Source organism: Gossypium arboreum, chromosome 9 (assembly GCF_025698485.1).
Source record: "Gossypium arboreum isolate Shixiya-1 chromosome 9, ASM2569848v2, whole genome shotgun sequence".
Classification (NCBI taxonomy): domain Eukaryota; kingdom Viridiplantae; phylum Streptophyta; class Magnoliopsida; order Malvales; family Malvaceae; genus Gossypium; species Gossypium arboreum.
This window is the reverse complement of record NC_069078.1, coordinates 83,193,440-83,263,543: the sequence shown is the minus strand read 5'-3', so window position 1 is coordinate 83,263,543 and position 70,104 is coordinate 83,193,440. Positions and strand designations below refer to the sequence as shown.

Here is a 70,104-nt window from a genome sequence, read left to right as displayed (position 1 = left end):
TTATATTAAACCTGACAAAGTCTACCTATTTGAATTTTCAACATCCATAAAACTTTTTTTTTTCCTTTTGCAACACAGTGTTCAAGCTGCATATTGTTTTTTTTTTTTCTTTTGTAACACACATTGATTTTGAGGTTAAGAAGGGAAACATCCCTTCTCCGCAGCTTTGGGTTTGGCTTTCATATTTGGGATTTTGATTAGTTCTCAGCAAATTGCTCTAGTGCTTTTGATTTGGCGAAGATAACAAGAGGTAAAGGGAGTTCCCTTTTTTCATCTTGGATTCTTCTCAAAATATAAGAAAACGAGTTTATTTAACATATTTCATTAGGGGTGTGCAAAATTCGAGTAAAATCAAAAAAAATTGGTTAATAATTTTTTGAGATTTCGGTTAACGGTTAATTCGGTTCGAAACTGGCCGGTTAACAGAAAAAAATTAATAAATAAAATTATAATATATAAATAACTCACTATTCACTCAAACCCAATCCAAAATAAACCCAAATACCTAATCTAATATATATTAACCCAAGTACCCAACTCAAACCAATCATAAAAATTTCAAATAATTTAATAAATAAAATAAAAATCTAAAACTAAAACTAAAAATAAAAACAAAAACAAAAACTTATAATTTTATACAATTAATTCAGTTAATTCGATTAATTTGAGTAATTCGGTAATTCGGTTAATTCGATTAATTCAGTTAATTTTATAATTATTTTAACAAAAATTAAAAACATATAATTTTTGGTTAATTCAGTTAACCAACTGAATTAACCGAAAAAATTTCGATTCGGTTAACGATTAAAAATTTTGAAAGGTCAATTAATTCGGTTAATATTATTTCGGATCGGTTAACCGATTAAACACCCCTACTTGGCATTCAACTACAAAAGGCTATGGTGATCATCACATTTTCATTGGCTAACGCTACCACGTGGACAAAATATACAAAGTAATATAATACCAAAGTGGGCAACAGGATGAAAATATAAATACCAAATTGAGAAGTCCAAATTAAAAGAAAATGCATATTTAAATCTAAAAATCTTAACTTTCATAATTCAAATAAGTATAATCATCCACCAAATAATTAAAACATAATAAATAGAAACACTTCAGCCATATAATAAATATAGAAAATATGTATAGTTTTAAGGTGATCAGGTTATATTAGCTATTTTAATCTATAAAGTAAAATACATAGAAGCACCGTTGATATGCTGCAGGCTTAAGAAAATAACTAATGTTTTCTTATAAGTTATATCAATCAATAAAAGTTGCATCATTAAAAGAATTAAAAATCTCCGGCGTTAGGGTTTAATCCTAGTTTTGTTTCTTTTTTTAAAAAAAAAATCATTTACTAGTAAAAGCAACTGGAAATTTTTTCATTAACCAAAATATATTCGGATTTTCTATAATATATAAATATTCGGTTTCATGCAGAATAGATATCACCAAGGAAGTGCAGTTTCGCGGTCGAAAACCATGAAAAGATGAATAAAATTTGAAAAAAAAAAAAAAGGTTACTATCAAAATGACAAAATGATCCAACTCAGTTCATCATCCAACAGTTCTATATAAATTCATGCAACATCACCACAAACTCCATTAATACCTACATTGTCTTCATAGACAGTACCCAGCAATACTCTCCTTAGATAGGATGCAATCAACTTTCCCCTTATACTCAATTCAGCTTAGCCAAGCTGGATTTTGGACGTATATTGTTGTATGTGCATCAGTCGCTAACCGGTTGGGCCTGAAAATAAAATCGGTTGCATGAATAAGATTAAGAAGAGCACTCACAAACTTAGCCATCTGAAAAAGATCTAATTTACATTTCCCTATGGTAAAATCATATTCTGTCCTACTGTTACTAATGCACTAGTTTGACTGCTAACCTCATATACACCTTTATAAAAGCGCCACCAAGAGAAATCAACAATTTAGAGCGACAATGACAAAGACAGTCATGACCCATAGCATCAAATATCGGGAACCCAAATTAGCCTACCTTTTCAGGAGATCCTGACCTTGACCTTGACCTTGACTTTGATCTCGATCTTGCTCTGAATCAATGAATGAAAAATGGGAAAAACAAGGGAAGAGTTACATAAAAGGTAAGAAAAACAGCAAAAATGAATAATAAAAGCAAAGAAGGTACCGGCAAGTTACCTGGGTGACTTAACAGGGGAGGCAGATCTGGATTTAACTGGAGATTTGGATGCAGACCGTTCCCTTGATCTACTGATTATGAGAAAGAGAATGGGTGAGGAAAAGATGGGAGGTTTGACGTCCATTTAATTATTTTTTCTGAAGGAAAAAAAATGAAGAATACTGAAAAGAGAAGAAAAAGATAGGATTTGTACCTCCGATCTCTTCTAACGCTGCGGCTTCTACTTCGGCTCCTGGATGGACTGCTCTCATATCTCTTCACCTATCCAAATAGATGAACAAATAAACCCCAAAGGTTTATCAAAATAAGAATTGATTTTGAAAATTCCAGATTGAAGACAAAATAAAAGAACAAGCAATATGCTCAGTTAGTGTTACTGGATCCAAATGTTTGAAATTGGGACAGTCACAATGCCAGAAATCCTTTGCAATTATAACTTAAGGGAATGTTCAGAAACAATAGGGTTCCTGGGAAAAATAGAGGGTACAGAATAATTACAGAAAAAGGAAATTTAGAGGGATGGCTGGACCACATTGATTCATGTTTTCACAACTTCAAGGTACAAGAATTAATCTCAGATGTGTGAATGTATAGATAGGAACTATAGCCTTGTAACTATTAGAAGGTTTCATGGAACAAGCAACATAGATAATGGAATAGTCCTTGTTTATAAAATTCTTCAGGATTAGCACCATTTAACAGCTTATAAAGAACGACGAGAATGTAACAAGGTATATAAGTAACAGTAGAATAATGCATAGCCAGGTTACCCGAATATAAGCCCTTGCCCAAGGATTTCTAAACTCGGTGTCATCAAGTTTGCGGATCTGTACCATGTTAGAACAAGTCAGTTCAATTATAAAAGCTGAAGAAGGATAAATTCACGGCAAGCGAAAATTCTCTCTAAACTACTTACGGCATATTTCATGTCATCATAATTGGTATAATCAACAATACCAAAAGTTCCTGAATGAACAGAGAGAGATAACAAATGAAAACTCATTCAAAATCATGAAGGCCTAAGAACTTGGTCAATTCGTTGAAAAATCATGAAGACATAAGAACTATTTCAACCAATTCAAAACATGAAGAGAACTCATAAATCAGAATCAGATGCTCCCTACAGGCATAGAAAGGGGAAGTGGCAGGAACAATTGATCTTTTAACTCTAAGCATCAGCCAGATTGAACATCAAAAACATCCATATAAGTGTGCCCTCATAAGGAGATAAGAATATGACATTGCAACATTCTAGAGCAAATTGAGATTGAAAAAGAAACAATTAGATGTGTGAATATCAGATTAAAAAAGAAAAACAAAAAGAAGAAACTGAGGGAGCAAAGTAAACTATGGACTGAAATGCTTCATTAATATGCATCCTTTGTTCGTACCATCACTGTCACGCGAAATTTCGGCAAAACACACATCACCAGCTTTTCGCATGTGATCCTGAGAAGAATATAGAAAATAGGTAAGAATTACAGAAGAACTAACAAAGTCTAAAAGCTTATTACAGTTTAAAAGTACTTGAACCTTCAAATCTTGCCAGGAAGCAGAAGAGGGGAGCCCACGGACAATAACTGCAGGCCCAACAAAATGCAGACAACCATATCTTAGCACATATAAAACCAGATAGGTAAATTAGGAATACACAGTTCAAATATTAGATGGACCTCGATATTCAGAATGTCTTGAGACGCCAAATTTAGCTGCACCCCCTCCATATCCACCCCGACGATCACTTGAGGATTGTCCTCTGCCACCATGAGCAAGCTCAACCTACATCGATTACAATGAAAAGCAAATCAAGAAAAAAGTTGTATGCCAATAAACTACACATCAAAATAACAATAGCTTATTATTACCCTCAAACGACAACCATCAAAGTTGTAACCATCTCGACCCCTAATTGCATCTTCAGCATCCCTTGAATTGTCAAACTATGAAACAAACAGAAATAGAAAGACATTGTTACAGTTTAGATACACATCCTCTGTGAAAACATATAAGATGAGATATATACCTCAACAAAACAATAACATGGAGGGCGTGGCGGGATCTTCAATTCGATATCCAAAATACGACCATACTGTAAATGAGATATACGATTTATAGAACAACACCAGTAATCAACCAAAAAGAAAATAGAATTTTCAATTACATTAACACTGCAGTCAATTAAAACACTTTAGGAAAATGTTATATCTGTCTCATATGATAAAAAGAATTGGCAGAAAAGAAAATTTGACGCCTACCTTGTAGAATAGATCTTCGACCTCCCATTCTCTGATATCAGAGGGTAGGTTGCCAACATAGATTGTGCGAGAGAAGCGACCACTCATTTTCAGTAATAGAAAAAAGTTAATAAAAATATCTCACTGCATGTGTAAAAATTGAACTAAATTAATAAAGAAAGAAAGTCCAGATTAAAATGTTAATTTAATTCTATCTGCATAGACATCACATTGTCATCAACATCTACTCTGAAGATAAGGACAAAAGGTTATTGCAAAACCAAAAACCAGCACTTCAAGAGAGCAATTCCTCAAACAGAGAGCTGTGCTCCACAAGCTCCATAGCTCATTTGCTCCAAAGATGCTCCACAAGGTATAAAATATTAGTAACTTAATTTGGTCTCCTCATCCTCCCATGAACATTTTGCCAGTGCTTCATAAGGAAGCAACAATCGCCAATCATAAAATGAAACAAAACCAGAAACTCCACCATGATTTTCCAACTACCTTCCTATACCCCTATGTATGATTGCAAACTAAAAAGCATCAAGCTGACACCAAGTGAGCAATTCCTCCAACAGAGAGCGGTGCTCCACAAGCTCCATTGCCCATTTGCTCCAAAGAAGCTCCGCAAAGCTATAACAAGATTCGAAACTTAATTAGCCCTCCTCATCCACCCATGAACATTTTGCAAGAGCTTCACAAAGGGAGAAACAATCTCCAACTATTAGACAACCCAGAACCCAAGATTTCCACTCAGATTCTCTCACTCCCTTCCTATTTCCCCCTATGCATCATTGCAAAAGCTCCTAATTTGTCCAAGCGCTTGTCATCTATCATAAACAAAGCATGCGTGTCACCAGATGAGGTAAGATTGTCAGACACATTATTTCATTTTATCTCATCCACTCACTCTCTCTCTGATTCAACTACATTGAAGAAAAATTATCCCCGTGAAAATACATTGTTTTTCCTAGTTCCCCCCGCCCCTCTCTTTTTAAATCCAACCCCTATTACAGCAAGTATTTTTAACATATTATAATAATAATAATAATATCAAAATTAAACGATAATCCCCAAAAGAAATCAAGATAGAAACGTAAGCAATGGGGAGATGAAGACATTGTACCAAAGAATTGAAAGGCAGGAAAGGTGGAGGGGACCCGACGAGTGTCAATTACCGGAGTAAAAGCAGAGGTTGGCTGAGCCTTCTTAGGCCAATCTAACTCAGCAAACTAGCTAGGGTTCTTTGCTCTTCGTCCAGCGAGAATCTCAAATCCAGTCTGCGGATCTTCCGGTGGGTCTATTTCGAAAGCTCTTGTTTTTAAGTTGGAGAGCATCTAACCGGACCTGATTCAACGAGGCCCAATTGCAGAATGCGGCTTCTACAATTTAAACGGGCAATTACATTTTATAAATAATATAAAATTTTCATTTATTTTTAGCATTTTTATGAAAATTTTACATGCTTATAAATTAAAAAATATTTTTTATAGTTTCAGAAAAATAAATTATTAATTTTTAGAATGTAATTCTAAAAATTATAAAAATATTAAACTGTATTTAATTATAGTTCAATTAACTTTTTTGGTAAAAAATTAGATATTAACCATTAAATTAATGTATCATGTCATTAGTCCATTAAGAAGATACAAGTAGTTAATAGATGGGTGACTAAAATATTATAACTTCATAATTTTAATAACTAAAATATAATATTTAATAGTTGAGTATTAAAAATAATTAAGTTTGATGATTATTTTATAGTTTATTTTAAATTTTAATAATGTAAAATAGATGAGTGACTAAAATATTATAATTCCATAATTTTAATAACTAAAATGTAATATTTAATAATTGAGTATTAAAAATATTTAAATTTGGGTAATTATTTTATAGTTTACCTTTAAATTTTTAATAATGTAAATAAATGAAGTTTTATACAATTACTAAAACCTCGTTACCTATAACTTGATAATACTAACTCTTAAAAATTATTAAAATTATCTCAAAAAGTACTGAAATCTCTTTAAAAACAATATTCAAGAATTCATCTCTTTAAAAAAATTCAATAATTTTTGTTTAACTAACAACTGTCCAAATTTTATTAAGATAATGTCGTTTTAGGTAGCTTTATTATAATTTTTTTAAACATTAATATTATTATAGGTTGTTATCATATTTATTTTTTTTATATAATATCTATAAATATTCATAATCCATTTCTAACTTATAAATAAGAGGTAATATGCTTCAGAGCACTTGAATCTACGTCCACCTACACTAACAACAATATCGATACCAATCTTACTAAGTCTAAAAAAATTTTAATTTGGTAATTCCTATAATTTAGATTTATTCTTTTTATCACTTATCTCTTAAGTCTCTAATGAAATATTGATGTGAATCTTTTGTGCAGGTGATTAATATTTCCAATTTTTTTATATCATTTTATTATTCTTCTTTCACTCTAATTAGAGGTGTTCACAAGTCAAGTCGAGTTAGATTCAGGTTAAGTCCAAATAAAAATTTAGGTCCGTTTGCTAGGCCGGCCCAAAAAATAGGCATAAATTTTTACTCAAGCCCAATCCATTGTATTAATTTTTATATAATTTTAAAAATATATAATACATCAAAATGCTAAAAACATTAAAATAAATATTTCACAACAAATTAAAATAAATTTTAAAAAATATGTATACTTAAATAACACTATGATAGATGCAACTTAACAGGCAAATGGTTCTAAAATAATAACAAAATTAACAAATGACTCTAAAATAATAACAAAATTAACAATAAACAAGTTTTATACAATATCCAAACAATAACAACATAATAGTAAAATGATAACAAAATAGGAAGAAAACAACAAGAAAATAGCATTAAAAAAAAGCAGATTTTTTTTTTGATTTAGTGACTTCGGGCCAGGTTGAGCCCATACAAAAATGCATTACCCGAGGCTTAACCCATTTTTAAAACAGGCATTATTTTTTTTTCAAACCTATTTTTTGAGCTTATATTTTTGCCAAAACCCTCCCATATTTTGAGCGGACCTTTAGGCCAAATCAAGTAACCCGATCCATGAACAAGTCTAACTCTAACTAAAGCAATTTGGACTAAAAGAAAAATCAAAACCTTAAACTTTCTTATGTTTATTTTCTTCCATTCTTTCTTTCTTTTCTTTTCTTAACTTCTTGACTTTGATCGATTTACAAGTAAATGGGTTTCTTTTGGTTATCAAACTACTCGACCTTGTTTAATCCAATAGGTAAGTTAAAAAAAGTGTTTAAGATTTTTGTTGGCTATTTAATAAGTGATTTTACTTTTTTTTTTAATTTTTTCTGTTAAGTAACTCGTAACATTTACAAAGAATAAGTGATATAAATCAAAGATAACATCAACAAAACATTTCTAAAGAACAAGAAACAATAATATGACCATTTCTTTGAACCGAGAAATCGTATCAAAAGAAAAGCACCAAATATCAACTAAAAAACCTAGAAAAATAAGATAAATCAATTTCTTCAAAAAGAAAATGATATCAAATTCCAAGGGCGCAACCATTTTATAAATTTCAGATGCGTGTGAGATTCACAACCATTTGGGATCAAAATTAAAGGCTTGACATCCAAGGCAAAAAGGTGCTCTAAGCACTTAAGCTCTTTAACAAAGTGCCATTGTACTGGTGTGACATGCATGGATCAAAGTTGATATTTTTAAAATATGAAAAATCAGTCAATTTGCAATACATTTTTTATGGGATTTAAGTATTTTCAAGTTGAATAATGTTCATATTCACCCAATCTCAGCAGAAAAGGAGAAACATATTATCTAATGCAATAGTGCAGAATCTGAGCACTTCATTATATTAATGCTTCAAACTTAGCTTGTTGCAAAATTAAAATTGTTCGTAAATGCTAAATTACTTGGACTCAAGTGTGAAAGTTGGATAGAGGCATGTTCAATTCCTTCTAAGTTCCTCCATGTATTTGGAGGATCATATGTCTATACTCGTATCTTGAATGCATTGGATAACAGCATCAAACACCAGTATTTGAATAAAAATAAGAGTCAGAGCAACATAAGGAGGAAGACCAGTCGTAGAATAGGGAATGCAGGTATAGCACAATGGTTAAACAGTATCTCACAATTGAGGTAAATGCACTTCACTATCTTCTTGAAGATAATGCAGCTCCGGTTGTCCTGCCATGTTACAAGACAATTAAACTCAATAAGCTTAAGCCACAAAAACATCCACTGATAAATGACCTTCAGCTATCTGCAGGATTTTACATACCTGCTCTGCTGTTTCCCGACAACATTTGAATTAGACCTTCCATGTCCAGATGCCATGCTTTCAACACTAGTCACACTTTGATCTTTAGATTGGCTCAAAATTTTTACATTGGAGAAACCTCTGGACACATCAACACAAATTCCATTGGGATGTTGATTTTGCATTACTAACTGCTGTCCATTAGATGCATTTTTAGTGATGCCTGCGTGCTCCTTGAAAAGGGCATTCTCTCTCACATGATTGGAATCAATTGATCGAAGTGCCTTCTTTAGCCGATTAGGCTGTGCAATTGGTGTAACAGAAACAGAAGGCAAAAAGGAGTATGAAGATGGAGCTTCAGCAGCTGCAGCAACTTTAGCAACAGCTGCAGTTGCTGCTATCATCTCCTGTGCTCCCTCTTGAAGCCGAATATAGTCACCCTCAATTACAAATAACTGAAATCATATAGCAATCAGATTATGAAACCTTCAGAAAGTATGATTCCCATGCCAACAAATATGTAAAAAGTTGCAAGAAACAAACCTTAGGGTGGCTAGCTACAAAGTCATCCAGTTTTCCATACTTTTTCTTGTAATCATGCCAGTGCAATGGTGAAAGCATCTTCCCCAGCCTATTTGGCAACTGCAATTGATTGATACAAGTCAAACCCCATTTGGGCAGGGTTTAATACCATAGGAGCTATGTTGACTATAAAGAAAATTTATTTGCATATCAACTAACAGTTGAGCTGATTCGAATTCTGCCACCAGTTGGGATTGTGCGAACTATGCATGCTAACAATGATCTTTCATCAAGCAGAGCAGTCTCAGAAGTCTTAGCTGATATCAAGATATTAGTCTGCCCAGTTGAAACTGACTTGTCAGGCATAATAGCATTAGCACCATTGCTGGTCGTTGTTCCCTTGAAATTAACAGAGTGCTCCGAAGAATCAGGAGAAGGGCTTGCAGCAGTACTTGCTTCTTCTGCTGATAGAACTTGGTCCTCAAGCACATGGTTATTCATGTTCGGAATATCCAGTTCCTGTCCGGTTCAAATTTAAGTAGAGATTAGATCTGAGATATCCAACCACTTGAAGACTAGTCAGATTAACAAACCCGGGATTCACAGCTCTGTTCACGAGTGCCTAATGTCAATGCACCATGAAATTGTGAGGAAACCTGCTCCAAGCTTGGCTCAGGTTGGGGGTCCACAATGAAACTTGATTTAATTGAATCAAGGACCTGCAAAGAATGGGGCAAGTTACAAGAATAAATGATGACAATACTAAGCATCGTGAATAGAACCTTCTTGGTTTAAAGAACCTGTGCTTTCACAGCAGATGATGATATCAAAGAATTGATGTCTGGCCCTTGGCTAATATGATTAAGATGGTCTGGACTAATGGCTTGTTCATTGACAGACATTTTATATTCGTACTTTAAGTCTGACCTCACAAAGCTTTGATCAGTTTGGGATGGTGGAACTTGATTCTGTGCAGATAGCTGGAAACCCTCTGGTGAAATCTGAAAAATATGAAGAAACACCCTTATATATAACAAAGAAAACCCTGTGAGAAAATTAACAATGCATTGGTTTGACCATACCTGTTGGTTCTGCCACTGTTGGGTGGATGAAATTGTTGGCATTGAGTACTGTCCAACTTGAGATGCCACAGAATGGGGAAAGCCCTGTTGATGCATGACAAATGAATGCAAAGCAGTCACCTGCCCAGGTGGGAGGTATGTAGGCATCCCCAGTAGAGATGATGGAGTAATTGGAATACTAGGATTATGGTCATTGTGATTCTGATAGCAAAAACAGTCATATAAGGGGAAGAAAAACTAATAGAAAGTGTTATAAACAAGACAGTTTGAAATAAAATAATCGACTATTTATCAAATAATAGCTCAAACTTTACAATTAAAATATTCTAAAATGAGATTACTAGCTCGATCTCAAACCAAATATTAGATGGAGTGTGGAAAGAGGAAGGGAGGGGAGGAGAAATCGTGACTTCAATATATCTAAAGATACAGTTATATCATATTGTTCCAATGAAATATATAACCATATAAAAAGCATACACCTATAATCACCATATAGATGGTTATAAATATTAAACTTCAGATTAAAACACAATCTATGACACATCAGAAAAGCCAGCATTCTTACCTCGGTTGGCGGATTACCATCTGAAGTAAACGATTTAACACTGTTAGATGCACCATTCGAAATGACCCAAGCATTATTTGTTGAAACACTTCCATTAGAATCCACTTGGTTTCCATTATTTTTACCAAACTGAGATAAATCTTTTGATTTTGCTTGGGATGCATGTGATTCATCTGTGTAAGAACTGTTCCTCTCTCTTGCATCAGCCAGTTCAAATTGAAGCTGATGTATTGTTTGTAAATGAAGTCTCTCCATCTCCACAAGCTAAAACAACCAGAAACAAGGTCAATCTAAATTCACCCAAATTACATCAAATCTAATTTATTCAAGGAAAGAGAGGAAGGTGTAAGCATGAAACTAAAAGATCATCAACCTGTCTCTGACATCCATGCCAGAGCTGGTTATATTGCTCTGTACGTTCTCGCAGTTCAGCCTGTAAAGAGTGGTTCGTACTTGACTGTAAAGCATCCATCTCCTGGACACTAGAAATCCAAGTTTGAACCTCCCTCAATCTTTCATCCTTATAAAGAATGGTTTCTTGAGCAGCTCTATACTGAAAAATAAGACTACCATTAGGAAATGCAGCTTGATGTCTTCTAGCAATCAACAATACAGGTAATTGTAATTGTTGCATGGCTTCTTTTCGAACAGAGAAAGAAAAACATCACTCTTGTAAATTAAGTTAATATGAAAATAAGTAATTCTATTTGTTCCATTCAGTGTTGAGTTCTTTTCAACCAGGGGGGATGATGGATAAGATTCTTCCAAGTTCTGGAAGAATATATATTTTAGATGTATATTTAGGAAACAAAATTTAAATTATTAATGAACTCGTTTCTTTGGTTTATTTTGTCAGTCTTTATTTGAGTTAGGTACACTTTACTTTCTCATGAACTTAAAACCCGGTTTTATGGTAGGTCTATTATTTGGAGTTTAGGCTTCTACAATTAACATTCTTGACAATGAGAATTTTTACTTTCTAAAATTGAGATTGCTACAATCATAGAGTATTGTTACTTAGGGTTACTTGTTCTACTTCACATTGAAGCAGAATATTCACCCCTTAACTTCTGGGATTGAAAATTAAGAAAATGTGCATTAAAATCATGCAAATATATGGACCTGTTCCTGCAACTCCATAAGCTGCCTCTCTTTCTCTTCAACGTGCTCTTGAAGATCATGAATCTGTTTCAGGTGTCGTGCTCTCTCAGCTTCTGAATGATCACGTTCTCTTCTGCGGAAAGAAAAAGAACAGGAACCCATCTAAATTTAAGATAGTTCAAACCTATGCAGCAAGTTTAATGTATAAAAAAATAGTCACCAACAACAGCGGTTACAAACATACGCTAATATATTAAATCAACCCTAGAATAAGCTTAGAAACTTCTAATGGTGTTGGTGTCGCAGCAACTGGAATATAAATAAAACATTCACATCAATGGTACTGCTTTAAAGCTTATGTTTACAGTAAATAAAAAAGGACCAAAAAGACAAACACACACCTGAAAGTTGCCAGTTCCTTATTTTGCTCTCTTAGAAGGTCTTCCTTTGCCCATGCCTACCAATATAATACAAGGAGCACTAATTTAAACATGACTGATAAGACCACTCCTCATTTTGAAAGAAAAAGAGATCCTCCAAAGCAAAGCAGAATGAACAAATCAGCAGACCTCTTCTTTTTCAACTTTGATGGCATGTAGTTCTCTATCTTTCTCTTCCATCCTCCTTTTCAATTCATTTGTGGTCTTCTCACTTTCATGGATTTGCTCCTAACACAAACAAAGTAAAAATCAGGTTGAAAGGGGCAAAAAGACAGCTACATTGTAGAATTTACTTGTAGCATGCATAGTTATTAATATTGTATGATACTCAATATTTATCTTACAATATGACTTGATTCCCTACAAAACTGACGCATATCTATACCGAAAAGTGGTTTTATTGTGAAATCTTGGAGTATCTATTTATCAATACACAACCGAACCAGTTTGTATAATATGAAACATATGATAACTTCGATATACATATGGTAAATTTGGACAAGCGCCAATTAAACATGATCAAACTTCAGACCCAATTACGTAAAAATGCAATTTTAATAGTTTTAACCACCCCCTGCCCCCCAAGGGAAAAAAAAATTTAAATATACTCTGAAAATTTTAAAATATAAAATACTAATGAGAAAGTTGAGAATTTCAAAGATAATCATATCTTTACTTATGCCACATTTTCACTCAATCTTGTATATAAGTCTAGTACTTTAATTTTTATTATTTTTATACGTATATATGTTGTGCATAAGTCTAGTACTTTATAATAAGATTTAGATGTATAAGTTGTTTGAAATTGTTTACTATAACTTCAGAACAATACTCAATACCCAATTTTGAAAATAAAATTTAGATTCACAATAAGTATTTCAATTTAACAATTATGGTAGCATGCTAAGAACAATTTCAAGTGTTGATGAATCTAATGGGTGTTTTAACGACCATTTCAAACAAGATATGTAGAATATGTAATATCGAAATATAATAACAGTACATCTAGGATTCAACAATTTTACTTGCTCACTTACTTCAACAATCAAAACATGACATACATTATGTTTATATCTTACACATGAAACTTAATTCTTTTTTTTTTTCATAAATGAAAGATCATATAAAAATTTAAAGATGCAGCTAAAACTTGACTTATTTCTTTTCTCTGAAAGTTGAAGTTCAGAACAATAATATTACGAATCACATTCTAAAGCAAACCTCAAGCTTCACAGTAGCAGCGGCATGGGCCTCGATTTTAGCATCACAGCTGCTCTGCAAATCCAGGATCCTTGGTCTTGCAATTGCCTGAGCTCGGAGTTCAACCTCCATCCGTTGGAGCTCTTCTCTCTGTCTACTAACATTGTGAATCTGCTGCTGCAATATGTCATCACCCAAATTTCCATCAACCATAATCGAAAAAAAAGTCAACATCAGCAGGCTCTCTTCCATGCTGCACCTCAATAAGATTTCAACCATGTTTACTTTTCATCCTTCTAACAATATATTTTACTTTTAATATCATGAAACTTACCTCATATACGGTTCTCTCATCAGATTGTTCCACCTTTGATATTTCAAATTCCTGCATATTGCAAGAAATCTGAATAAAAGAAATCATCAACAGCACTGGTCCAATAATAATAATAGCAATTATAACCTTTCACAGCTTAATCAGCATTTAATTGATGCTCAATTCCGCCCTTCAAGGCTTGACATTTCTGACTCTACGGATGAAGCAAACACTTAAAACAGTTTAAACCAAATTCCGATTCCGAATTATTTAACCACCAATGAACCCTACCTTACTACCAAAGTGAATCATATAAAAATGGCATGATCCAAAAACCAAGCCCAAAATTATAAAAATGAGAAACTTGCGAGAAAAGGGGTAAAATATGTACTAGCTAATGATGAATGATAATCAAAGGGTATACCAATAAAGAGTAAACAAATAAATAGAGCTAAAAGATAAGGAAAAAGAAACAGATAAACCCTAATTTTTTTGGCTCGTAGGGAACACTGAAGAATACCGTATACTAGTTGTTAAATTAAACTAGTGCAGGTATTTGTTCTTTTTTTTTTCCAGTCTCAAAAAAATTACGAATTTCATACTCGAAAGATAATTTATCCAAATTTCAAAATTTTCTCAGAAACCAAATAAAACCGGCAGCAAAAATTATCATGATTAGATGAATTCACCACTTCATCCCCGAGGTTCTGAACCACGTGAAGTTCGGAAACGGCACGCCACTCCTTCCGCGACGGAGATGTCATTGGCAGCGAACCACTCCGTCCGGCGGTGACACTAGCCGCGCTGTCCATTGAATCAGAATGTCCGACAATGCTCCGACTCTTCCACTTCCTCTATCTTCGAAAAGCAGACCCAAAAGAAGAGGGGAAACAGAAGGAGAAAAAAAGCTAGTAGTTTTCGATCATGAAATTAACCAAAACTCAAGAACTGAAGAAATTTACAAGGAGGAGCTAAAATGGTTAAAGGAAGACAAAATGGGGGAAGACGGGGTGGGGGTTTAAGGATAGGAGGGTTTAAACGCCAATTGATAAGGGAAAGATGGTTGTTGAGTCTTTGTGAAATCTCGACCCAATCTAGACTCCCGCCATTTATACGGCAACTCCATCAACAACATTATGGTTCCATCACGCTTTTCCGGTGGCGCGTGTTCTCCACATCACTGGTTTAGTCAAGATTTTTTTGACTGAAGCTTTGGGCACACCGACGTAACTAAGCCTCATGGACATGGAGGAGGCCCTTCAGTTTTGAGCTTAGTGGCCGAAACAGCCCATTGTTCTTAGAATTTTGGGCCTTTTTTTAACTATTACTTCTAATTCCAAAACTATAAACCGTATATTATTATTCATATAATATAATGGGTATTTTACCAATAAAGGCCCATTTCCAACTTTTTTTACGAAAATGGGTCGATTTCTTAATTATTTATTGGAATAGGCCGAAAACTGGGAAATCGTGTCCACGTCGGTAGCGAAGTCGGTATTTGCCGATAAGCGCGTCTTGAGGAAAGCTTTGTCCACATCAGCAGAAAACGCTTCCCTAAGGACGCAATTTGTGCTGATGTGGACAAAGCGCTTCCTCAGGGACGCGCTTTGCCCGTGTTTTTCAAACTGTCAAAAATTTGACCGTTGGGCGCCCAACGATAAAAAACATATATATATAAAACCCCCCATCCCCTTGACTTTTTACACAAAAAAATCCTCCTATCCAAATTCTCTCAAATTCTCTCAAATTCTTCAAAAAATTCTCTCATATTCTCTCAAATTTTCTCAAAGCTCTCTTTAATTTTTGCAAAAAAGCTCTATTTAATTTTTTTGAATAGTTGTATTTTAAATTAAATTTTTGCAATAGAAAGGGAATTAATTCATCTCGATAATAAACACATCTCCGTCGATCAAATGATGGTAAGTGATAATTTTAATATGTCAATAGTATTTAATATTTTTTTAATTTATACAATTTTAATTAATTTTTCAATACAATTTAATATTTTTTTTCATTTATGCAAATTTAATTTTAATTTTATAATTTTTTATAACAGTCTGTAGATCGAGAGTTGCAATGCTATATTCGTAATATGTCTGGTCCTCCATCACCGTTGATAGAGGGTTACCTGCGGGACGCGAGTTTTTGGCACGTGGCCACGATAGGCCAGGGGTGCAAGTTGGACCCAAAACTAATCAGTGCGTTTATAGAGAGGTGGAAACTCGAGACGCACACTTTCCATCTTCCATGCGGAAAGTGTACTATCACTTTGGAAGACGTGGAGTTGCAATTGGAATTGCCGGTGGATGGGTACGTGGTCACTGGGTCTGCTTATTCTGCTGATTGTGGCGCCGTATGTTACGAGCTTTTGGGTGCTATTCCGGACAATATTAATGGAGGTCGGATCAAGATGAGCTAGTTACGAAACACATTTCCGGAGCTGGATAATGATTGGACTGAACTATAAAGAATATGATATGCTCGGGCATACATTCTTGAGATGATCAGAGGTTATCTAATGTCAGACTTGTCACGAAATCGCGTACATCTGAGATGACGCAGCAGATGGTGAACTTAGTTTTGCCGTGTTAGCAACATTGTACCGGGAGATGTGCGGGGCGACGCGACCGAACAAAGCCAAAATAGGAGGTTGCCTATCACTACTGCAATCATGGGCATGATTTCGCTTTTCTTTTTTACGTCATCGAGTGGACCAGCCATATACATTTCCACTTATAACAAGGTAAATTTTAAATTAGATTTTATAATTATTACGTAGATTTAAAACATAATTGTATGCTAAAAATTTATTTAATTAGGTGGAACCATTCGGCGAGTTATGTTGGAAAACCTACATCTCTTGCAGATATACGGCTTCTATTAGACCAACGGTCGGAAGCACAAGTAAGTTTTAAATAAAATATATATAGATAATAAAATACTTATTTCGTATTTAGTATTTAATATTTAGTATTTAGTATTTAGTATTTAGTATTTAGTATTATGTATACAACTAATATTTTTATTATATTCATATAGTTTCAATGGACACCATACGAGGATCCGGCAATTTCAGCAGTAATTTCGGATGAATTATTTCAAAATCTGAACGTTTGGCACGTGAAGGTCCCATTGGTCAACTATGCTATCGTGGAGATCCACCAGTCAGATCGAGTATTACGGAAATTTGGCTTTCGACAGCTGATTCCCGTGGCACCTGAGGTGCTCGATGATGAGTACAAAATAGACTTACGGCAGTTGCATACGGATTGGCCGAGATTCCACTCAGCATATATTGAAATGTGAGAGAATCGGTATGATTATATACCTACTCGGGAACTGATCATCGTTCCTGAGTTAGCGTGCTTGCCGGAATACATGCCATGGTTTAGGATCCATAGAAAGCCATATTTACTGTCCGAAGAAGAGAGGAGACGACAAATTCGTGTCCAAAAGGAACGACAAGGCCCTTTAAATCCAAGAAGAAGGGATAACGACTCGGGCCCATCAACAATGCCCATACAATCAGTTGGCCCATCAATAGTGCCCACACAGTCACTGGGCCCAACACTTCAACCGACGACACCCATATCACAACCTATTCAGATTATGCCAGGCGCGTATCCTAGCTCTTATATATATCCTAACCCTTATATGTTTCCTTTTTCCAGTCCTATGGCAGGTTGGAATGCATGGCTCGGTTCATCTCCGTTCCCAATTACTCTGAATCAACTGCCGATCTATAGGCCGCCGTCGCACGAGGCGCTGTCGGGGAGCTCTTCTTTTTACTAATCCCCATTGCCTATGGGATTCAAACACCTCCGCCATGGGTGATGCAAACACCTCCGCAGTCATTATTCTATCAATGTAGCTCATCCTCCCAACACCCACAACTAGATCTCCAGCCGGATGAACCATAATCCCCGCCGACGCAACCAGAACCCTCTTCGGAACCTGAACCAAGGGGAATCCAGCGCGTAACCGTCGATGACCCCCATGTGGCACTGATTCCGACCGACACCAACATTGACTTTTTTTAATATACTTGTATAAACTTTTTTATATTCTTTCATTTAATAAAATAAAACTATTTTTAATATTTTAATTATAATTTACTCTTTTATATTTGTAATAAAATAAAAGTTGTTTTAGTATTTTAATTATAATTTACTCTTTTATATTTGTAATAAAATAAATGATGTTTTGAATAAGGAAATATTTTTTATGTTTTCCATCATTTTAATAAAATGTAAATAATGCAACATAATTTTATTACAACAACTATCAACTATTCCGATTTGGATATAATCGAGTTGTATGGCCTGGGTTCCTACACCATCCGCACAACTTGTGTTGGTTGATTGTTTCTCGAATATCCATATTATTACGTATTTTAGTCGAGCAAGGTTGACCCTTTGGTTTACGATGCAAATCTCTATCCGATAACAACTTAAACGGAGCAAGCGATACAGACGGCCATTTACGTTCATCTGGGACCGGTGGGAATATGTGTCTCCATACGTTGTACATGTATTCTATTTTGTACACTTCGTCGACATAGCTCATGGGATCCAGACGGAGATTCTGACAAGCTGCAATTACATGAGCGTATGGATAACGAAGTATGTCAAACCTCCCACAGTCGTAGGTCCTATTTGTCAAGTGTACACAATATTGCCAGCCAACAATACCTTGGTTTGGTCTGTCAAACTCCGTCACACAAAACCATAGGTTGTCGTAATCATGACATACTGTGTGCATGGTGTTGGCCCGTGCCTTCGCCTTGTTAATTTCTTGCAATACCTTCGCACACCATACATGGCCTCTTTGCATTTCGCCTTTATACCTTGCTGCTCGCTTCGGAAATAGTACTGCTAAACGAAAATACGTCTCTCCCATAATCGATGTTATCGGTAAATGACGCGTTCCTTTTAGAATAGAATTTATGCATTTAGCTAAGTTCGAGGTCATTTGACCATATCGTAGGTCGCTGCCGTATGCTTGTGTCCACTGTTCGAAAGGTATGTTACAAAGGTAGCCATGGCCTTCTTTATTAACTGAACGCAAAACTGCCAGCATCTCATAAAAAGGTCCTTATTTATCTCATACCCTGCGAATATAAGATGATAGCAAAAATTACATACCACTCTTCCATTCAGAATAAATTGAATATTACAAAAGAAATTATATTAGTAAAGATTAAATACCCATGTTAGTAACTTGTCGTCGTTCACTTGTAGATCGAAATTGCCCATAATAGTTTGATACAACGTGCCTTAGGCAATACCGATGGTGTGTGCGATGCCATAGGTTACCCTGACACTCAATTGATGCTAGTATTCCGGTGCCCCGATCCGATATAACGCAGATGCCAGGTTGGGGACAAAAATGCCTCCTTAGCTTAGAAAGAAAGAATTCCTAGTCATCAACTGACTCTCCTGGTGTTATTGCAAACGCAATTGGAAGGATTCTCCCATTGCCATCTTATGCCACAGCTAGCAGTAGTCGATGGGTATATCTACTATACATAAATGTACCGTCAATTTGTACCAACACCTTGCAGTATAAAAATGCGTCTTGGCATTGCTTAAAGCTCCAGAAGAGACACTTGAACACTTGGCATCCATGGAACAATCGGTTGTTGTAGTACGCAGGTGTCGTTTCAAGGTTTGTTATGCAACCTAGGACATATTTGTCCAGCACCTGACACCACTGCCACAATTCATTATATGAAGCATCCCACTCACCATGCATCTTTTCCAATGCCTTTTGCTTAGCTATCCAAGTATTGCGGTAAGAGGGTGTGTACTTTAATTGGCTACGAATATTGACAATTAAGACCGGCACTGAAGTCCTGGGATCTGCCTTCATCATCGGTAGTATTAAGTCAGCTAACATATTTAAATCCATCTTTGGATGATCTTCTGAAACACCTGTAAACAAAGTACGTTAAATAATGCAACATTACGTAATGACAATATTATTCAGAAACCCTAGAATTTGAGTGAAACTGTACCGCCAACACATTTATGTAGACCTTTGTACTTTTTAATCTCCTACAAGTTTGTCTTTTTCCTTAACGAGACCATAAATTTCCATGAACATGTGTTGTTTTTCACTGCACACTTGGCCTCAAACTTATCGGTTTTGGATTTAACCATGCTATAGTTAACCCCGTCCATAATGCTATGTTGTTTCAATATACCTATAAAACTATCTTTATTGGAAAACACCTTACCAACTTCCAGTTCACCCGAATCCAATGATGAACTTATTCGGTCACGCCTTTTGTGTGATAAATCTGGAAACTCCAACGTATCATCTTGAAATAGATCGACATTATGCATGTGGGCTGGAGGCGAGTTGAATCGTGGATCTTCTTCTTATTCATCTGAACCACCTTCAACATCTTCGGGTATGGTTGGAGTAGACTCCGGTTCAGACAATAATGCAACTTCTGCACCATCGAGCCCGGGCTCTCGAGGTGGATCCACATCGGACTCATCATCCGACTCACCATCATCTGTAACGAACGAGGTTCCCTTGTCGGTGGACGTCGTTGGGAGTAAATAGTCCCTTCTTGTGGACGTTTCATAACGTCCCCAATCAGATGTTGATTGCCAACCACTAGTAGTTGATGCCGTTCCCCAGTATGTATTGTCAGTATCAAACGTCGACCCACCGAGGTGCATGTCCCATGCACTAACGGAGTCTCGGCCAGAGGTTGTGTATTCCATATTGTTACAAAACACGGACGCTTCCGTGTTTTGCCACCCACTAGCAGAGTCTCGGGCAGAGGACGTGTATTCCTCTTGAATAATAGTAGTGTTGAAGTCGCAAATGCATAATTTGACGATGCAAATTGTACATATAACTCGAGGTAGGGTGATCCACTAGCAAGATGAGCCTCCACCATTGCCTCCAAGCTACGAGGACCTTTGATGTCGAATGAGTCATATCTCACGGGATCAACCGAATCACAAAATCGATACTTAATAGATAAAACTTTTATTGGAGTCATTTCGAAGATTTTACGTCTAATTCTTTTTCTTCTGTCAAATCTATGTTCCGGTTAAAAACCAGTCGCGCTGTGTTCTCTGATAAAAAAACAACACCGTTCTCGGTGTCATGGACCTCACCATCATAGTAAATAACAGCACTAATACATTCACTCATATTTAGTTTTTATTCTATTTTAACCTCAGTTTCTCTTGCTGTAACTTATGTAGCCTGAGAATGAAATTTGGCTCATTTATAGTCTAGGGCCAAATAGGAACTACTGTAGAAAAAGAGCGTGTCCACGTGGGAGCTTTTCTCAATAATTTTGCTGAAAGTGCATCTGCTTGAAGCGTTTTTGACACTATTTGTTCAGAAATGTCATCTCACAATTATTTTTTCAGATACCACAGTATCAAAAGAGCGTCCACGTAGGAGCTTTTTCAGTACTTTTGCTGACAGTGCATCCTGCTTAAAGCGTTTTTTACACTATTTTTTTAGAAACGTCATCTCAAAATTATTTTCTCAGATACCACTATAGAAAAAAAACGTCTACATTGGAGCATTTTTCAGTAATTTTGCTGACAGTGCATCCTGCTTAAAGCGTTTTGGATACTATTTCTTCAAAAACTTATTCTTAAAATTTTTTTCTAGATACTACTGAAGAAAAAAAAACCAAAAATTTATTTTAAATACACTAATACATAATTTATATTGCATATATTTTTTTCCAAAACCCTAAACACAAATTTAATTACTTAACCATAAACCCGAATTTAATTGATTTTTAATTAATATTTAATTTAATTAATTAATCTTACATCCTAATTTAATTAATTAATCTTACACCTAATTTAATTAATTAAACCCTTACAAAAACCATAAACCTTAAAAAACCTAACCCTAAACCATAAAAAACCTAACCCACCCTAACCCTAAAAAACCCTAGTCCCAACAGATGAAAAACACGGGCAAAGCGCGTCTCTGAGGAAGCTCCGATCTTCGGGTTGATTACTGGTCATGCTTTTTTCATTATTCATATTTTTATTTTGTTTTTAATTTTAATCTATATTATGATGGTTTTTATCACAATTTCATAGTTTTATTTTATTTTGGGTATATGTAATATTTGTTGATATAAGCGTGCCCCAAATCTATTAGGATCTGTTCTAGAAAGATTTTTATCATGATAGATTATAGTGATGGTGATAGATTTAAGATGAGAATGATAAGTTATTTGAAACTTGACTTTTTGTGCATTGCCGATGTAGTAGGTCTCTTGGGGCTTTTGGTGATTATTTTTTTAGCTGATTAATGTTCATCGTCAAGTTGATTTGATTATGGCAAGGTTAAGACACAAATTTCAGCATTCCAGTGTTGTCACTTTCAGTCATTTTATCTCTCTCTCTTTTAATTATTCTAGAGAAATAGTTTATTCATGGTTTGTACTATATGACATGTCTTTGTATTCCTATTAATAATATTTTCTTTAAAAAATATATGTAGGGTAATATTTATATAAATTTTAATACATTAATATTTTATAATATTATATAAATTTCATATATATGTAGGGATATTCAAATTTCTATTAAAATCGAATTAACTGGCTAAACCGATCTAATTCGATTAATCGATCGGTTAAACGATCTAATTACATCGAAGTTGATTAATAATTTTTTAAAAGATTAGTTATCGTTAATTTAGTTCAAAATCAAGTAATTAACATAATTAACAAAATTTAACAATTAATATTACAAATTATATGTAGTTTTAATTGAATAATTCGGTCAAATAAATATTATCAATTTATATATTATTTTAACCAAAAAATTTAAAACATATAAATTTCAATTTGGTTATTTTTTTAATTTCAATTTGGTTAATATTTAAAATATTAAAAGATTAATTAATTCAACTAACACTAGTTCGGTTCGATTAACTGTTTAAGCACCTCTATACATATGTATATTATGTTTATGTTAAACAATTATTATTTTCAGAATTAAATTTAACAATAATAAAATCAATATAATTATATTTTTCATATATTTACTGAACTTTCAAATTGATTTGGTGTTTCTATCATATCATTAAATATTTCATTTTTAATACATATTAACAGCTCAAAGCACTGCAGAAAATCAAGTTTGAAACTTTGAATAGCTTAAATAGATGAGCTAGTTTAGGTTTTATCCAAAGTACCACAGGTTTCAGTAAAAATTATAAAACTTGAATACAACTTTAAAAAAAATTCCAAGTGTCAGTAATACAAAAAAAAAAAAAAAATCAAATGAATTCCACACAAACTCCGGTCTAACCTTACTTTTCTGTCATAGACTGAAATATACTTTTTAACTCCTAAATTTTAATCCCATCAATGAGAAAATTTTGTCCTTCCATTGTTTAATCTTCAGAACCAACCCCCCAAAAAAAAAAAAAAAAAACAAAATCTCTAAATGGCACAAAAAACTGTGAATCTTCCAGTTGGATCTTAAATTCACGAGAAACCAAAAGCTTTTGCTGTTGACTTGAAGAAAATTCATTCCTCCTCCTGGTATAGTACACTTGCAGCATTGTTTCCTTTGCTAACAATTTCTGGATATGTAGCTGTTATTCACATTCTGCTATCCCCCCAAAAAAAAAAAAAAGGTTTATGGTTTCAGAAATAATGCAAAAATAATCATAATGGCATGGCTTCAGACATAATACCAGTAACTGAAACAGTCCAACTGTACGGTCCGGTTTTTAGCCCTTATAAAGTATAAGCATATATAAGCAAAAAGGATTTTAGTACAACTTTAAGAAGATTGTATCTGGTGAAAATTCGATTTCAATATACACATGGGATTGGACATGCCTCCAGTTCCAGGTTAAAATGGTTCCATCGGATGGTCCGGTTTTTCAGCACTAACAGCTCTTAGAAGGTACCAGTATATATATAAGCAAACAGAGTTCCATATATTTTGAAGTATGAACAAGACAATTAGAACAACTTTAAGAAAACTGTATCCAACAAGACAACCAATTTGTCTGAATGACAATACACAAAGGTACAAGTAACAGAATAGTTGCTTTGCTTGAATTCGGAACCCTTTATTGAATAGCTCTTTATTCTTCATCTAAGCTGGATTTTGTTACAACTGATATGCATGAGAACTAACTCTTTTCCTGAGGCTTCAAGCTCATATAATATAAGGTGTGTTACTTTAGAACATCATAGATACATATCTAAATGTCTTTTACCTATTACTAGAAGACACAGATTGTCTATCGTCTATCGAACACTATACTGGTCAGAATTCATTTTTTTTTTTTTTTTTGTTTCCAACTACAACAAAGTTTGTTTTTGTAAAATGTAACTAAATAGGCCTGCCAACTCTCTTATCTTTCTCTGTGTTATTAACATAGTCTATGTTGTTGCCAAGAATGTCATGCAGATTGGAGGACGAACCTTAAACAAAGCAAGGATTGATGAAGGAAGAAGCCACAGCCCATCTCCGCATATCAAGCCAGAAGCGACAGCAGGAACCATCAAACTGGCCTTCTTTCGATTTAGCTTGTGCCATGCAAAAACAGCCAAACTCCCCACACACATATCAATTGCAAAATAAGCACCAACAAGGAAAGGCACAGCCATTGCCATTGGAAGGGGAATCCATTTCCCGATATTCTTGGGAGAAAAATCTCTCAACAAGTTGGCTGCTATCGCAAAGGAAAAAAACCCATAGCAGAGCTGCAAACAATACTGGGGAAGGGCAGAGAAGCCTTGAACACCAAGAATTGCCATATTTCGGTAAATGAGAGCATATGGGGCTTTGTACTCACCATCAGGGTTCCCCAGATCAAAAGCTTTATAGAAGAGAAAGAATGTAAGAGGAGCTACAATGCAGCCGATGGCAGTCCCTATAGCCTGGCTGAGAAGCATGGATCTTGGAGAAGTGAGAGTTAGGTGACCGGTCTTGAAATCATGCATCAAATCAGATGAGATTGAAACAATGGATTTAATAAGACCACAGCCCACGAGTCCAGCAACCACACCATTTTCCTTTCCGGACAAGGCAGCAAGCACGAAGAGGGCTACTTTTCCGTAATTATAGGCCATGTTCATGTCAGTCAGACCAGCACCATAAGCATTGCAGAAGCTCAAAGAGGGTGCAAGAATGTAAGCAACAACTACGTAATACCATTTCAGCTCGGGGAACATCTGAGGGATTACAATGACGGAAATGACAGAAAAAAAGGTGTATCCTGCACATGCTACCCAAATAGGAATGCTCTCTCTATTGAATAGTTCATTTCGATGAAGATCATCTGGAAGCTGTTTCTGGTTATTGGGAGCTGCATGACAAGTAAAGGAAGTTAGTGAAGCTGGTGTTCCCTAAGAAAGTTAATGAGGTTTTTATTCTCCAATGATCCATGAAAACATGATCACCCGTATCAGGTTTAGCACTCAAAAATCAAATGAACTCCATTTTACATGTCTTGTCATAAAAAAATGAACCATGAAAACAAAAGATCTGAATTGCTTAAGTACCCTTGTAAATCGAAAACAGTCCTTTCTAGTTCCATAGGAGATGGCGCAATCAAAGTAACAAACTGGAGAGGAGCCAAAGAAAAGAACATTTTAGAAAGTAGCTAACTTACATGTTTTATGGTTGCTATTTTTCACTTTAGCGTGAATGTTTCTAGCAGTGAAGAACAGTATCTTCAGAAAATTATAGAGTCCATCCCCCAGGATCAAAGCAATAGAAATAAAAACCTGCATGATAAATGGAAACCAGTGAGAAATGCGTATCGATATTGGTGTCAAGATATTATTAAGAGAGAAGCTCTGCAAACCTTGTAACCATTTAGACTCTTCATGCTGCTTTCAGGTAATGTTGCAGGGAACCACTCTCCCTTGAGCCCACCGATCAGTGGCCACATTACTCCCCAAGAAAGCACCGCACCAAGGAGCAAAGATAAGTTTACTAGATGTGGACAGATCATTCCTGCTCCTATGTAAGTCATACTGAAATCAAAGTAAAATCTGCAAAATTGAAGTTCTTGAATCAATGATTATGGCAAGAGATGTATTGGTGGAAAGATGACAAACATAGACAATAAGAAAGCTGGATCCCGTACGAGTTTTTCCAGGCTTTCAAGCCAAATGTGGGAAACTGAGAAAATCCACATGAATCTCCACCTGCATAGAACCATTGGAAGAAAGCCCAGAGGAAACTAAATGAAAAGAATTTCAGAAACCCATGAACCTGCTTCCTGAAGATGAATCATTACAAGCTTGAGTTACGCCACACTCAAAACCTGTTTCATTTCTAACTAGAAAAGAAAAGAGTTCTGAACAGTAGATTCATAAAGAGTTCTGAACAGTAGATTCATACTTAGCATTTTTGTCTCCTTTGGGAGTATGAAACCCATTAATCAAAACAGCTGTAGCAGTTCCACTTGGGTAAGCTAATTTGTAGTCGATTATCATAATCTGAAATAACAAAAATTAGAATTAGAAAATTAAGACCCAGATTACCGACTAAGAGTCACTGATATCACAGCAGATTAACTATCATCAACCTATCTTGGAAACACAGAATAGAAAGGAAGGGAAGTAAAAGAAACATGCATACCTTTCTTAGAGGAACCAATGCCAGAAGCCCAACAAAGCAGCTCACAAAGAGAAACCCAGTCATCCAACCGATCCCAGGTTCCTTAATGCTCCCAGGATTATTACCTACGGCATCAACTCCTGCTTGTTCATATGTCTTCCTGTTTAAACCCAACAGATAAGATCCAAAACCACCTGCATTGAAAAATTGATGGAAAACAAAAAACAAGAAAATCAGGTGGATTGGTATCCAATTAATCAATAAACTCATCCAAAATGAAACCGGGAACTGATTGCAGACAACAATACCTCCAACAGCAATACTATAACAAGCAACTGCACAAGTCTGAATTATAGTATTCTCTTGTCTAGTGAATGGAGTTGAAACAAATCCAACCTTTTGCAGCAACTTTGTCCATGACCCGACCAATACAAAGGCAAGCAGAGCGGCCGAGACATTAAGATTCGGAACTAGCCCAGTTGTGAGATTGAGCTTCATCACTATCACACTGTACATGATACCAATAAGAAGGCTAGCAATGAGTCCTCTAATTGTTATCTGTTTCGTCCAAGGTGCAATTCTCTTCAACTCTTCTTGCTCATCAATCCTCTCTTCTAAATCATCTTTCTCAACCCTTTCAATTTCTTTCATCTCCTCCATGTTCATGTTCCCCATTGATAAAATCTGGTTCTTGGCTTGCTAGTCTAATTCAACCATCAAAACTCATTTTTTTCAGGCCCAGTTCAAAGAGAAAACAAATACTACAATAAAATTACATGGACAACTCATGCAGCCACTGAAAGATCTTACCTTGATGATCAGCTTGTACTTCTTCTTGCCAAAGTTCAGCTCAGCAAACTTGTTTCATATTAACTAGAATTCATTAAACAATGTCAACTTGGGATTTCAGTTTTTGTTTTTCTTTGCTTAATCTAAGAACACGCCATAAAAGTGATAAATTACTTTACTCATTTCTCACCTTAAGAGTGTCCTTCCTCGAGTTGACCTGCAGAAAGCTCCAAATACAATGAAGAAAATATCCAAAAAATCTAAGTTTTGAGTATTTCAGTTCAATGGTCGAGGCAGCAGTAATAAATACCTCTAAAAGGACCACGAGCGAACCACACGCTTCGCGAAAAGCCAAAACGATAAATAAATTTAATTCAATGCAAATATCAAAATCACAAAGAGCATTGAATTCCGCATCTGAAACAAGACCCTAACAATCTTCAAAACGGGTATCTCAAAATCAGCAATTCGAGACTTTTGGATTTGGCACGATTTGCAGAGTCTTATATTAAAGCGACCCACGGTTTACTAACCCCCACCAAAAGGAGTTTAAAGACTTTCAAGAACCGTTGCCTGTACTGCAAAGCAGTAGTACAAAGTTAGCTTTTGTAGTACATTCATTCGGTAGCCATTAAGTTTGATTCTTTACGTTGACTCCCATTAAGTTCAGCTACAAATTTGCAGAGAGAAGGAAGTGTGGGATGGAAATGGAAAGGGAGGTCCTTTCAAAGAGATTCAACGGAACTAGTCCCACACCTTTGGCTTTGAAAGCGGCTCTACTATGGAAAAGCGGGTGGCCTTTATCAATTGGAATAATAATGGGTGACAAACATATTATTCACTTGAATAGTAATATATGTTTACAATATTAATAAATATAAAAATTTAAAAAGTTTTATTTATGATTTACCCACTAAATTATAGTTATTTGTATATGGTTAGATACTTAATTTGGTAATTTTTTTTGAAAAACAAAACCAAAATAAGTACATTATACTACTAGAAGTAAATAAATCACTTGTTTTATTCTAACATAAATTTAGTAATAACTCATAAGCCTCTTCGAAAATCAGCAAAACTTCCTTACTATTAGAGGTCAATTTAGCAAGCTCATCAGCCACTCAATTATCCTTCCTAAGAAAATACCTGAAAATCCATTGTTTTTATTATTTTAACTGTTTGATTCTTTTAACCAAAGTTAAATTAGAAATAGTCGATTGTCTATCTTCAATAGCTTTGATCATCTTTAGGCTATCCGTATGGATTAATACTCTATCATATCCTCGTCCATGTAGAATAAGCAGTCCATCTAGAATAGCCCCAAAACTCACGTCAAACATTGAACATTCCTCTAGATAATGATTATAACCCAAGATCCAATCCCCAACCTAATTTCGCAGAACTCCACTAGCAAATGTGAATCCTTTCTTGCCATTGGCTGCTCCATCAATATTTAAGTGAAACCAATTACCTAATAGATGATGATTAAGGGACAACTCATGCATTCTAAGCGAGTCCTTCTTGTGGGTATTATTATACTGTCTAGCCTAACTATAGGAAACTTTTACGGTCTTAAAAGTACTCCAAGATAAACCTTGAAAAATAAATAAATTTTTATTTTTCCAAATACGCCAAATGATCAAACCAAAAAAGTAAGACAAATTAACTCTTACGATAGACAATTCCAATTGTAAAGATAAGTTTGACTTTAACCACTTCAATGAATCGTCGAAAAAAACTTATTTTGTTGATTTTCAGGCACTAAATGCAGCAAAACTTCCTTCGCAGGTGAACAATCTCTCAAAACAGGGAGAGTATCTTCCGAATCATGACCACAAAATGAACATGAACAGCCTAACCAATACCTCGCCTAACCTGTCCCACATTAGTAAGTAATCGTCTACCCTTTTAATTGTTACTAAGAGTTAAACTTTTATTAAAGAGATTAAATAAAGGTTAAACTTTTCAAATAGATCAGCCAAGGCCAAACATTTTGAACACTTTCAAAATGTTTGACCGAGTAATCCTTAAAATGTTGGGCATTAATTCGAGCATTTAGATTTTTCATTTCAATTCTTAAAACAAATTTAAACTCTTAAATCATAAGTTAGCTCGATATTTACTTAGAAGAAAATTTATTAAAATATCTTTTAATATATAAAATAAGTTATATTATTACGAAAATATTTCTATCATTTGATATTTTTATATAAAATTAATAAAAACTTTATTATAATAAGAATTGAAACATGAAACAATAAATTTTAAATATTTAACTTTATCATTTCAATCTAAAATTATTTAATTTTTATATAAAATTTTAATGAATACATTTATCCTAATCTAATTTAAATAATAACTTTGTCTTAATTATCAAGTATCACGTTTTTATCGACCAAGATTCATCTTTTTAAGATAATTGGAAGAAAAATCTAAATTGAAAAAAAAATTAGAGATCAAAATGAAAAAACCAATATAATTCAATGGTAACATTGTAAATAAAGTAAAAATTTTACGAGGGTCAAAGAATCAGAAAAGGGTAAGCACCGTGAGAGATCGAGATTGAGTATTGGAGTTGATTTTCTATTGGCATCATAACAAAGCATGGCCTTAGATGTCTCTCAGAAGTGGGCTATTTTGTGATTCCAATGGTGTTATTGTCGAGCGTGGTTGCAACGCTCTCCCTAGAGAAACTGGGCTTCCTCTCGAATATTTATTGGTTGCGCTCCCATAGATGGCAGTATTCCCACGTTACCGTAAATAATGGGTAAACTATAAAGAAAATTTTTAAATAAATCTTTTTCATTTATTTCTTTCTATTTTTCTCTTTCTATTCTCTTCATTCAAAGTAGTTAAATTCTGATTTATTGAGTCTTAATTCAATTAATATTAATATTATTGTTAGTATAAGAGATCGTGAGTTTAACTGTGTTAATAGCATTATCTTCCTATTTAACGGTTGAGAAAAAACTATAGGTAATTATAGACATTATATAAAAAAACAGATATTATAAGAACCTACAATAAAATTAATGTTAAAATGAATAGTTGAATCTTGACACACTATAAACTCATTCTAATAGTATAATCTAATCATTCAATTTCAAAATATGCTTCCATATTTACACAGATACCTTTTACTATTAAGATTTTTAAAACTTACATAAACTCTTTTGATAATCCAAACCCGAAATATTGTTTTTTTTTCTGATTTATTTTTACTTTTTAGTTCAATTATAAAAAAGGGGTTCTTTAATCTTTGTTTGTCCCATGTTTATGATAAAATTTAAATATATTGTTGGATTCCTTCTTTTATCTAGTAATCCGAATCAATATTTATGATTTTGGTGCCATATTTTCCTAAGTTTAGAATAATTGATGAGTTGAAAAAGAGAGTAGGTATTTTCTAAAAATTAAAGGCAGATTAGCAAAATAATAATTTTGAAAAGGAGTTGAACAAACAACATAGAAAAATTAGGCTCAAATTGGTTTATGAATTTTTCATATTTTATATTATTTAAAGTATATTTTTATTTTTAAAATGGAAAACAGTAAATAAAAATTAAAAAATATTTTTAAATAATTAAAATAGATAAACAATTATGGTATTTATTTTCCTGGTGAGAATTAAAATAATTCTTACATTTATAGAAATTTAAAGTAAGGTAAGACATTTAATATTTAAAACTTGTTAAAAAAACAATTTTTGGTTTTATATGAGTTTAAACGCATACCAAATCACTGAAAAGGAGTTTGGTATACTGAAAGTTCTAACTTTCCAATAAATTTAATCTGTTTAAGGAAAAAAATTTAGATAGTAAATATTCATATTTTTTATTATTTTTTTCATGTCATTTATGTTTAGAGTGTATGATTATCCTTCTCAACAATATTGTCTTCAGGATTTAAACTTAGACTTTCCCTTAAGAGTGCAATATGTCTTTCTATTACATCCAACTACTTAATAATTAAATATTCATGTTTTAATATGTGTATACTATGGATGAATTTTATCGGCTTACTTTTTGTTTCTTATGATTTATACAGATTTAATTCTATATTTTATTTATATTTATATTGCACTTATTAAAAATATATATATTACTTATGTCATAGTTGATTTTTTTATTCACAGCTTTCCAAAATTTGTCTTTAATTATTTTAAATATTTTAATTAATTAAATTTTATAAATTATTTCTTTCAAATTTCCATTTATAATAGTTTAAAAATAAAATTTAAAGTTTAATTCTTTTTATCATTAAAATCGCGACGAATTTAGTGGACGGTACTAAAAATTGGACTAGCGAGTAAGATTAAAGAACAATGGAATCCACTGGCGTGTAAAACATGCAAAAGAAGAAAGAATGTTTGAAAGACACGTGTCTCTCCTTAGGGTCGCTTGATGTGGAGAATCTATCATTAATCCTTGCCTTTTCCTCCTTTTAAAATTCAAATGATAGTTATATTCACCGAACAAGTGGTTGAAATAAATCTAGAATTAAACTCGATTTTTTTTTTGCTTTATTTATAGTATACTAATTTTATTTTCTATTACAAAACTTTATCTTTCATTTTTGTTTGAATTCTAATTTCTTATAAAATATGCCCGCAATCCCAAATAGTCTATTTGATGCAAATTTTAATGGAAATAAAATAAATATTATTTCATCCACAAAATAAAACACATAAATCTCTTTTAATGTGTGGAACTGATTATGAGTTAAGTCGAGTTAGATTTGAGTTGGATCAATATAAAATTCTAGGTTTATTTTTAGGTTATTGTCTGTTCAATCTAAAAATGAATTTAAATTTTGTCAAAGCCCCGACCCAAATTAAAAAAATACTAAATTTAAATTTTATATAAAATAAAATTTTAAAATATAATACATCAAATTTATTAAAATAAATATTTCCTAACAAATTGAAATACATTAAAAATTAGTTTTATACTTAATACTAAAATAAATGCAACTTAACAAACAAATGTCTCTAAAATAGTAATAAAATTAATAATAAAATAAGAGTTATACAATATCTAAATAATAACAACAAAATAGTAATAATATAATAGTAAAATGACAACATAACAACAATAAAAAAAATTATGCAAATGCTAAAAAAATCTTACCCGATGCCCTACCAGTTTAGAAAATGGACTTTATCATTTTATCTAAACTAATTTCTCAGACCTATATTTTTGTCTAAACTCTCTTGCTTTTTAAGTGGGCTTGAGTGGATAGCTCGACCCATAATCAGGTCTAATTCACAATATTGGTAAAAGCCAGTTTTTTTTTTAATTTATTGTGATTTAAATTTTATTATGTATTAATGATTTACAGTGTGTGTTATATATTTTTTTTGAAGAAAGCAGCCGATACTATTTATTGATAGAAGAAGCATTAACAATGGTTACGGCCTAAAAAGCAGGAAATTAAAGCTATCTAAAAATATTTGGCCACCCAAACGGTGCCTTGAAAATGTAAAAGTAAAATTGAAATAAAAAACTGTGCCTAAATGCTTTAGGGCTAGTTTGGCAATGCTTTTGAAAAGTGCTTTTAAGAAGTGTTGTGGAAAAGTGCTTTTGAAAAATTTGATTTAAAATTTGAGTGTTTAGCATTGCTGTCAAAAAGTGCTTTTGAGAAATAAAATGTCCATTTTACACATGTTATTATCAAGTAACAAATATACATTTAAATAATATTTAAATTAGTTAATATTATTATATTTTAGTAAAAATATAAAAAATATATTATAATTTCTTGTTAATATTTTAATATATAAAATATAAATTTTAAATATTTTTAAGCAATAAATATTAATTATTTATAAAATTTAATTAGAGTATATAAACTATATTTTAAATATTTAAATATAACTATTAAATAGTTGTAATTAGTATTTTAAAAATATTTTTTATTTTAATTAATGATTTTAACACATTTGTAATCAAGTACCAAGAAAAAAAAGAAGTACTCTATTATTGAAGGGTGAAAAGTAATTAGCACTAAAAGTGCTTTTGGGGAGGAAAAGCTAAAATTTTAACTTCTCCGTTTCGAAGTGCTTTTCAAAATTTCAACCAAAAGCGAATTGTTTCAAGATGACTTTTCTTCCAAAAGTGCTTTTGGAGTCAGAAGTGCTTTTGAAAAGCAATGCAAAACTAGGCCTTAATGGTGAACTGAACAGGCAAAAGTAAAATGAAAAGACATAGCCTCTATAACCCTTCTTCTCCCTTCTTCTTTTCTGTTGAAAGGAATACCCCTGTATCAGCCAATCAAGAGACCCATTTTCTCCCCAAATCAACCCTTCAAGAACCACAGTCTCTTTCAAAATCGCAAGTTCTTCGGGCAAACAAACACTACAGATCCCGAACTCTACCTCTCTATCTAACTGTCAGGAGTACCATTTCTCCTCTCTTGATTTGCCAGGATCTCCACTATATGCAGCACCTCCTCTATCCAGAACCGAGGATGCTCGTAATGCCCTCATTCCTTTGCCATCACATGAGCAGCTTTGTTGGCCTCCCTTGGTGCATGTTTGAAATTCTAAAGTTGTAACTTCTCCCCTTAATTTCTTTAATCAAGTTACTAATACACGATCTATCTTCTTCTGCAGAGTTCAGTTTGCATATTACGGTTAGCGCATCCCCTTCTATGCATATGTCCTGGAACCCCATATCTTCAACCATAATAAAGGCTTGCAGACACGCCCTTGCCTCGACCATCACTGGGCCTGAAATGTTTTCCTATGGGTAGGTACAGGCTGCCATTATTAAACCTTCCTTGTTTTGTGCTATGATTCCTGAGATAAAACATCTTGTTATTTGATTAAAAGAAGCGTCAAAATTGATTTTTATGGTGTCATTGTCTGGTGGTTCCCAAACTGAATGTCTAACATCACATGTATTCTTTAATCTTCCCCCCATAAGAGATGTTTCTGCATAGTAGGCCTTAATGAATCCCACAACTTCAGGTACTTGCTCTCGTTCACCATCATGATAGAGTTTGTTGCGATTATACCAAATTGCCCAATATGCGATAGATTTGATTTTACATGCTTCTGTGCTATAGTTTTCAAATTATGTTGCTAACCAATTTTTCCAACTAGACTCTTACATGTTGGACCTGTCACTCCTAAAACCCGCAAAACCTGCTGTGTGAATGTGCAGACTTTAAAGAGATGGTCCACCGATTCCTTCTCAGTTTGGCACACCGGGCATAAAGTGTTGACAACCAGATTACGGATTTTTAGATTATGTAAAGTATGTTGATAGTCATTATCAATTCTCCATATAAGAATGTGTATTTTACTTGGAATCTTGAGCTCCCAAAGTCTTGTAAAGAAAGTAGTAGGGATTTCATTATTTATTCTTGTACCCCCTCTGTAATAAGCCATCTGTAGCAACTTTTTGCTGTGTATATCCCAGAATTGTCACCTCGCCATACTGGTATATCCTGTAGACTACTGTTCACCAAAGGGATTGAGATAATGTTCTTTAGCTGCTCCTCTTTGAATAACGTGTGAATTATTTCTTGCTTCCAGGTATTAGTTTCCTTGTTAATTAAATCAGAAACTTGAGAGTACCTGATATCTATATTTTGACATTTTAATCTGCCATTGCCAGGTCCAGGAAGCCAGCTATCATTCCAAATATTGACTGATTCCCTATTACCAATTCGCCATCCCATCCCTTCCTCGAGAAGATGTTTGGCTCCCTAAATACTGCGCCAGGTATACTAAGGGTAAGAACCTAACCCTGCACTCATAAATCCTCTTTTGGGAAATACTTAGCTTTCATTACAAGCGCAAACAAATAATCGGGTTGCATAATAAGTTTCGACCCCTACTTCGTTAACAAGGCCAAATCGAATTTTGACAGATCTTTAAACCCTAACCCTCCATTCGCTTTGGGGATGCACAATTCACTCCATTTGCACCAGTGAATACCTTTATTTGTTTTTGAATTATGACACCAAAATTTGCTCATTAAATTCTTGAGTTCTTGACAAAATGAAATTGGTAACTTAAAACATTATATTGTGTAGACCGGGATTGCTTGTAAAATAGATTTTAAAAATACCTCCTTACCTCCAGCCGATAATAATCTCATATTCCAATTACTCAACAACTTCACACATCGCTTTTTAATAGCCACAAAAGCGTGCTTTTTTTTTATAGCCCACCATAGTTGGCAACCCCAAATAATTCTCCAGATTATTGGAAATTCTTACTTCTAAAATTCTTCCCACCTGAGCCTGTATAGCCAAATCAACATTACCGCTGAAATAGATAAGAGACTTATCAAAATTGACCAATTACCCTGAAACCTTTTCATACTCTTGGATCACACGTTTCATACTATTTGCCCCTTCAACTTAAGCCTCTCCAAACAGTACACTATCGTTTGCAAAAAATAGATGTGACATCGAAACGTTTTCTCTTCCCATCTTTGTCTCAGAAAGCCTCATTTCCCATTTTGCAAGCGCAATTAGCCTTGGAAATCCTTCCGCGCAAATGAGAAACAAATACGAACTTAATGGATCACATTGTCTTAGCCCTCGTTGAGGCCTGAATTCTTCTCCATTCTTCCCATTGATCACCACTGCATATACTACACTAGTAATGCATCTCATAATAAGTAAAATCCAATCCTCACAAAAGCCCATATTACGCATCATTTTTTCTAAAAAACTCCATTCAATCCTGTCAAATGCTTTACTCATATCCAGTTTTAACGAGAAGTTTTTTTTCGATGTCCCTCTTCTTTTTTTGAAAGAATGCAATATTTCATATGCCACAAATATGTTGTATGTGATTTGTCTTCCATGTACAAACGCCCCTTGTGTACCATCAATATATAAATCAAGTACCTATCGAAAACGATTAACAAGAACTTTTGAAACAATTTTATAAATCATATTACAAAGACTAATAGGAATAAACTTGCTCATTGACTTTGGCGATTTCTCTTTAGAAATAAGGACGATGCTCGTATTATTTATCTCCTCTATGTTTCTTCGAACGTTAAGAATGTCCAAGCAATGTCTAATAACTCCCTCTCCAACAATATGCCAGTATTTTTGATAGAAAATTACCGAAAATTCGTCCTGCCCTGGTGCTTTAAGGGGTGCTATGGATTCTACTGCCTTAACAACTTATTCTTCTTTAAAATCTTCCATTAAAATATCGTTGTGTTCATCCGTGATGTAAGGTAAAAAAGACTCAAGCAAACTATCACAATTACTTACTTGTTTAGATGAGAATAAATCTTTGAAGTACTTTGTAGCCAAATTAGATATTTCATCCTCATCAGTAATCAAGTTGCCAGCTTCATTTTCCAGCCCCTTAATCATGTTTTTCCTTCTTTGGTGTGTCGCACTATTGTGAAAGGATGCCGTATTCCTGTCTCCCATACGAAGCCAGTTCACTCTTGCCCTTTGGTCCCAGAAAATCTCTTCTTTATCTACTTCAAAATTCAATTCTAATTTAATCTCTGTAATTTCCTCCAAAACTGCATCATTGATTTTGCTAGCATCTAGTTCCAGCAATCTGCCATTTAATATTTCTGTTTGTCAATCTTTTATCTTTTTCTCATTTTTTGCTCAAATACTCAAATTTGACCCCATTTTCTTCGGCTTCTCTAGCACATCCAGACTATTGGAATTCCATTCCCGTTTTAACCATTCTTCAAGTTCATCGTTCAGAATCCAGTTTGCATTAAAACGAAAATGCCACTGTTTTACCCCTTATTGTATACTCTCATCCCCAAATGTATCCACAACAACCGGATAGTGATTTGAAAAACTATGTTGTAAGTGGTTGACCTTATACCTTGGAAAAAGATCCCACTACTTTGTATTTGCTACTCCTCTATCTTAAAGGTGTGCATGGGTCGAGCTACCCTGCTCGACCCAAAGGCCTGCCCAAAAATAAGAGGGTTCGGGTAAAAATATAGGCCTGAAATATGGGTTTGGGTAAAAAAAATAAGGCCGGTTTAGAAAACGGGTTGGGCCTTGGGTAAAACTTTTTTGGCCCGGGCCTGGCCCGAATTATATGCTATATATATATTTTTATTTTTAATTTTAATATAACCACTTTTTATTATATTTTCAATTTGTGTATTCTTTTAAGAATTATTTTAGTCTCATTTTTTATTTGTTTCTTGTTTTAATATTTATTTTTATGTTTTAAATGTATTTGATTTATTATATTTTAAAATTTTTATTTAATGAAATAAGCTAAAAAAAAATTAATATGGGCTGGGCCTTGCAGGGCTCGGGCTTAACAATTTTATTTGGGGCCGGGCTTGGACAAATTTTTAGGCCCATATTTAGGGTCGGGCCTGGCATGTGTAACAGCCCGATTTAGACCCTAATCGGAATGGTGGTTTCGGGACCACGAATCCTAGTAAAAAATATATAAAAATTATTTTTTGTGTTTATTTTGTGTGAGTTTATATCTGTAAAATTTTCGTGATTTAATTTTGTCGTTTAGGTATCCGATTAAATATAAGGACTTAATCGTGTAAAATAAAAATTAGATGGTAACTTGTATAAGGGTCGAATTACTAATGGTTTTCTAATTTGGGGTATTTATGTTGAAATTATTCCATTAACATGATGTTTGGACGGTAATGGACATATGCTATATAATTTCATTATTATTTCATTAAGGATAATTAGGTAAATTTGTAATAAGTTAATATATATGTTAATATATCATAAAATAAAACTATGTATTCTTTATTCATTCTTTTTAACTGAAGCTAAAACAAAGAAAAAGAAAGAAGCCAAGCTAGGGTTCAGCATATATTCAAGCTCAATCAAGGTTCGTTTTTGTTCGGTTTTTGATAATTTTTACGTTTTTGAGATCGTTGCTTAGTAATCTTCAAGACCCATGCTTTAATTTTTTATTTTGATGAATATTTTGAGTTGTGCCATTGTTGATAGCTTGTGATTTTTGTTGTTTGATGATGAAATATGAAAGATATGTTTTAAATTAACCTATTTTCTATTGGATTTTTTGATGATTTTGAGTAATTAGGACTAAAATTGCAAAAATAATAATTTTAGGGACTAAAATGTAAAATCAATGAAATATATGGGTTGGTCTGAGTATGGGTAAAATTCAGCCCAACATGAGTATAAGGAAATTTTGAATATTTCGTATTTTGTGCAATAGGGACTAAATTGTAAAAATTGTAAATGTTAGGGGTAAAATGGTAATTTTTCCTTTTATGTGTTTTTGGACTAAATTGAGTGAAATATGTTTGAGTGAGCTTAATTTGAATATGTTTAGATCAAGAACCAAAGAATTTAAATTTGGAATGGGGGAAAACGAAAGTCGTCGATTAGCTGCCCTGTTCCGTTTTATAACTTCCGAGATAAGTTTATAAGCAAATAGACGTACTTAATTGTAATTAAATGTAAAGTATATATGATGATATGAAATATATGAATTAATATGTGCTAATTCCGAATATGTAAGTATGTAACTATGTTCGTGCAATCGTTTCGACCGAGTTATGACGTCCGAAAGCCCCGTATGAACCTTAGGAATAGTTAGGATACATATGTTATGACATAGGATTCTGATATATGTGTGCGAGTAAGACCATGGCATCGATATGTGATTCCGATTTGTGTTTACGAGTAAGGCCCTGTCTGGGACAGTGGCATCGATATGTGACTACATGTAAGACCATGTCAGTGACGTTGGCATTGTACGACTTGTGTGATTATCCTAGTGTCCTACCCAATTCCGAATAGTTCATTGGGAAAAGGTATAATAAGTTCGAATGTGTAAAACGAGCTATATGTCAAGTAAGGATTAACTTGTCACCTACTTGAGAAAAAGGTAAGTAAAACCTTGGCTATTTGTTACGAATCCTGTAAGTGGAAATTAAGAAAATATTTGTATATGATATGTGTTTTTGTTTTGTGAATGAGTAGTAAGCATGTTATGATAGTTCTTATGTATATGTGTTCAAATGATAAGATACATATTCGGTTATATGGTTAATATATGTATATGAAATTATATTAAGCCATATGAGTTTTGTGGTTGCGTATGTGAACTAGGTGTATAATGAATATTTGGCTGTGAAGGTTAAATGTCAATATATAAATTTTGGCTATATAAACATTCGATCAAGGTGATAATATAAATGAAAATAATTTTATATGTTTATATATATATACTTGATATGAATATATGTATTTATAAACGATTGGATCTAAATGTGAAATGATAAAATAATTTGGTTCTTTTTAGTTAAATTGTTAACTCCATTGGGTTATTTATTTGCTTATGACTTACTAAGTTGTGATAGCTTACTCTGTGTGTTGTGTTTAATCTGTTTTATAAATTTTGGAGTCAAGCTACAAGCTCAAGGACCGTCAGCCAAGTTCATCACACTATCTACTGTTTTGGTACCTTATAAGCTAAACTTAAATTATGGCATGTATAGGCTGGCTTTGGGATTAATTATTTTGAAAATGTTTGTATATTAGCCATGCGAAAATGGCTTAACTACCTTGCTTGATTTTGGTTTCGGTTTAGTTATAGTTTGAGTCTATTTTGGGTCAAGATGCCGTATGCTATGAACATTTATATGTGGTGCTATGTGATTGTATATTAAGGTTGGTTTGTGACTTAGTAAGTGACATGGTGGAATCGGTCATAAGCATGTTAAATTAGTTTGGATGTGATTAAGTTAAGATGAAGTATACATATGTGAATTTGCTTTTTATGCTTTGGCTTAAGCTCGTATGTGCATAGATATAATACTTAGTGAGCTTAGATTTAAGTATTACCATTCGGTGATGAAAGGTAACAGGTATTAAATACATTTTAAAATTGTTTTCGTTAATTATTTGGCATGAACGCATAAGTTAAGTGTGGCCTTAAAATTTTGGATAAATGAGCATTAATTACATATATATATTGATAGTAGGTACGACCATGTTATATAGCACCAATGATGCATATGTGATTTTTATTTAAATTATGTACTATGAATTTTTTTAGTTTATATAGGAGAGTATGCAAAAGTTGTTATTTGTGATTTAATGGCAGCTTGATAATATAATGAATTTTGCATGATTTGATATTAAATTATCATTAGGGTTCTTTAAAGGGTTTATGCTAAATGGTAACATGTGTTTAAGCTCTATAACATATGTGCGTCATTTATGTAATGGTGATTTATTAACTTGAAATTATGACTTGCCTTATTGTTTTATTCGGTTATGTTTAGTTATACCTACTTCCATGTTTATATATATTTAATGGGTGTATTAGATAACCTTAATGTATGACCTATGAACAACATAATAATTAATAAAGTAATGCCACATAAATAAATAAAAGGAAGGTAATGACATTTGTTTTAATTAATGTAAAATTTGTGTATACGCCGATATTTATAAAACAAGTCTAATATTCAATAATAAAGTTATGGATGTGTTCCATGTTCGTATATGTATAAAATGTTTAACTTATATATATATATATATATATATATATATATATATATATTGGGTTATATATTATTTATGTCTGCGTTGTGCATGTTAAATTTTCTTTTAGATTTATTGAATTGAGTTATAAGCATATATGTGATCTGAATCTTGAATTGCAATTTATAATGAACATTTGTATGAATAATTGTATGATCGGTAATATCTCATAACCCTAATTCGGCGATGGATACGGGCTAAGGGTGTTACAGCATGAGCCTAAAAAACAGGGCTTAAAAAATAGACCCGAACCCGGCCCAGCCCGACCCATGCACACCTTTACTCTGTCCAACCTTTCTCTAATATTGTTATCAACCAGAGGACCTCTCTCCCAAGTATACCACTGGCCAGAAAACCCCAAATCATATAACTCACAATATTCAAATGCCTCCCTGAATGTTGCCATTTGTCTTTCCTCTCAAATTCTCCCCCCTTTTTTTCTTGAAAGAGAAAAGAATTTTATTAAAATCTCCAGTAATCAACCATGGCTTACTATTCTCGCATTTCAGTAATCTTAACAGTTCCCAAGACTCTTTTCTTTCATTCTTCACTAGCGCTCCGTAAAATCCTGTAAATCTTCATGTAACCATCTTATCTTCATTCTCTACCTCTACATCAATATGAGATTTAGAAAAGCTTTTCAAAGTTAAATTCAATCCCTCATTCCACCCTAATGATAACCCTCCTCTCGTGCCTACTACCGCAACTTCGATACCATTCATAACACCACATTGCCTTCTTATTGATTCCATCAGTTTACTTGTGACCTTTGTTTCCATAAGAAACAAAATTTGGGGTCGAATATTTCTCAACTTGTTTTTGAGACGTCGAACTGTTCATGGTTGCCCCAAACCACGAACGTTCCAGCCTAGAATTTTCATTGCGCCCGGTCAACCACTTTTTGAGTGGTTGCTAATATATTGTTCTCTATATCTCCCTCTGATATACCCTAATATCAGCCAAGAGTTCCCTTTCTGGATTAAACCTCTGCCTCTTTTTTCCATCCACAAATTCCACTGGTATGTCTTCCAACTCCTCTTCAATCTCTGCTCCCTCCAAATGTCTCGGACTACCTCGATATAACACCCTTAACCCGTATCCATTGTAGAACAGGGTTTCAGAGCATTACTATCATTTGCTGATCACTTAAAAAAAATTTAAATACTTACCGATTCAATGCATCATATAAATAAATATATTACCATTCAATCAATAGTTTGGCACTTGTATAAGCATCAGACAGCAACATTGTTAGTATACTTGCACATATCTCATATAAATTAAACATTGATATATCTATTTTCTCGATATATCGCACTTGAGTTTAATAATAGTCTCAACTTACATGATTTCCTTGTATCAGCATATCAAAGATAATCATATATGTACATGTCATGAAGCATATCATGCTCTTACCGTTTCTTCATAAGAATGTATCATTCATTTCATTATATCAATATTACATGCTCCATCATTTCCATATATTTTATGTATATTTATTCGATAATAGCTTATATCTTAACATAAATTATATTCTATGTACTTATACTTATTTCGTTTATCTATCTTCATAATTATTTCATACAACTATTTTGTACATATATTTCCATATGACCTGTTCTTATAAACATTTCAAACAACCATTTCATAAAATCATTCGTCATATGATACATATTACCTGAATATCAATTGTTCAACAGATGTCATAGCGTCTCCCATCCACGGTCTTATTTATCTTTGACATGATGCCATAGTGTCTTTCAACTATGGTCTTACTCATTTTCTGTCATGTTGCCATGATATCTTTCAACCATGGTCTTGTTCATTTCATATCACGTTGCCATGGTATCTTTCAACCATGGTCTTACACATTTTCTATTAGGTTGCCATGGTATCTTTCAACCATAGTCTTACACATTTCATACCAGAGAGCACACTCTCGCGAACCTTATCCTTACAGTGGGATTACTAGTCCAGGCTAAATCCCCTGTAATATAAACTCATAGAGTATTGTCGGGATTACGGTCCAAGGCTAAATCCCGCAACGACAATTACTCTAATAAGCTTGGATCCGAATTACTAGTCCAAAGCTAAATTCAGACCTAATTGGATTACCCGTCCGGCTAAATCCATTTTACGCGTATTCTTCGGAGGGCTATATCGAATAGGATCACCCGTCCTGCTAGATCCTTTTACCAAGCAATTCCTTTTCAGAGATCCATCGAATTTTCTTTTCATTCAACCGGGATTTCTTCCCCTTTTTATCAAATATATCAATATTTCATCAATTTTTATACAATGAAAATTCAAATTATTTTCACATCAATAACATACATTTCAAGCATTTAAGAATATAATTCAAGTTACACTAACTTACCTAATTGCTTGTTTGTGTTTATAATTTCATTAATCCGATATTTTTTCTTTTCCACGATCAAGTCTTATATTTGAGTCTTCCGGATCTTTATAAATAAATTTGATCATCATTTTCATTCATTTCATAATCTAATGCATTTAATTAATGCTTTAAGCAAAATTACCATTTTGCCATTAAACTTTTAATTAATGACGATTTCATCCTTATGGTCAGGAAAATAAAATTCTTGCAATTTAATCCTTATTTTCAGCTATTATTCTCATATGTATTGATAACAGTCCATGAATTCTATAAAATATCAGAATTTTCCATAATTTTAACACTTTTCAATTTAATCCCTAAAACATGTTTTCCCCCGATCTTGAACTAAATTAATAATTTCATTCAATTTTGTAATTTAAATAAATAAATAATCCATTTCATGCAATTTGGTCATTTCTGACATTTTTTACAAAATTGCCCATAAAATTTTACTTTTATTCAATTTAGTCCCTGAGCCTAAAATATACAAATTAGCCATGCTAGATGAATATTCATAAATATTTTTCCTCCTCCTCCTCTCCATTCCACATCCTTAATGTATATAACACACTTGTAAGTAACATTATCCATAATTTTTATTATTTACTTTTATGAATATTCAAGTTGTCTATCTGCGTCATAGTCACTAAATTATTTATATCTAGAGATATAGAACTCCAAATTAAGATCCACTAATCTTCCCTGAAACTAGACTTATATATATTCTTACCATAAAATTTTCAGAATTTTTGGTTTAGCCAATAAGTACAGTTTATTCTTTAAAGGTACCCTGCTCATTGTACAGCTTCGGCCCTTCTTCACTAAAAATTAATTATCTCCTCGTACAGAATTTGAATGTTGTTCCTGTTTGTTTCTATTAAAAATAGACTAATTCAGAATTCTAAACATATAAATTTAAGCCCCTAATTATTTTTATCTAATTTTTTATGATTTTAAAAAGTCAGAACAGGGGAACCTGAAATCATTCTAACCTTGTCTCACAAAATTCATCATATCTCATGATTTACAATTCCATTGCTTACATCATTTCTCCTATAAGAAATTAATAAGATTTAATTTCATATTTTATTCATCCTATAATTATATTTCTACAATTTTTATGATTTTTCAAATTTAGACTATCTCTTTGTTCAAAACTGCTTTTAATACAAGATATTAATTACCATGTTATAACACCCTTATTTTCGTTTTCTACACCATTTCTCATCACTTTCTCTTATTTTCTCTTCACTAACATATCAAGAACATAGGACCTTATGTAAGAAAACTCTACTATAACATTATTTCCATGTTTTGTCAATAATAACAAACTTAAAAACATATTGAAATCTTGATATACTTACCTTGTTCTATTGATACTAATCTTTAACTTGATTTTCTCTCTCTTATAGCTTCTATTTCTTGAATCCAACTTGATATTCTAACTCCCCATGGTCTCCTTAACATTTTTCTCTCTTAGTAGCTATGAAAATTCTTTTGATTTCTAGGTAAAAATGGTTAATTTTTGGTGGAAGGACCAAATTGTAAAGAAAAGAAAATTTCTTTGTTTTCCTTCTCTTCTAACGTTGGTTGCATACATGGAAAGATGATGAAAATTCTTCATCTTTCTTTCCTTTTGTACTAAATAATTAATAATAAAATAATAATGAAACAATAATAAAATAATAAAATATCTCATTAAAATAATATATATCTAATTAAATAATCATAAAATATCATCAACATCATAATTACTTTCTAGATTTCTCTCTTCCAATTGAATATTTTGCCCTTTATTATCTTTTAAAATTTCATCATTGAGTCATCATTTAATTTGGCTAAATTACAATTTAGTCCCACTTAGTTCACCTATTCAATTTGGTCCTAATTCATCCATTTTCCTTAGTTTCTAGATCATTCCACTCTTAAAATATTTACACTATTGGTCTTTCAAAATTTTCATATTTACACTTTAACCCCTCAAATTTTGAGTATTTACTCTTGTACAACAAAACTTTTTTCACTTTTACAATTTAGTCCTTTCTTGAATTAATATATCATAATATACTTCTCAATATTGACATAACTCAAGATTTCCCTTTTTGTCACTTTATTTCCTTATTTTACTATATTAAGGATAATATCTTCTGTAAAAATTTTTAGGGTATTACATTTCTCCCCCCTTAAAATAAATTTCGTCCTCGAAATTTCCTTGTTTTCTTTTAATCATGAATTTCATTATTTCTATAGTTCTATAGTTTCTTTCTGTACATATTTACCCAGTTTATCATTTATATCCATTCTCTATCCTTTCATTTCACAATTTATTTTCAATACAATATTTCACATGTGCCTTTCAGAGCTTCTACCAATAGAAATAGAAAATAATATCATATGAATCTTATTATCAAGTGTTCTATCATATATATTGGCTTGGAGAACCAAAGAAAGATAGAGTAGTACCACTTGTGAATCAATCAGACTTGTGATAATTTCTGTCTATTAGCATATTTATCCAACCTTTTCATATATTGATTATAGCATCCAAACATGAACAGTTCCATATGCCTCTGAAAATATCAGTATATATAAGATACCCATATAAAATCCAAAAAAAATTCCTCTGAAAATATCAGTATATATAAGATACCCATATAAAATCCAAAAAAATTTACTATAATATACCCAGTTATAACGGTTATATTCAAATATTTTTGCAATTTATTCACCAATCTATTGACTAGTATAGTCATCAATAATTTCACATCATTTACTTCACTAAAAAAAACTAATTCGGAAGAAATTTTCAGTTAACTATTCTGTAAATACCATATTTAAAAAAATCGATTTTCTCATAAATAACTTCTTTCTTTAACAGTGATACTGTATATCTCAACTAGTTTAAGAAAAATCTGATATCTCTATTCAGAACTCATCTTTACTTATTAACTCATTCTCAATTCTGACTGCATTATCAATTGTTCAACCATTGAGCTTTTCACTTTCCGCTTCTGAACTTAATTAATATAAATCTCATGAATTTCATTGCATATAACTGTATTAGTAAAGAGGTATAAATTGTAAAGCCTTATAATTTAATTTTCATGTATTTACTCATATAACATTTATCATTCTCAAGTACAATAAACATTTATCCTTACTTTTACGAGTTCTACTTCATCATAACTAATATTCTTACTCAGAGATAATCATTTTCCTCGTAACAAAAATTGTTTACTTTTTACTTAGCAGAGGCCCAGTAGACTAGATAGAACACTTCGGATATCTGAGACTTATACAGGTGCATTATTATGCACTATTAAGCAGAGAACATCAAGTGCTATATGAGAGTACGAATGTCTTGAATGTGCTAATAATCGAGAGCACTAACGTGCTAGTAATCAGAGAGCATGCTGAGGTCCCTTAATATCCTAGTAGTTCTAATATTGTCTACTTGGGCAAATTATTTCATGCACGCATATCACTTTTACACCTTTCGCATAATGTTTTTACATGCTTTACAATTTCATCCTTGTACCAATAATCCGTTTATTTATGTCTTCTCTACCTTTAATACATGTAATATTTTTCAAAATTCACTATTCATCCATAATTTACTAATAATCCTTATCATGAACTTCATATACCACTTTTATATATTTTGTAATTTAGTCATCAGCACAATATTTCGTGTAGCAATATAATTTACTTTTAATAATACACATAACATTCATCATCGACATGTATTTATTCATACCTTTATGAATTCTAATTCATTCTAATCAACTTTTTACTCATATACTTGAGTGTCATTTTTAGCATTATTAGAATTATCTTGGGTTAAAAAATATCTCATTTTATAAGTAAATCAAATCTCATTAGAGTCGGGAGATATCATACTATCACATATTATAATGACATATGTTTTTAGACTTCACATATACTACGTTTGGTCCGAGAACTGACTAAACGTAGCTCTGATACCACTAAATGTAATACCCTTAACCAGTATCTGTTGCCAGAATAGGGTTTCAGAGTATTGCTACCATTTGCAGATCACTTAAAAAAAATTTTAAATACTTACCGATTCAATGCATCATATAAATAAATATATTACCATTCAATCAACAGTTTGGCACTTGTATAAGCATCGGACAGCAACATTGTTAGTATACTTGCACATATCTCATATAAATTCAACATTGATATATCTATTTTCTCGACATATCGCACTTGAGTTTAATAATAGTCTCAACTTACATGATTTCCTTGTATCAGCATATCAAATATAATCATATATGTACATGTCATGAAGCATATCATGCTCTTACCGTTTCTTCATAAGCATATATCATTCATTTCATTATATCAATATTTCATGCTCCATCATTTCCATATATTTTATGTATATTTATTCCGATAATAGCTTATATCTTAACATAAATTATATTCTATGTACTTATACTTATTTCGTTTATCTATCTTCATAATTATTTCATATAACTATTTTGTACATATATTTCCATATGACTAGTTCTTGTAAACATTTCACACAACCATTTCATAAAATCATTCGTTATCTGATACATATTACCTGAATATCAATTGTTCAACAGATGTCATAGCGTCTCCCATCCACGGTCTTATTTATCTTTGACATGATGCCATAGTGTCTTTCAACTATGGTCTTACTCATTTTCTGTCATGTTGCCATGATATCTTTCAACCATGGTCTTGTTCATTTCATATCACGTTGCCATGGTATCTTTCAACCATGGTCTTACACATTTTCTATCAGGTTGCCATGGTATCTTTCAACCATGGTCTTACACATTTCATATCAGGTTGCCATGGTATCTTTCAACCATAGTCTTACACATTTCATATCAGAGAGCACACTCTCGCGAACCTTATCCTTGAGCACACTCTCGCGAACCTTATCCTTACAGTGGGATTACCAGTCTAGGCTAAATCCCCTGTAATATAAACTCATAGAGTATTGTCGGGATTACCAGTCCAGGCTAAATCTCCTGCAACGACAATTACTCTAATGAGCTTGGATATGAATTACTAGTCAAGGCTAAATTCAGACCCTAATTCGGATTACCCGTCCGGGCTAAATCCATTTTACACGTATTCTTCGGGAGGGCTATATCAGAATAGGATCACCCGTCCGGGCTAAATCCATTTTACACGTATTCTTCGGGAGGGCTATATCAGAATAGGATCACCCGTCCGGGCTAGATCCTTTTTACCGTCAATTCCTTTTCAGAGATCCATCGAATTTTCTTTTCATTCAACCGGGATTTCTTCCCCTTTTTATCAAATATATCAATGTTTCATCAATTTTTATACAATGAAAATTCAAATTATTTTCACATCAATAACATACATTTCAAGCATTTAAGAATATAATTCAAGTTACACTAACTTACCTAATTGCTTGTTTGTGTTTATAATTTCATTAATCCGATATTTTTTCTTTTCCACGATCAAGTCTCATATTTGAGTCGTCCTGATCTTTATAAATGAATTTGATCATCATTTTCATTCATTTCATAATCTAATGCATTTAATTAATGCTCTAGGCAAAATTACCATTTTGCCCTTAAACTTTTAATTAATGACGATTTCATTCTTATGGTCAGGAAAATAAAATTCTTGCAATTTAATCCTTATTTTCAACTATTATTCTCATATGTATTGATAACAGTCCATGAATTCTATAAAATATCAGAATTTTCCATAATTTTAACACTTTTCAATTTAATCCCTAAAACATGTTTTCCCCCGATCTTGAACTAAATTAATAATTTCATTCAATTTTGTAATTTAAATAAATAAATAATCCATTTCATGCAATTTGGTCATTTCTGACATTTTTTACAAAATTGCCCATAAAATTTTACTTTTATTCAATTTAGTCCCTGAGCCTAAAATATACAAATTAGCCATGCTAGATGAATATTCATAAATATTTTTCCTCCTCCTCCTCTCCATTCCACATCCTTAATGTAGATAACACACTTGTAAGTAACATTATCCATAATTTTATTATTTACTTTTATGAATATTCAAGTTGTCTATCTGCGTCATAGTTACTAAATTATTTATATCTAGAGATATAGAACTCCAAATTAAGTTCCACTAATCTTCCCTGAAACTAGACTTATATATCTTCTTATCATAAAATTTTCAAAATTTTTGGTTTAGCCAATAAGTACAGTTTATTCTTTAAAGGTACCCCTGTTCTGCTGTCTGACAGTTCTGGCCCTTCTTCACTAAAAATTAATTATCTCCTCGTACAGAATTTGAATGATGTTCCCGTTTGTTTCTATTAAAAATAGACTAATTCAGGATTCTAAACATATAAATTTAATCCCCTAATTATTTTTATCTAATTTTTTATGATTTTAAAAAGTCTGAATAGGGGAACCTGAAATCATTCTGACCTTGTCTCACAAAATTCATCATATCTCATGATTTACAATTCCATTGCTTACATCATTTCTCCTATAAGAAACTAGACTTAATAAATTTAATTTAATATTTTATTCATCCTATAATTAGATTTCCACAATTTTTTATGATTTTTCAAATTTAGACTACTGTTGCTGTCCAAAACTGTTTTAGTACAAGATATTAATTACCATGTTATAACACCCTTATTTTCGTTTTCTACACCATTTCTCATCACTTTCTCTTATTTTCTCTTCACTAACATATCAAGAACATAGGACCTTATGTAAGAAAACTCTACTATTACATTATTTCCATGCTTTGTCAATAATAACAAACTTAAAAATATATTGAAATCTTGATATACTTACCTTGTTCTATTGATACTAATCTTTAACTTGATTTTCTCTCTCCTCCAGCTTCTATTTCTTGAATCCAACTTGATATTCTAACTCCCCATGGTCTCCTTAACATTTTTCTCTCTTAGTAGCTATGGAAATTCTTTTGACTTCTAGGTGAAAATGGTGAATTTTTTATGGAAGGACCAAATTGTAAAGAAAAGAAAATTTATTTCTTTTCCTTCTCTTCTAACGTTGATTGCATGCATGGAAAGATGATGAAAATTCTTCATCTTTCCTTCCTTTTGTACTAAATAATTAATAATAAAATAATAATGAAACAATAATAAAATAATAAAATATCTCATTAAAATAATATATATCTAATTAAATAATCATAAAATATCATCAACATCATCATTACTTTCTAGATTTATCTCTCTTCCAATTGACCATTTTGCCCTTCATTATCTTTTAAAATTCCATCCTTAAGTCATCATTTAATTTGGCTAAATTACAATTTAGTCCCTCATAGTTCTTTACCTATTCAATTTGGTCCTAATTCATCCATTTTCCTTAGTTTCTAGATCATTCCACTCTTAAAATATTTACACTATTGGTCCTTCAAAATTTTCATATTTACACTTTAACCTCTCAAATTTTGAGTATTTACTCTTGTGCAACAAAACTTTTCTCACTTTTACAATTTAGTCCTTTCTTGAATTAATATATCATAATATACTTCTCAATATTGGCATAACTCAAAATTTTCCTTTTTGTCACTTTATTTCCTTATTTTACTATATCAAGGATAATATTTTACTGTAAAAATTTTCAGGGTATTACACTCGATCCCTTATGTTTATATTTCGAATCTGTCGTGTAAAACGACCCAATGAATCTACTTCCCCATGAAACTTATTTTGCAGTTGTAACCTACACACCGAATCTTCTTACCTTTCTTTCCCCATCTATCTCCATATCATTCTATCTATCTGTTTCTGGCTCTTCTCTTAGCCGTTTGCTCACAACCTGACCTCCTCTTCTTGCCGTGGCTCTCAGCGAAAAATCCCGCCCAAACTCCACTCGCTAACTCCCTAATGTTAACTTGACTTCACAGTAACTCTCTCCATGACTAAGCCAGCCATAGATAAAGCAAAAAAGTGGCAACTTTTCATACTGAAATAAGCCATATATGAATTTATTCTGACCAATGCTGATTCATTTCTTCTTTTTTAAGCAGTAGACGGACATCAAGTAGAACCCTAATTCGCATTAATTTACTACCCCCTCTTGTTACCAACAATGTGCCATACTCCATAAATTTACCATCAAAGTCCCCAAGCAAGCTGCTGTTCTCTTTGATGTTACACCAATTGGTAAATTGTGAACCTGGACCCAAAAGACCGTATGCCAAATAGGGATCGAATTTGGTTCTTCACCCCCTATTAATCTATGAAAAACAATGAGATGTCGGTTAAAAAACCATGGCCACCCATCCAAAACTTGCTTCAAATCAATCTCACAGTAAAATCGAAATAAGATTTTTTTATTCTCCATCTCTGTGATTGGTACCCCTCTCAACGGATGCCATAAATCGGCCAGAGTATTTTTTAAGGATGGGAAATTCTCAACGCTATCTGTGAGGACTCTTACTACCAAACAAAGGTCATATAACTGCTCATTGGCATTATTTTCTCCCAAAACCACCACGGGGTCTTCCTCTTCGTCCATGATATTGAGACTGGCTAACTCAGTATCCACCAAATCAACATTAGCCATGACAAACCTTCGTCTCCTAGTGATCAATTCCCCTTCAAGCGACAACAAAACCCAAAAAACCCTAAAGATTTGATTTTCGTACGACAAGGCAAACTAAGAAAAACCCTAACTCGTGCTACAAGGTAGACTTATGTGTGTTATATTTTCAATATGTTGAAATAAATTATATGAATTGAAAATTTAACTCACTTCGTAACATTTCAAACTCTCTTTTCTATTCTAGTATAGTATTGCAACTTCTTTTATACAAAAATAATTGGTTTTAATAAGTAATTCATTTACTTTCGTTGCATGTAATGGGAAAAAGAATAGTATTAATGATTGAAGTAGGTTTTTGTCATCATATTCAGACTTGAAAGTTGAGAAGATTCCACAAAAAGCAATTTCCAATCTTAATAATTCTAATTTTTTAATAGCGCCGTTTATGGGTTCAAAATCAACAATATCGGTTATCTTCTAAAGGAAGTGCTTCCCTTTTCTGTACTTTATTCTTTTTGATGTTTAATCCTAAAATATTATATATTGATAGGACTGGACTGATCATGGGTCGGATTATTTTGTTAGGTTTAAAGGTCCATTTAAAAAATGGGAAGTTTTGATAAAAATATAGGCTCGAAAAATTAGTTTAGGCAAAAAAAATTAGGCTCATTTTTTAAACAGATTGGGCCTTAGGTAAATTTTTTTGGTTCGAACTTAACCTGGCCCAAATTTTAAAAAAAAAACTTGTTGCTGTTTTTATTATTTTTGTTGCTGTTTTGTCATTGCTTTGGTGTCGTTTTGTTATTATATTGTTACTATTTTGTTATTGTTATTTAGATATTGTTGGAAAATATTTATTTTAATCTTTTTAATGTGTTTGATGTAATATATTTTTTTAATTTTTTTATATAAAAAATTAATACGAGAGAGCCGAACCATATTTGGATTTTAGTATTTTTATCCCGATCAAATTTGGGCAAATATTAAATTCATTTTTTGGGCTGAGCCCATGACTATAAAACGGACCTAAAATTCTATTCTAACCTGGCCCATGATCCCTAGGTTGTACCCAATTGACCGACCTTAGTAGTCAAAATAGCTTAGACGCAGGCACGCAGCCTGGAGCTGTGGCCTAAACTTTTGAAGCCCAAAAGTCTTATTTTTTCTTTTGGAAAAAAAAAGAGGTTCAAAAGAATTGAAACACTATTAGGCCATATCAGTTGGAGGAAAGACAGGATGGTTCCTATCCTGCAACAAACAATCGTTGAACACATCTGGTAGATGATTCAGCACACACAGCCCTCCCACTGGCGAACGCCCCATCTTTGACAGATGATCAACACAAAAGTTTGCTCTCTATTAATATGTTTGAGTCTCACATTATCAGAATAATGTGTGGGAGAGTTAGTTATTTTGATTTATTTAAGTTATTCAATTCAGTGTTTTTTTACTCTTTTCTTTATTATTATAAATCTTAAACTATTTATAAACCTTTCTCTAAATTCTTAAATCGAAAAATAATGCAATTAAACGCTCTCGAATTTATATCTTCCTAATTGTTATAATAACAATGGTGTTAACTGAACTTTAATTAATAATTTTTTTTGTAATTTGATTGAAGGAAAATATTTTTCTAACTTTCTTATCAATTTTAAATTTCCAAAAATATTTTATTTCATTAATATTGTTTGTTTTATTTGAATCATTAGCAATGGATGAAAGTGGAAGTTTATCAAAATAGAGAATCGCCCGTAAGAAAAAGGAAAAATCTACGTTGATTGTCTTCTATCAATTGAAGTTTTGTGCATTTCAAATGGTGGTAAAGTGAGTTCTCAGAGCTGTTTTATTTTTGTGGGGAATGTTCAGTTTTTCATCGTTGCCAACTCAACATCATCATCACATGGAAAATAATAGCAGATATAAATATTAAAATATTGTAGGTAAACTGCTTAATTGTTCACCTAACTTTTAGGATATTTTTATTTTGGTCACAAAAAAAAATCCTTTCAATTTCATCGTAGTCGTTAGAGAACGCTCTCATTTTAATCACCCAAGTATTAAATATTTGATGACAGTTGACTATATATGCGACATTATGTTTACACTTTCATTTTAATCACTTAACTTCTTGGCTGCTTTCATTTTAATCACTTCAAAAATATCAATTTTTAAGTATTGATACGGGTAAAAAGACTACCTCAAAGATTAAAATGAAAAGGCAGTAGAACCTACGATAATGTATTAAAATATTTCAAATTATAATTATTTACTTCATTGCGGAAAGATTTGAAAATTTTTTCAATACTGAAAATTTAAATTTCAAATCATCAAAATTAATTAAATAAATTGTTGAAATTTTTTTACCCATTGGCGTGTCAAATGATTTGTTACTATAATATTAAAATTAATCAAATTAATTAATTTAATTTCCCATGTAAAACTAAAAGTAAATAGAAAAATTCCTACAATTAATTAAATTAATTTCTCATTGAATAAGCGATGAAAATAAAATTACTTAATTGAATTAATTGCAATAATTTTTATTTACTTTTAGCTTAGCATGTAATATTTAATATTATACAATAGAAAATAAGTTTTATAAACCATTATTAAATATTAATTATTTGAGTTAACTCCTTTAAGGATAATTGGAAATATAAAATAAAATTTTAAATTTTAAAAGGAGATTAAATTAAATAATTCTAATATTATACTAATAAATCATTTGACATTATGGAAAAATTTCAACAATTTATTTAATTGATTTTGATAAATTGAAATTTAAAATTTCAATATTTGAAAGAGAGGAATTAAATTTTTTGGCAATGGAATAAACAAGTACAACTAGACAAATTTTTAATGCATTATTTTAGTTTCTATTGCTCTTTCACTTTAATCCTTAATTTTTTTATTCAAATTAGGATTTAAAAAAATAATTTTCTGTGACCAAAATAAAAATGATCTAAAAGTTGAGTCCTTAAAAAGAACATATAAATATGACGTGGCGTGGACATGATTTGATAAGTACAATCAATGGTTGTTACACTCAGGTGACTAAAATGAAAATTTATCTAATGACAATGATAAAATTGCAAAGATTTATTTTTAAGTGACGCAACTGGGTAGTATACCGAATATTATTATATAATATAAATTTAGGGGTGGATTGAAATTCAGTCAGGCTGGGTGTGGCCCAAAGTGCTTCCTTATTCGCGAAGCCGAAGGGCCTCAGAAAATCGATAAGCACTTGACGTCGAAGCGGAAACCTTTTTCAGTTTCGTCTTCTCTCCTGTTTAAGTTCAAAACCCTTGATTATTCGCAACTTCTACCTAATATTTTCTGATATAATAAAATAATTTTATATGCGAAAGATGGGTTCATCTTCGTCGGAGACGAAGCTACTGCAAGAATTGATCTTATACGCCGCCAGCGCTGCCCTTAGTTGCTTGGTCCTCTTCGCGGGGCTCCGACACCTCGACCCAAACCGGGAAGCTTCTAAAAAGGCTTTGGAGCACAAGAAAGAAATTGCCAAGCGTTTGGGTCGTCCTCTAATCAATACTAATCCCTACGAGGTACTTTTTCTTTTTGCGGTGACGAATTTAATTTTTTTTTCAAAGTTGAATGTTTTCAAGCAGTTTTGTTGGAAGCTAGATTAACGGTGGGAATTAATTATCCATTCTTTTGTGAATGTTTATTATTTGTTTTGGTTTAGGGTTTTGCTCGGTTGGAATCGAATCCGAGGCTAGAATTTGTAGTTCAAATTTGCATTTTCTTTTTGTACATAAATTAATGCCCTTTATCTGCATTTTGAACATTGAATTCATTAAAGCTTGCTAAAGGGATACCAGGGTTGCTTGCTTTGATTGTTGCCGCTTGGTTTTTTTGTTTTTCAAGTTGCTAAGGCTCCGTTTAGCATTGAGGTTGAAAAGTGTTTTTGAACCCAAACAATGATTTCGATTTTCAAGCCAAAAGTAATTGAAAGTAATGGTAAATAAAGAGCTCTTCAAACTAAATCATGTTTTAAACCGGGATTAACCCAAGCCAAATTTTTTAGCTTTTTGGCTTTTGCAAAAGTGCTTTTGGCCGAAATTATTTTCTTTTATCCTCCTTTTGTCGAAGAAGTCCAACACCATTTGACAGTAATTGTATACATTATCAAACTTTTCAAAAGCCTATTTTCACAACATTTTAACCGGCCTTAAGTCTGAATCATACTTGACTAAGGTCTCAAACAACGATCCTGTTGGCACAGCTTTTGGGGTTAAAAGCTGCGATTCACTGCAATGTAATAACCATACCACGGTGACCACCCAGTTCAACTGCTTAAACAGTGTAACACAAAGTAATTCCTACAACTAGCCTGGAATACATAAGTAAACTAAATGAACTTAGATTTCCTTCCATAACTTTACTCCTACCATCGGGGTTCCGGTTAGCAAAGAATTCATCCAGATTGATGGAGGTAGTTACTAATTATATTATAGGAGGCTGGAATACTACCTCATGATCTACTAGATTGTGTTTTTTCAGCAGTTGTTGCAGCCTCTTATTGTATTTCTGTTTGATTTTTGGAATTTTCTAGCTGTTTCCTTTTCATGTTTTCATATTATGTTCAACATCCTATGTATACCTGAGATTATCATATATAAGAAAGCATGCATACCACCCTACTTTGTAAGTCATGCATGTTCAGTAGTTGTAGATAGAACTTGGTGGAATATCTGCTTTGTGATTTGGTATTAGAATAGAAGCAAGGGATCCTAGATGTTGATAGGTACGATGGTCTTCATGCTTATTCTTTTCTTTTTCATTTAATAGGATGTAATAGCATGTGATGTCATAAATCCTGATCACATTGACGTGGAATTTGAGTCTATTGGAGGATTAGAAGCCATCAAGCAAGCTCTGTATGAACTAGTGATACTTCCGTTACGGAGACCAGAGTTGTTTTCACATGGAAAGCTTCTTGGTCCTCAAAAAGGGGTTTTGTTATATGGACCCCCTGGTACTGGAAAGACCATGCTCGCTAAAGCCATTGCAAAGGAGTCTGGAGCTGTTTTTATCAATGTGAGGATATCAAATCTGATGAGCAAGTGGTTTGGTGATGCACAGAAACTTGGTAAAGTATTGATAATGTTTACTTTATCCATATTGATTCTAGAATTTTTTGCTTTTCTTTGGAATACATCCTATTATAAGTGATCAAAATTGACTTTTTTTTAAATTGTTATATTGAGTTGTAACTTTTGTAGAAATGTGAGAAGATGCTTTATGTAGGTATATGACACCTTTTAAGAGAAAGGACAAAACTGGTTCAACCATCCTATATAAAAATTCATTACCCTGAAATTTATAATACAAACAAGAAAAAGTAGTTGTAAGCTTTCTTATTAATTAAACATCGTTTTGATGAGTTTGTTATATTGAGCTGTAACTTGTGTAGAAATGTGAGAAGATGCTTTATGTAGGTATATGACACCTTTTAAGGGAAAGGACAAAACTGGTTCAACCATCCTATATAAAAATTCATTACCCTGAAATTTATAATACAAACAAGAAAAAGATAGTTGTAAGCTTTCTTATCAATTAAACATCATTTTGATGAGTTTTTTTCTAATGGATGTATGGTCCCATGCAGTTCTATTTGTTTTATGTATCTAAGACTTTTAATCCTCTTCTACTTTTGCAGTGGCTGCAGTGTTTAGCTTGGCATATAAACTTCAGCCTGCCATCATATTTATTGACGAGGTCGATAGTTTTCTGGGACAGCGTCGTAATACAGATCATGAAGCAATGACGAACATGAAGACCGAGTTCATGGCTTTATGGGATGGTTTTACAACAGATCGTGAGTATTTTTGTTCTGAAAAGCTGTCATATACTGTTGTCATTCCCATACAAAGTACTGTCTTTCAGTTTTTGTGATAAAGGGCTGTCTAAAGAATGTTATAGGAATTGTTTTCAAATTATAATATGGAATTGAATAGTGATACATTGTTGTGCAGAGAATGCCCGAGTTATGGTTCTTGCTGCAACAAATCGCCCATCAGAACTAGATGAAGCCATACTCAGGCGTCTTCCCCAGGCATTTGAGATTGGACTACCTGACCGCAGGGAGCGGGCTGAGATTCTAAAGGTGGTTTTGAAGGGTGAGAATATTGAAGAAAGCATCAACTTTGACTACATAGCCAGTTTGTGTGAAGGGTACACGGGGTCCGATATTCTCGAACTCTGCAAGAAAGCCGCATACTTTCCCATTAGGGACTTACTAGATGAGGAGAAGAAAGGAAAATCATCTGGAGTAAGTTCATTTCTTACGTGTCTCTCTGCGTCCATGTGTTGTTTTTCAGAGTGTATTGCTGAGCAAGCTATGTTACATGAACTTAGGTGTGAATGTCTAATATAGGTATATGTCCAACATGAGTAAGTTCCAACATTTTAAAGCTTTTCCATATATTTGGAGGGTCAATGGAGAGTCATATCCACGATCATATCCAAATATGTATCAGACACGAGTATTTTAAGTAAAATGAAGAGTCGGAGCAATATAGGAGATCTTTTTGTCGTCATAAACATTTTTGCCATGACATGAGTAAAACTTCTGTTTGCATGTAGAATCCATGAACTTCGATATCTTTCATATAGCCTTTGTATTTTTCTGTGATAGATATTATTGATTATTTATCTTATTAAGTTTCTTGACTTATTTGCTTTTCAGGATCCAAGGCCATTATCACAAGCTGATTTGGAGCGAGTTCTTGCCACATCAAAGAAAACCAGGGTTGCTGCAAATGAATATACCAGGTTAGATTCACAATTACCTGGATGGTCAAGGCAAAACCATAGTGAATCAGATGATTACCAGGTTCAGGCTGCCATTAATGAACTCTCCAAGCTTGTAGTTTCTCAAATTGTTAACCTTCAATCAGATTCTCAGGACACCTGAAATTCATCATCTTTATACTCAGAATCTTTTATGCAATCTGATGTTTTGTAATATTATTAATGCAATATAAATTTCAGAGTTTTCATTATTTTATTTTTATGAATATAAACTATGTTTGGTAGGTGTATTATTTTTTACACATGTTTTAGTATGTGTTAGCAACAAACTAATTTAATTGGTAAATTATAGTCATTTTCTTAAATTTTTTTGGCAAAGGGAAGAAATTTTAAGTGTTGAAAAACTAAGTACTAAATTTATATTAGAAATTTATATTAAGTATTGAATATAATTACGTTGTTTGATATAAGTAAATATTGATTTTAAAAGACTATTTATTTTAATGTTAAACTTATTAATATAATATTTTATATTATTTTGGATAGTTATGGATGAAAATTAATTATGTTAATTTGGATATTTATTTTTTAATAAAAGGATAATTTATTTTAATTTTTAATAAAATAAAATAAATTTAGTATTTTCTATTAAGTAGTTACATAAACTAATTTTATTTAACAATTTTTTATTGAAAATTTCATATGAAGTGAAAAAATTAAAATAATTATAAAAATATTTAAAATATTAATTGTTGAAAATAAAATTTTAAAATGATTATCAAATACATTTAAATTTAAAATTTAAAATTTTCATTTTCAATAAAATGAAAATTGAAAATGAAAAATTTCATGATTTACTAAACACACTCTTTACTTTGAATTTTTAATTTTTTTATTAAAGTTATTACTTATCCTTTTAATTTTAAGTTTAAAGTTTACTAATTATTTTTATTTTATGTTTAACCGTTATAATACATAAGTAATAAATAAACTCATTATTATTATTATTATTATTATCAAAAGGAAAATAATGTTGATTAACAACCGTGAATTTATATCTCAAATCATTAGCATTAGCCTCCCAAATGAAGATTATTACTGAGAACCTCATAACATAAAATTTGAAAGGTTAACAACTTTTGTGCTTTAAGAAAATTTAAGATTTAAAATTTTCGTTTAATCATTAAAATTATAAATATTTTATGTCAAAAAAATTGTTCATTTGATATATTGATTAAATTGTTCCCATGTGATGTGAAATATAATTGATAAAAAAATATATTAAACGGTAAGTTTCATAAAAACTATTAATGATAATGATTATATTAAAATTTTAAAATTTAACTTTTACAACTAAATCTTCAATTTTACAAAAATACAGAGATTAAGAAATATATTTAACCTTTTTTTATCTCACATATTTAACCTTTTAAAATTATATTATATTTAAAGAGTATGAAAATGATATCTAACAAATATAGAACATTGCAGATAAATTTTAAATTTTCACCTGAAAAAACAAAAAAATAGTTATTTCATTTATATATATGAAATTATTTGAATAATGATTTTAAAAATTAATAGGATGAGCTGTAAAAATAGCTACTTAGGTTTAAATCACGTTTTGGTAAAATAATTTTTATTATAAAATAATCAATAACATTATCTATTTATAATATTTATAAAATAATTAATAACATTATCTATTTATAATATTTTGGTCCTATTGACCGATCCTATTCATTTTCAACGACTATGCTTTTATCACTCAGGAGATACACACGTGACATCCCAGGAAAAGCACGTGACGCGCCCCGTTTTCGCTCTCGATTCGTTACTGTGAAAACTGAAAAACTTTTTTCTCAATGTCGATTCCCGTTACCGTCCTGGGATTCTCGCTTCTTGCTGCGGTTTGCCAGTTCCCACGTCAATCCCTAATATAACCGTAAATCAGCATGGTAAGATCTCAAATTCAATTCCAATTAGATTCTAAACTGCTGCTTATTGAGAGCAATTGAAATTCTTTTTTCTTTCTTTTTTTTTGAATTAGAATTTCCTGATTGAAGCTTTCAAGCCTGCATGTTCTATCTCCATCAAATTTTCCGATGGAAAAACCCGCAAACGGGTATCTATCTTGATCATCTCGGTTCTAGTTTCGTTTGGATAGAAAATTGAATCTATCATTTCGTTTTCAACATTGATTGTTTATTTAATTTTTCACGAGCCATTGTGCTGGATCACTTTTTTTCTTTTCTTTTCTTTTCTCTTTTCTCTGTTTATGTATGATTAGGTCCCAATTAAAAGGGAAAATGGCCAAACGCTTTTGGCGCCGCTTTTCCGAAATCAAGAAAATATTGCTGGGAAGGTAGTTATCTAGTTTTTGTTCACTTTGAACATATTGAGGATCATAGCAATAGCATTTACGTCATATATTTATAACGTCAAATTTTGAAGAATTTTTTGTTCTTAGCCACCTTCAGATTACCATAGAACCACATCAAGGGAAGAGAATTGAACATAATGGTGTGAAAGTTGAGCTCCTTGGCCAAATAGGTTTGTTCTTACTTCTTGCTCCCTTTCACTGTCAGTCCACGTTTTAATTATAATTCTAGTCTAATGTAATAGCTGAATACAGACGTTTAAGAATTAAGAGTATCCTAATTTTTTACCCAGCTATGTTGTTTCGGTTTTTCATTTTTCTTGAAGTATTTTCTAATACTAAGTGTGTAGATGTAATTCTCCAAATACAAAAATGAAAATAAAAATGAACTTACCTATATATTAAATCACATCTATATTTGACACTCACACTTAAGTCTGAGAAGATGAAATCAACACTAACTTTGGTTTTGCCATCCCAGAGATGTATCTTGACAGAGGCAACTTTTATGACTTTACCTCTCTTGGTGAGTATTTTCTGATTTTGCTTTTGCTTTTGCTCGCTCCGCCTGGAAACTGTTTAGATGTTCGTTAAGTGGGTGCGGGGTTGGGATGAATTTAAGATCTTAAAGAGTTCAATTCGTGCTTTGCGGTCTATGATTACCCCCTATTCTTCTTTCATACGTTTAGAGGCTCAAATTGTACGCAAAAAATTTCAGTTAAATTTTGCTATCGGTTCATATATTATGAGTAAGTTCTAGATTTAGTTTATATACTCTAATTTGATATTTGATATTTTTAATTTATTTACTTTTTAAATTTTAAAATTTCAGTCATATGCAAATGATAACGGTTAAATTTATTAAATTAAATTATGCTATTATCATTTGTTTAATGTTATATCAGCTTATTATTTCTGCATAATAACCACAAAAGGCATGTTATTTTAGTTAACTAATTTAACGGCTTCCATTTATGTTAAAATTGAAATTTTAAAATTCAAAAAAGTATATGAACTAGAAATGATCAAATTGAAGATTAATGATGAAATCCACAACTTATACATAGCACATGACTAATACCAGAATTTGACCCGATAGATTTAATTATTAACATTTGGATAGGGATTTCAAAATTTGGAAAATACATAGACTAAAAATTGATCAAGTTAGAATATAAGAATTAAATGCATAGCTCCTGCATTATACGACTAATAGCATTTGATCAGAAATTTTTTTAAACTAAGTTGTTATTCTCTGTCGACTGGTTTGTATTTTTTTTACTATTTTTATTTTCCTAAATTTTGCAGTACGTGAATTGGATGTTCCTGGAGATATATACGAGAGAACAACGTACCCATTTGAATTTTCTATGGTTGAAATGCCATATGAAACTTATAATGGTGTGAATGTGCGGCTTAGGTATGCTACCCTCTGCTTAAAATTTTTGAAAGTAAAATTTGTTCGTATTTCTTCTTGGCAGGGAGAGTTATGTTGATTACTAGAAGTTTGTTTGCTATACATATTTTTGAGGCTTAAAAACCAGTTTGATTTTCATGACGATAGATTTTGGGTACATACCTTAGTAGAGGTTGGGAGTTACTCGGATATGTATAATATCATATAGCTCTAGAACGCTTTTTAGTTTTTATTGGTCTGCTGATGAGGTTGGTGACGGGATGCTCTATAATCTGAGAATTCATATTTTATAATAGTTTGATTTTTGCTTCTCAGGTATGTCTTGAAAGTAACAGTTAGTCGTAATTATGGTGGAAGCATAATCGAATACCTGAACTTCTTGGTAAGTCTTTTCATTACTCAACCTTTCTTCCTTTTCCTTATATTAATTTTGTCTTCTTTAAGCATAATGTTATTCAAAGTGTTCATACTCAACATTCTTATTATAAGAAAATTGTATTTAGGTTTAGGGACATTATCCTTTAAATATCTTTATAATATATCAAAATTCGGTCAAGTTTGATTAATATAGGTGTAGTGCAAAATATATAAGGTTGTAAGGTTATAAATGAATAGAGTTTGAATAAATGAACATTTGTTTATATTAGTTTATTTATTTTTAATTTTGTTCGTGTTCATTTATTTAAAAATGTGTTTTTGTTCTTCTATTTAATTTTTTTTTGGATTTAACTGTTCTTTCATTTAAGTTAAATAAATTTGTTCATTAACATAAATACATATAAGTTTATTTATAAACATAAATAAATTAAACAAGTTTTGTTTATATTTTGAATAATTTAATAAATGAACTTCAAAATGAAGAAAAGAAAATTATTTATGAACCGAATGCTGTATTCGGCGGTAAAACATCAAGATTTGCTTTAAAATGATGAATACTTTTTGCCTTTAAATCTGACTCATATAAGAAGCCAACATCATTGTATTTGGCTTTTAATTATTCTTTCAGGACATTTGTTGTATCCATCCTTGCATTTATGCCATGTTGGGTTATATATTTTAATATATGAATTAACAATAAATTAATTTTATTTGATAATATTTTTATGTATTTATATGATTTGTTTTGAGTAAAAGGAAGGAAATTATTTTACTTAATATGAAGAGGAGTTATTTAGTATTTTTTAATTTCAAGTTTAAATTTATATTAATTATTTTTATATTGTAATAAACTATTTTAATAGTTATGTGATAATTAAGGTTTTTCTTAAATTAATACACTCGATTATCAAACACCGCATTAGTGCACCATATTGTGCCATTTATAATTGCCAGTGATGTACCGTTAGCAACTTCTTTTTCTTTTTGCTTGGCTTATCAGGTTCACAATTATTCTCCACCTCCATCAATCAACACTAGCATCAAGGTGAGCGACAATTGTCTTCATTACACTGATTCTCAAAAGCATTGTATTTTTTAATTCAATCAGCTGCCACCGACCACTAATTCATTTGATAATCATATTCAATTTTGACAAACATCAATCCCATTTGCAGATGGAAGTTGGAATTGAAGATTGCTTGCACATTGAATTTGAGTACAATAAAAGCAAGTAAGTTGAAACATCTATGGATTTTGCTAAAACCTGACATCTTAGGTCGTCTTAGAACAGTGCATAGGTTTTAAGTTGATGTTAAAAAATATAAATACAATCTGTTTTTTAGTGGGTTAATTGGTTTTTGATATACTCGTGGGACAGGATATGCCATCGATTTTTTATTTCATAATAATAGGAAGCAATCTTCGTAGCTATTTTGTATCATGTAGGATTCAACTAGAAACTGAAGTAGTGGGGAATGGGAATCCAAACCACACAGGTATCATCTGAAAGATGTAATTATAGGGAAGATATATTATTTTCTGGTGAAGATAAAGATTAAGACTATGGATATTGAGATCAGGCGGCGAGAGTCAACAGTAACAGGAGCCACTAACCATGTTGAGACTGAAACACTAGCTAAATTTGAGTTGATGGATGGTGCTCCTGTCAGAGGTATGTTCATAACTTCAGTTTCTAACACCCTTTTTGCCTCATACCTGATACAACTAGCTCATATATAACTATTTAGTGCTAATAAAATGTGGTTGGTAATGAAGGTGAATCAATTCCAGTGAGGCTGTTTCTTAGTCCATATGAACTGACGCCAACACATCGCAACATTAACAACAAATTCAGTGTGAAGTACTACTTGAATCTTGTGCTGGTAGATGAGGAGGGTCTCCGCTATTTCAAACAGCAGCAAATCACTATCTACAGGCTGCCCTTGCAGGATACCTGATTATTTTAAACCCTCACATTTCATCAACTAATTTAAGTTGAGATGGTCTTATCATTATTTTTTCTTTCATTATATTTTTAATACATTAATTGTTACGATTCAAATATGCAAGCTCCATTCAGAAACCGTATTAAACTTGCATTGAATAATACAGATAAAAAAGAAAAAACTAAATTGAAATCCTTTGTAAATAGGTTTAATGACTAATATTTATTATATTTTGATCATTCATTTGTGTATATTGTATATTCATATTATTTTTTGTCATAATTGTATTTAACATTTACATTACTTTTATATAAAATTTAATTTATTATTTTCTTACAACATGTTTTATTTTTATTTAAAATTAAATTCCAACGCCTGAGAGTAGTAGAATCAACTTAAAAAAGTATACAATCGGGTCAGACGATTATCCTATTTCTTGATGTTGCAATATCATTTTAATAAATAATTTATATATTAAATGAGTAAAAATTCATATATTAAATCATATTTGATCAATTTTAACAATATTTGAACCATCGAATTGATCTGTTGGACTTAAAATCGGTCAACGCATTAATCCAGAAAACAATTTTCCGATAATCAGTACAAATCATTGAACCAGTCGAATGAATTACTTAATCGGTTTAAAAAACCTGGGCTAAAACTCAGTCTAAACCCCGCTCATACAAACCGGGCAGTTAGCCCCGTCCGGGATAAATTACTTTTATTGGTTTAAACGGCCAAAGTTTACTTTGGAAGTGTACATAACATAAGAAAACGGTATTTGGCTCGTGGCGAGGGCGAGTAACTAACTGTATGTATCTGTTTCTCTTTTAAAGCATTTAGAAAAAGAATCCCTGTATGCAGAGGTCCACCCATAGCTTTGGCTTTAGAGCTATATATATAAATATCTCTGCGTCTTTCCTAAAAATACAAGAACTTGGAGTGTGTTGTCATTGAGTAGTAATTTGCAGCAATGGAGCTGTTCTACTTCATGGTGTTCGGGGCATTGTCAGCGGTGGTGGCAGCATTAGAGCTAAGCAAGAACAGCAAGGATCGAATCAACACATCCCCGGCTTTCAATTCCTTCAAGAACAATTACCTTGTTGTTTACTCTCTCATGATGGGTAATTCACTCCCCTCATTTTTATTTACCCAGATCTGATTTCCATTTCTATCGTTTGGATCTAATTTTTGTTTTACGTAAACATGGAATCTGATCGATTGCTGGTGATTTTTTTTGTGAATCCTGATGCCTATTCCTTAGATTTGCGTTTTCAAAGTGTGATTGTGGTGTTTTTTATTTTTTATTTTGTTAGTTGATAATGTTTTTGTTATTAATGACTGTTTTGAAAATAATTTACTGTTTTTCTTTGCTTTGGAAATGGAAAACGAGCTCATCATAAAAAGGAAAATGGAAAAAATGATACGTGCATTTGTTTTAGCTTGTTAAAGAAAAGGAAAGAGTATGAGAAAAATGACTTACATTAATTGATTTGTGGATTTTCCGTCCATTGCTGTTTTATATGGTTGAGATATTGGATCCGGGGATTTTTGTGGATTGGAGATATAGGTCGCTATTGCTTGTGTTTATGCCTTATGGTTCTGTATGGTTGATTGTGGGTTGTATAAAGGCACAACCTAAAATTTGAGGATCAAGTTCTCCATTGTTCTTGGATCCCAGAGTAGAGGTTAATTGTTGCTGAGTTTAGTAACACTGAGTGGCCTGGTTGTCAAATCATGTATTCCTGTCGTGTTCTTGTATTTTTTTCGTGTCGTAATCTTGTTTATTTTATATTTATATAACTTTTGACAGGATAATTATGTTATATAGATTTTGACATTTTTTTGTATTAATGTTGCATTCGAGTTTGCTTTTTGTGTAGTATTGTGTTTCCTATAATGTTTTATTTATCTTTTCCATGTTGTGTTTGTATAATTGTTGCTGAGTTAGTAACACTGCTCGGCCTGGTTGGCAATTCAGGTATTCATGTCTTGTGCTTTTACTTTTTCGTGGCATAATTTTTTGAAATATTTTCTAGTTATATAGCTTTTGATTGGAATTTGTGTTTTATGGATTCAGACATTTCCATTTATTTATGTTGTATTTAAGTTTCTTTTTTGTGTAATATCGTGTTTAATTATTTTTTTCCATGTAGTTGTGTCATGTCCAAATTGCCTAGTCTTTAGCTAGGAAAAGAGTAGCTAGGTGAAAGAAAAACAAGGTTGCATTAACTTCTTTAATTAGATTCTTAGCATCTTGTTTAAATGCATCATAAGCATAATACTACTTATGGCTGGAGGTTTTTTTTTTTTTTTTTAAAAGAAGAATTCCCTATATAGGTCTTTCACTCTCTAATCAGTTTTGGAGGTATGATCTTACCTGTAGATATTTGTTATGGTAATTGTAAAAGTTAGCCTTATATCATTGTCATTGGGGCATATGTCAATCTTGCTCATTTGATAAATGTTTACGTGTCAATAGCTGGAGATTGGCTGCAGGGTCCATATGTTTACTATCTTTACAGTACATATGGCTTTGGAAAAGGGGACATTGGACAGCTTTTTATTGCTGGTTTTGGATCCTCCATGTTGTTTGGGACAATTGTTGGATCTCTAGCTGACAAACAGTAAGTTTTTACTTGTGGCTTCTTCTGTAATTTTTTTCATACTTCATGGATTAAATAACTTGTCTTAATACAAAAACACCTTCATGTGTTTAATTCAGGGGCCGGAAGAGAGCATGTATTACTTACTGCATAACTTACATACTTAGCTGCATCACCAAGCATTCTCCCGAATACAGAATTTTGATGATAGGTCGAGTTTTGGGAGGTATCGCTACCTCTCTTCTGTTTTCAGCATTTGAGTCATGGCTTGTTGCTGAACATAATAAGGTGAGGCATTGCTTCTGTGCCCTTTTACTCTTAATGCATATCAGATCAGCTTACAATTTACATTATTGATGCTTTTGCTTCTGTGCCCTTCACTCTTTATTTCTAGTATTCTAGATGCTATATGCTACTTCCTGTCTGGTTGTTTCACAATTTCCATCCTGCCATAGTTTGAAAAGAAAATGTTAAAAAATTTTAGTTTATATCCATCATATTGCACATGATGCAAGGGAAAATGCCAACTTTGTTTCCTGAATTTTCCATATTTTCCTGAAGATAGTAAGGCATGAACCATCTAGATCTGCTTAGCCACATTCTTCTAAGAGCCTTATCTGTTACAGTTGATGTTTATATCTCTTTTAAATTTAATCTTCTGCTGGCTATTCTGTTTCTTCTTCTATTCATTGCAGAGGGGCTTTGAGCAACAATGGTTGTCACTAACATTTTCAAAGGCAATATTTCTTGGGAACGGTCTAATTGCTATTTTGTCTGGGTTGTTTGGGAACCTACTTGTTGATTCATTATCCCTTGGACCTGTGGCTCCTTTTGATGCTGCTGCATGCTTTCTTGCTATTGGGATGGCCATTATTTTTTCATCATGGACTGAAAATTTTGGAGACCCCTCAGAAAATAAAGACCTGCTTACCCAGTTCAGGGGCGCTGCTATAGCAATTGCTTCTGGTAGAGTTCAATATTTTCCTTTAAATTCAATGCATTGATCGCATTGAAATAGCGAGATTGCTTCTCAATGCTTTGTTACTTGTTATCAGTTATCATCTGTAATGCAATGCTTCTTTCTATTGTTTTCTTCTGGATCCCCTCAGTCTAATATGCTGTGCAGATGAAAAAATTGCTTTGCTGGGTGCCATCCAATCTCTGTTTGAAGGTTCAATGTACACCTTTGTGTTCCTTTGGACCCCTGCCTTGAGCCCCAATGATGAGGAGATTCCTCATGGTTTTATTTTTGCCACGTTCATGTTGGCTTCAATGTTGGGAAGCTCCCTTGCCTCTCGATTGATGGCTCGCTCTGCACCCAGGGTAGAAAGCTACATGCAGATTGTTTTTGTGATTTCCTCTGCCTCTCTCCTGCTTCCCATTATAACCAATGTATGTTTCAACATCCCTCTATTTTTTTGTATGTTGTGCATGTATTGTTCTTAAATAACTTGTGACACGGGTGAATTTGCAACAGTTCTTGGTAGCACCTTCTAAAGTGAAAGGCGGAAGCATCTCGTTTGCAGGTTGTCTCCAGCTTCTCGGCTTCTGTACTTTCGAGGCTTGTGTAGGGATATTCTGGCCGTCCATTATGAAAATGAGATCCCAATACATCCCAGAGGAGGCTAGGAGCACGATTATGAACTTTTTCCGTATTCCACTCAATATCTTTGTCTGCATCGTGCTGTATAATGTATGTTCTAGCCTTTTTCTATAATAGATTCATTTAATCATGTGACGTGCACAGACACATGCATGTCGGCAGGCATTGTTGGCTTTGATTCTGTTACCAACTAGCATATTGGTTTTGTCTCTGAAGGTTGACGCATTTCCCATCACCATTATGTTTGGTATGTGCTCGATTTTCCTCTTCGTGGCATCTATCTTGCAAAGACAGCTGATGGCAATTTCCGATAAACCAAGTACGTACAAATTTTATACCACACTTTTGCCCCTTAAATCAACAATAGAATTCTCAAAAGCCAAATTTACAGATTTTGTACAGCCTGCATCAACCCGAAACATTGTTCATTTTCCTGCCGTTGTTTCATGCATATTTGTGGCTGTTATGTTCTCAAACATTTGGTGTTTTTTCTTTTTCATAAAAAAACTTTCAGAGATGGAAAGTTGGACAGCAATGGACCCTGAGGCCGAGCCATTGAATGATTGAGTGATGTTGGGCGGGCCGTAGACCATCAAGGATTCTATCAAGGTTGAAAAAAAACACCGGTAACTTCATTCCTTATACTGTTGCAATTGATTGAGGATTGTAGTTTTTATTTTAATAGTAGAAGAGGTTACAATTTATATTATATATAAGAAAATAGTGGTCTGGCCAGTAATGAAATTGGGGCTATAAGGTCACTTTTAAGTATGGTTTTTGGCTCTGTCAGTTGATCAGTACAGTAATTAATCCATTTTTATATTTTGTATTATATGTTTTCCTTTTGTTAGTGAAATTGCACCAACTTCACTATTTCCATTGAAATATAATATATTTTCTTTTGTCCTTTTAAGAGTAAAAAACTCTTGTGAGCGATTTTAGGAGGTTGTCGAGTATTTTCTTAATTATTCTATTATTATTTTATTACACTTAAAGATATATTTTATATTTTAAATCCATTTGTGGAGCTTTATACTTTCGTGGTTGTAGACAAAATAATAATCTTTATTATAAATGAAATTGTAAACTAATAATCCTAAAAATAAGAGATTATACTTATTATTATTATTATTTGCAAAATGGCATAAAAGAATCAAATGCTTTGTGACCCGAGAAACATGCCTGGGAGCCGAGAAATATAGTGA

General features: G+C 32.4%; 6 protein-coding genes across 19 annotated transcripts; 3 read left to right on the top strand and 3 right to left on the bottom strand.

Annotated features, from left to right (window-relative positions):
- Positions 1–1,471: 1,471 nt before the first annotated feature.
- On the bottom strand, positions 1,472–5,809 carry LOC108454008 (serine/arginine-rich splicing factor SR34A). Of its 6 annotated transcripts, none has more exons than XM_053019082.1 (14): positions 5,543–5,809; positions 4,644–5,246; positions 4,435–4,557; positions 4,203–4,268; positions 4,045–4,119; positions 3,853–3,958; positions 3,713–3,759; positions 3,571–3,628; positions 3,096–3,145; positions 2,950–3,006; positions 2,373–2,440; positions 2,179–2,250; positions 2,018–2,072; positions 1,472–1,762 (listed from the first exon to the last, which is right to left on the bottom strand). In XM_053019082.1, the coding sequence occupies exons 3-14, from the start codon at positions 4,519–4,521 to the stop codon at positions 1,742–1,744; spliced, it is 762 nt and encodes a 253-aa protein (XP_052875042.1). In that variant the 5' UTR covers positions 4,522–4,557; positions 4,644–5,246; positions 5,543–5,809; the 3' UTR covers positions 1,472–1,741. The 6 variants fall into 6 exon arrangements, with proteins under 6 accessions (XP_052875042.1, XP_017607775.1, XP_052875043.1 ...); XM_017752286.2 differs by having other exon boundaries at positions 4,644–5,049; XM_053019083.1 differs by having other exon boundaries at positions 2,179–2,247; positions 4,644–5,049.
- A 2,434-nt stretch (positions 5,810–8,243) lies between these two features.
- On the bottom strand, positions 8,244–15,204 carry LOC108457246 (uncharacterized). Of its 5 annotated transcripts, none has more exons than XM_017756201.2 (15): positions 14,608–15,204; positions 13,940–14,008; positions 13,627–13,782; positions 12,535–12,633; positions 12,367–12,422; positions 11,987–12,098; positions 11,238–11,417; positions 10,865–11,128; positions 10,297–10,497; positions 10,015–10,215; positions 9,808–9,933; positions 9,434–9,733; positions 9,236–9,334; positions 8,714–9,147; positions 8,244–8,619 (listed from the first exon to the last, which is right to left on the bottom strand). In XM_017756201.2, exons 1-15 carry the CDS (start codon positions 14,728–14,730, stop codon positions 8,586–8,588), a joined length of 2,454 nt encoding a protein of 817 aa, XP_017611690.1. In that variant the 5' UTR covers positions 14,731–15,204; the 3' UTR covers positions 8,244–8,585. The 5 variants fall into 5 exon arrangements, with proteins under 5 accessions (XP_017611690.1, XP_052875008.1, XP_052875010.1 ...); XM_053019048.1 differs by having other exon boundaries at positions 13,627–13,779; XM_053019050.1 differs by having other exon boundaries at positions 13,627–13,858; positions 13,940–13,990.
- Positions 15,205–24,012: 8,808 nt separating this feature from the next.
- LOC108457466 (metal-nicotianamine transporter YSL3-like) lies at positions 24,013–28,210 on the bottom strand. Of its 3 annotated transcripts, XM_017756544.2 has the most exons (10): positions 27,620–28,172; positions 27,500–27,526; positions 27,331–27,393; positions 26,829–27,224; positions 26,542–26,714; positions 26,302–26,399; positions 26,045–26,179; positions 25,760–25,949; positions 25,565–25,679; positions 24,013–25,258 (listed from the first exon to the last, which is right to left on the bottom strand). In XM_017756544.2, the coding sequence occupies exons 4-10, from the start codon at positions 27,193–27,195 to the stop codon at positions 24,330–24,332; spliced, it is 2,007 nt and encodes a 668-aa protein (XP_017612033.2). In that variant the 5' UTR covers positions 27,196–27,224; positions 27,331–27,393; positions 27,500–27,526; positions 27,620–28,172; the 3' UTR covers positions 24,013–24,329. The 3 variants fall into 3 exon arrangements, with proteins under 3 accessions (XP_017612033.2, XP_052874886.1, XP_052874887.1); XM_053018926.1 differs by having other exon boundaries at positions 27,500–28,210; XM_053018927.1 differs by lacking the exon at positions 27,500–27,526.
- Positions 28,211–54,925: 26,715 nt separating this feature from the next.
- Positions 54,926–58,838, top strand: LOC108454074 (uncharacterized). The gene is made up of 5 exons (XM_017752385.2): positions 54,926–55,355; positions 56,602–56,902; positions 57,473–57,631; positions 57,789–58,084; positions 58,502–58,838. Exons 1-5 carry the CDS (start codon positions 55,146–55,148, stop codon positions 58,727–58,729), a joined length of 1,194 nt encoding a protein of 397 aa, XP_017607874.1. The 5' UTR covers positions 54,926–55,145; the 3' UTR covers positions 58,730–58,838.
- Positions 58,839–60,304: 1,466 nt separating this feature from the next.
- LOC108454851 (vacuolar protein sorting-associated protein 26A) lies at positions 60,305–64,824 on the top strand. Of its 2 annotated transcripts, none has more exons than XM_017753452.2 (11): positions 60,305–60,524; positions 60,617–60,691; positions 60,857–60,931; positions 61,047–61,119; positions 61,428–61,472; positions 62,255–62,366; positions 62,679–62,745; positions 63,742–63,786; positions 63,917–63,972; positions 64,238–64,413; positions 64,518–64,824. In XM_017753452.2, the coding sequence occupies exons 1-11, from the start codon at positions 60,522–60,524 to the stop codon at positions 64,697–64,699; spliced, it is 909 nt and encodes a 302-aa protein (XP_017608941.1). In that variant the 5' UTR covers positions 60,305–60,521; the 3' UTR covers positions 64,700–64,824. The 2 variants fall into 2 exon arrangements, with proteins under 2 accessions (XP_017608941.1, XP_052874721.1); XM_053018761.1 differs by having other exon boundaries at positions 61,037–61,119.
- Positions 64,825–65,305: 481 nt separating this feature from the next.
- Positions 65,306–69,731, top strand: LOC108454586 (uncharacterized). Of its 2 annotated transcripts, XM_017753092.2 has the most exons (9): positions 65,306–65,501; positions 65,662–65,814; positions 67,173–67,317; positions 67,416–67,584; positions 67,992–68,262; positions 68,423–68,688; positions 68,774–68,989; positions 69,116–69,218; positions 69,414–69,731. In XM_017753092.2, the coding sequence occupies exons 2-9, from the start codon at positions 65,664–65,666 to the stop codon at positions 69,464–69,466; spliced, it is 1,374 nt and encodes a 457-aa protein (XP_017608581.1). In that variant the 5' UTR covers positions 65,306–65,501; positions 65,662–65,663; the 3' UTR covers positions 69,467–69,731. The 2 variants fall into 2 exon arrangements, with proteins under 2 accessions (XP_017608581.1, XP_017608580.1); XM_017753091.2 differs by having other exon boundaries at positions 65,315–65,814.
- The last annotated feature ends 373 nt before the right edge of the window (positions 69,732–70,104 follow it).

Bases quoted from the DNA above. Each gene is read 5' to 3' on its own strand.
- LOC108454586 (XM_017753092.2), top strand. From the start codon at position 65,664: ATGGAGCTGTTCTACTTCATGGTGTTCGGGGCATTGTCAGCGGTGGTG. The intron at 67,585-67,991 runs GTGAGGCATTGC...TATTCATTGCAG, and splicing joins TTGTTGCTGAACATAATAAG to AGGGGCTTTGAGCAACAATG. The intron at 69,219-69,413 runs GTACGTACAAAT...AAAAACTTTCAG, and splicing joins GGCAATTTCCGATAAACCAA to AGATGGAAAGTTGGACAGCA.
- LOC108454074 (XM_017752385.2), top strand. From the start codon at position 55,146: ATGCGAAAGATGGGTTCATCTTCGTCGGAGACGAAGCTACTGCAAGAA. The intron at 56,903-57,472 runs GTAAAGTATTGA...CTACTTTTGCAG, and splicing joins TGGTGATGCACAGAAACTTG to TGGCTGCAGTGTTTAGCTTG. The intron at 58,085-58,501 runs GTAAGTTCATTT...TTTGCTTTTCAG, and splicing joins AGAAAGGAAAATCATCTGGA to GATCCAAGGCCATTATCACA.
- LOC108457246 (XM_017756201.2), bottom strand. From the start codon at position 14,730: ATGGACAGCGCGGCTAGTGTCACCGCCGGACGGAGTGGTTCGCTGCCA. The intron at 12,634-13,626 runs GTTTGCTTTAGA...TGTTTGTGTTAG, and splicing joins CTGCTACTGTGAAGCTTGAG to GAGCAAATCCATGAAAGTGA. The intron at 9,934-10,014 runs GTTCTTTAAACC...CATTCTTTGCAG, and splicing joins CATCTGCTGTGAAAGCACAG to GTCCTTGATTCAATTAAATC.
- LOC108454851 (XM_017753452.2), top strand. The intron at 60,932-61,046 runs GTAGTTATCTAG...AGCCACCTTCAG, and splicing joins AAGAAAATATTGCTGGGAAG to ATTACCATAGAACCACATCA. The intron at 61,120-61,427 runs GTTTGTTCTTAC...TTGCCATCCCAG, and splicing joins TGAGCTCCTTGGCCAAATAG to AGATGTATCTTGACAGAGGC.
- LOC108454008 (XM_053019082.1), bottom strand. From the start codon at position 4,521: ATGAGTGGTCGCTTCTCTCGCACAATCTATGTTGGCAACCTACCCTCT. The intron at 4,120-4,202 runs GTATATATCTCA...TTTGTTTCATAG, and splicing joins CATGTTATTGTTTTGTTGAG to TTTGACAATTCAAGGGATGC. The intron at 3,146-3,570 runs GTACGAACAAAG...CTGTTCATTCAG, and splicing joins AATTTCGCGTGACAGTGATG to GAACTTTTGGTATTGTTGAT.
- LOC108457466 (XM_053018926.1), bottom strand. From the start codon at position 27,195: ATGGGGAACATGAACATGGAGGAGATGAAAGAAATTGAAAGGGTTGAG. The intron at 26,180-26,301 runs GTATGAATCTAC...ATTCATCTTCAG, and splicing joins AAAGGAGACAAAAATGCTAA to GAAGCAGGTTCATGGGTTTC. The intron at 25,259-25,564 runs GTAAGTTAGCTA...CTTGTCATGCAG, and splicing joins AAATAGCAACCATAAAACAT to CTCCCAATAACCAGAAACAG.